Source organism: Coenobita brevimanus, unplaced genomic scaffold (genome assembly GCF_032717465.1).
Source record: "Coenobita brevimanus isolate Jiangsu-jjx unplaced genomic scaffold, ASM3271746v2 jjx.HiC_scaffold_2774, whole genome shotgun sequence".
Lineage (NCBI taxonomy): Eukaryota > Metazoa > Arthropoda > Malacostraca > Decapoda > Coenobitidae > Coenobita > Coenobita brevimanus.
The window spans coordinates 62,059-134,147 of NW_027643735.1; the positions used below are offsets into that span (position 1 = coordinate 62,059).

General features: G+C 42.0%; 1 protein-coding gene across 1 annotated transcript; it reads left to right on the top strand.

The window, feature by feature from the left end:
* The first annotated feature begins 32,414 nt into the window (after positions 1-32,414).
* LOC145390049 (selenocysteine insertion sequence-binding protein 2-like) lies at positions 32,415-35,182 on the top strand. Its single transcript, XM_080265126.1, has 3 exons — positions 32,415-32,497; positions 33,423-33,539; positions 35,056-35,182. The coding sequence occupies exons 1-3, from the start codon at positions 32,415-32,417 to the stop codon at positions 35,180-35,182; spliced, it is 327 nt and encodes a 108-aa protein (XP_080121252.1).
* The last annotated feature ends 36,907 nt before the right edge of the window (positions 35,183-72,089 follow it).

Sequence of the window (72,089 nt, forward strand, 5' to 3'; positions counted from 1 at the left end):
TTATGAGGTCAGGTCGGGCTAGGATAGGCCTAGGCTTTTTTTTTCATTAATTTTAGGTCTAGCCTAGTTTTTTTTAGGCCTAGATACAGTATAGGCATGCAGCTTGTATTCAAGTAAATTGATACATAAAGTTAATAATAACCATAACATTAAGGTTTGTCCTGTTTTTATTAAGGGTAGGCCAAAGGATTTTAGCCGACTTTCAGAATTCTTATTATATATAATATGTTATTGTTTGGTAATATTTTACTTTGTACTATCATCCCCTATACTTTTACAAGGTTTATTTATTTGCTTATTTTCTATTTATTTTTTGGTAATTCCTATTCTGTGCTAAAGGGTAATTTATCCTTTTTTTTTTTTAACTAGCCTGTCTAGCCAAGGACATTGGCCTAGCCTATTCCAGTTCTGTTAATTTTTCACAAAAAGCCAAATGACTTACCTGCCATTCTGCCACTGTGCACACACTCACATTTTTTTACCACATACCATAATATGATTTTACCAAGAGCTTGGTGTCACTCATCCACAGGTCAGGAGCATTGTGACCATATGGATAGATTTATGTGAAGAATCTTCAGAAAATTATCAGCAATGTCTATTACTTCATACTTCAAGCCTGTTGGTTCACATGGGAAGCAACTGAACCAAATTCATCTTCTGATAAGAAAGAAAAAGAACCGGAGTAAAACAAGACTGGTAGAGATGGATCAGGACCAAGTGAAATCAAAATTCCTTCAGATTTAGAGGAGGCTGATCATGAACCAGTACAGCCTAAGATTGCTTCTTTTAATCCAAAGCAGTATGGTAATAGTAAGAGAGACTTCTCAGCATCCTGGTATAATGGATGCACATGGCTTGAGTATTCAGTAGAAGAGGGGGCAGCATTTTGTTTTCCCTGTAGACATTTTAAAAGTTCTTCTAAAGATCGTACATTTACTAAAGAGGGTTACTCAAACTGGCGCCATGCATTAGACAAACACAGAGGTTTCCAAAAACACGAAAATTCTCAAACTCATGTAGAAGCTGTGGTTATATGGCAGGAGAGAAAAATGCGCATAGAGAAGAACCAGAGTGTCAGTACAATGGTAAATGAAAAGCAGTTGGGGAAAAACAGGTACTGTATTAAATCAGTGGTAGAGGTAATTCAGTTTTTATGTGTGAATGAGCTACCTATGCGTGGAGATGGTAAGAGTGGAGCAGGGTGTCTCGATACAAGTAGTGAGTCTCAAGGTGAGCCATCTGGTCTTTTTTTGAAGTTATTTCAGTATACATTGTCTAAAGATAAGAAGCTCTCAGAGATTATTCAAATGATTCCTAAGAATGCCTCCTATACTTCTGCTAGGATTCAGAATGAGATAATAGACATGAAAGACACTGTCATAGAGAATGTTGTTAATGATATCAAGGAGGCTGACATACCATTTTTTAGCATTAAGTCTGATGGAACTCGTGACCCTACTAACACAGAAAATATATCTGTAGTTGTAAGATATGTAAAGGGTGGTAAAGTAAATGAGAGTCTAATTGGTATGCCAACAACAGATGATTTTGATGCAGAAAGCCTGGCCTCATTAATACTTAAAACACTAAATGAATGTGGACTTGATTGCAGTAGTATATTATCTCAATGTTATGATGGAGCATCTGTGATGTCAGGTCAGCATGGAGGTGTTCAAAAAAAGCTACAAGAAAAACTTCAGAAGGAAATCCCATATGTACATTGTTTCATTCACCAACTGCACTTGGTTGTGGTACATTCAGTTGAAATGCAGAATGATGTAAAATTGTTTTTTTCCATTTGCAATAGACTGTACAACTTTCTACACCGTCCAGAGCTAGACAGGATTTATGATGGAACAAAACTCAATCGACTTTTGGAACAGAGATGGTCAGGTCATTTAGATACTGTGTCTGCTATCTTAGAAAACCATGAAAGGATAGTGAATGCACTTGAATCTTGTGAAGAAAATGGATGTAATGCTGTAATTTGTATTGAGGCAACAGGTTTATTGAAGCAAATCAGAAGTAGGAAGTATATGTTCATTGCATATTGTGTTCAGACAGTCTTGAGTTTAATTAAACCTGCTGATAAGCTCCTACAATCAAGTGATTGTGATTTGATGAACTAGACTAATTGAACTAGACTAATTGAATCTGTGGTCTGCAATGTAAAAGACATGAGAAATGATGTAACAATTTTTGAGGGAATCATTACAAAACTTGCAGATCATAATCTCTCTGAACCTGAATATGTACATAAGGTTCCAGAGTGGAGCCGCAAACTGCCTGCACATTTGTCAAAAGATTCAGTTGTTGAGGCCAGTGTAGGACATTCAGAAGATCCTATCAATGCAGAAAGTGAAGCAACACTGTTCAGGCAGATTTATTGCAGCATTGTAGATAACTGCCTTGGGGAGCTTGATGCTAGATTTGGTGAATGCAGTAGTGCAGTGACTGCTGCAATCTCATGCCTTTAGGCCTAGAACCCAGTGTGAGTTTCTTAGATCCTAAAAAAATTGCCCCAGTAGCTTCTCTCATAGGTCTTAATACTGACTCATCTCTGCTCCAAAGTGAATGTCAAGTGGCAAGGACCTTTATTGAAAAAGAGTTTGATGACAAAGTACACAAAACTTTAAACGACTTGTGCTTGCTTCTTCATCCTTATAGAAGAGGATTCAGTGAAGTCTACCAATTGTATGCAGCTGCTCTCACATTTGGCTTTAGTAATGCTGTATGTGAAAAATCCTTTTCAACACTCTCACGTGTACTAACACCTTACAGACGATCTATGACCCATAAAAGAAAAAAGTAACCTTGTACTACTCTCATTTTTCGCTGAATACACTCAGAAAATTAATATGGATGAATTTCTCCATACATTTGCTGCAAGAAGCAGGAAGATCCAATTGTGTTAAGAGCAGCAGCAGATTTGAAGTCTAAGACATTTTCCTTTCTCTTTTCCTTTATTAAAATGATGAGCTATGTTGTTTGGACATATAATTATTACTTCAAAGTTTAGTTCATATGAAGTGATGAAATTACCAACACACTGTAAATTTATGCAAAATTTCATTAATTTTCCTAACAATCAAATCTTATGAGTTCTTATCTAAAGCAGAAACCAATGTTGATATTACTTGGACTTTTGTTTGTAGAGACCTGGAAAGCGTCAGTAAATGCAACCCTATTTTTTTATTCCATGTCTTCCTGTGTGTGCGACTGTGTGTGTGCGACTGTGTGTGTGTGTGTGTGTGTGTGTGTGTGTGTGTGAGAGAGAGAGAGAGAGAAAGAAATGTTGGTTTTGATTATATCGTAACTATTGCCGTGACATCTATGGTCCCATGCATTAACATAGGTAGGACTGAATTTTTGCTCTATATTATTGACTGCCTCCTAATAACCTGCCCCCCTCAATATCTCAATTGCCCCCCTATGGTTATACTTCTGGGGACGGGCCTGCCCAGGAGGCCATTTACAGCTCTAGGTGGACCCTACTAGGATGCCCCTGTTAACTGGGTGGAGAGACACACAGATGTGGCATCCATTCATGAACCAAATCTCCACACTTTTCCCTGCACCTCACTGTGGCCAGGCACTGTCAGCTGCAAGGAAACATCAGTTCACTGCAGGGGATGGCCCTGCAGGGGCAGTTGCTTGCCTGTGTTGATGGGCTTGCATGGTCAAACATACACTGGTTGATCAGCAACAGCAACCACACCTTTGTCTCAGCCATTGTACTATAAAAAGTGCATCTCATACTTGTTTGCAAATTCAGTATGCCTTTCAGTAAAACACATGATGGTTTAAAGGTTTAGTAGCTTCATGTAGAATAAGTCTTATGCCTCCTACACATAGGTTTAGTTCTTAAAAAAAAAAAAAATGGTGTTTTTCTGATCATGTAATGCCACAAGAAGAGTAGACTTGTTGTTTTCCCTAAATTTTTCAGTATGGTACCCTAACCCAGGGCTCTTGCACCTCATAAGGGATAATTTGGAGCTGGTTGTGCCATTTATCAGTAACAGTTTTCCATTCTTGAACATGACCATTATTATTTCCGCCACTCATCCCACAGCTCACCCAGCATTGCCAAGCCTTTCCACGTTGGCCACCTGTGCTCCACCATCATCGGCACATCCTGGCCTGCCTCCACTCAGCCCTGGGCCACCATGTCACCTGCATCAACCACCTGGGTGACTGGGCCACACAGTTTGGTCTCCTCCAATATGGGAAAGACTCAGGCACAACTATACTCCTTCAGTACATTTTTTGTCTTGCATCTTTCATGCAGTTTTATTCAGCTCAGGAGAGACTTTTGGACTGGGCAGGTTATTAACTTGTTCAGGACCAGAGGGCTTTTCCAGACTGTATGATTTTTTTTTTTTTAATGCAAGAACGAACCAAAAGCCAGAAGCCTGCAAGATTGTAAGAGTGTTCCCTCCAAGAGAGAGAGAGAGAGAGAGAGAGGAAGAGAGAAAAAGAAAAAAAAAAACGAGAGAGCCAAAATCAAGATCCGTTTGTTTCAAGATGCTTGGACAAACTGTGTTTGAAAGACTGGAGGTCATAGGCAGTAGGAAATACAGACAGAGGAAGATACTTCCAGAGTTGTGAGGTCATAGCTAGAATGATAGAAATATGATGGAGAATGAATTGATGTGGGTTGGATAAGGAGAGTGGCTCTGAGGTGATGTATAGGCTACATGTGGACAGAGTGCTGGAAGGTAGAGTGAGAAGGAGAGCATGAACCCCTGCCACACTGATTGCTTGTAAGATAGGTTACCTCCTCTGAATCATTGTTTTATAGCCAGTGTAAACTGTACCTCATACCAGACTTGCAGCTGGGCCCGTGCACACCTTCATTGTACCTTATATGAAGTTTGTAGTTTAGCAAGGGTTAATCCCTTTCAGTATGGTGATAGGATTTTTTTATAGATGATTTACAGTTCTGTATGTCTATCTGTCTATCTATCAATAGCCCAATGCCCTAATCCCAGAAAGGATGGTCCCATATGAAATGCCTCCAAGTTGCTCTGTCACCCACCATTTGACTGCCCTCCCCCCTAGCTCACTCCCCCCTCCCTTATATACCTCTCAACTTCATCCCTCCACCTCATCCTTTGTCTCTCCCTCCCTCCATCACACCTGCATACACTCTCTTAGTCATTCAGTCTCCATTCTCTCCACATGTCCAGACCACCTCAGTGTGTTTCTCAGTGTAGTATGGTGATAGGATTTTTAGAGATGATTTACAATTTTGTATGTGCTTCCACATTTAAGGCAGCTAGTTCATAGTGCATTTTTCTTCATGTATATTATATCTTTTATTTCTTTTAATGCAAGGAAGTAGGAACCAAAGGCTTGAGGCATGCAAGATTGTTCCTTCCAAGAAAAATGAAAACAAGATACCAGTAATAGACCAAATCAAGATGCCTTCATTATGTACTAAATTTCATTCTAGTTTACTCCACCTACCATTAGACAAAACTGTTACTGATGTAAAGTAGTAGCATTTCTCTATAGTATTGTACATTCATATAATTTCCCTTAAAACAAGACAGTGCATCTGGTATGTTTCCAACTTTTTGTTTTTTTTACTGATGTGTTCATAAGTGAGATGTATAAATATCCCCACTATGTTATATTTCAGAAATGATGCACAAAACCTGAGAGTGACCTGGAGGAAGATGCCATCAGGAAGCTGTACAGTGTTATGTTTGGGCCAACCAGCAGGCCAAGGCAGACCTCCTGGTTGAGGTACGGGAGGTGATAATGCTGAACCGGGTGCAGTCAGTGAGTGAGCACCAGGCCTGTCATGTCAGTTTGTTTAGCAGCTCGTCACATTATCTGCACGGTACCAGGTATCTATATTTAACTCTCTCATGGCTGTGGATGTCTAGTATTCTATCCCTCATCCCATACCACTCTTATAATCAATTTCTTTTGATTCCGTTTAAGTTTCTTGCTGCAGCCATTTAGTTTTTACTAGTTTTCACTTTTCCCATTGCAGTATAATATTGACTTGGTGAAATATTATTAGCCCATTTAATGTGTTGACCTCCATCTTTTTGTACTCCTGTTTCTGTTTGATGGTTTGATTCAGTTTAGGTGTGATTTTGCAGGCTAGAGGGATTGAACATACCCTTTGTTAACTGTTTCACTCCTAAAGATTTTTTAAGGTGACTAAAACCATACCATAGTTGCATGAGTGAACTAAAAGACAATATCAGCATATTGAAGTTCTTATTTGTCTGTCTATCTATCTATCTATCTGTCTGTCTATAGCCAGATACCACAATCCAGTAAGGGGTGGCTTTTTGTCTTTAAGCTCATTGTTTTACGGGGAGGGGCACTAACCCTCCGCCAACCCACTTGTTGACACGTGGAGAAAACATATAGGTTAGTTATATGGTTACCACCCAGCATTGTAAAGGGTTTCCTGGCCTGCAGGGAACCATTAGGCTTGTCACTCAGTGTAAAGCCACCTGAAAAGGAAAGAAGAGTAATAAAAAGTGACAAGAAAGATGGAAGAAATAGGAAGAGAGAAGTACAGTCACAGAAAAAGAATGATAAGGGTGAAGAAGTAGGCAGCATTACATCAAGTGAGTGGATGGTGGTAAGAAATAGGAAGAGAGGAGGACAGACACAGAGAAAGAATGACAAAGGTAAAGGAAGAAGAAGGCAGCACTACATCAAGTGAGTGAATGGTGGTAAGAAATAGGAAGAGAGGAGGGCAGACACAGACAAAGAATGATGAAGGTGAAGGAGTTAATGGTGATGAAATGAGTAATCAGATGAACTAAAGTGCTTCTGTTCCTGCAGATACAAGGGCCAGTGTGAGGACAAGTGGTGATGACATGGCTGAGAAGGTGGCTCTCTCCTCCATCATCATAAAACAAACAAAAAAAGGAGTACAAAAAGGTAATACAAAAATATCGAGTACAAAAAGGTAATACAAAAATATCAGCAAACATGCATGATCAATGAGGAATTCTATCTATCTATTGCCAGACGCCTCAATCCCGTTTGGGGTGGCCACAAACAAATCGCCTCCAAGTCGCCCTGTCCCCCGCCATTTCACTCCCCTGCTCCCAACTCACACCCCCCTCTCTCATATACCTCTCCACCCCATCTCTCCATCTCATCCTCGGCCTCCCCTTCCCTCTTTCCCCCTCCACCTCACTCACATACACTCTCTTCGTCAGTCTTTGACCCTCCATCCTCTCCACATGGCCAAACCACCTCAGTGTGTTCCTCATAACGCTTCCTATCACATCCACATCAACACCACAACGCTCCTTTATATCCTCATTCGTCAGCCTGTCTCTCCATGTGACTCCACAGGCTCCTCTTAAATAACTCATTTCCACGGCTCTCACTCTTGACTTGTGTCCTTCCAACAACGTCCAAGCTTCACTTCCGTACGTTAGAGTTGGTATCACAATACTGTCATGTAGTAACTTTTTCACTTCCATGCTCACTTCCCTGTTTCTTATCACTGCTTTCAAAGAACCAGCAACCTTTCTTCCCTGCTGTACCCTTTCAAGCACTTCACCCTCCAAACCTCGATCCTTACTCATCACACTACCCAAGTACTTAAACTTACTCACATTTTCCAATTCCTCACCATCCAACCTCGCTGTACATTCACTGACTTCACCTCTCTCAAAGACCATCACTTTACTCTTCCCTACATTCACCTTTAGATTCCGTTTCTTACACACTCTCTCAAACTCATCCACCAAGCCAATGAGGAATTAAGAATTGATTTAGGGAAGGTAAAAAGTATGTTTTTTTAAAGTATAACAAAAACCAAAGCAAAATAAAGGTAACAGTGAAAAAGATGTCAGGAAAATAGAGTATAAACAGAGAGAGAAAAGAAAAAACAAATAGGAGGAAGAAGGAGAAAAATGGAGAAAAAAGTGAAGGGAAGCAGGGAAAGACAAAACAGGGAGAAAAATAGAGACAGGAGGAGGAAAGGGAGAAAAATTAGAAGATTAATAGAGAGAGAGAATATCCTCCATCATCATCAGGGACCCAAACAGCAGCGGCAGTGGGATTATGTCTTCTGGTAGAGCTCAGCAGGTTAATACAGTACACAAGTTAATACACAGCAGGTTACTACACACAGCTCTCAAGGAGTGTATGTGTCTGCAGGTTAATACTGGCTTAACAAAGTAACTTAGTCTGTTGGTCTCCATTTAATACTGGGGAACAGTGGTGTCAAAAAGTTATATCAGTTGTGCCAGTGCTTTGGTTGTTTCCCATGCTATTAAAGTTAACATGTCCAGTGAAGTTATGGCTTGAAAGCATCTGGGTAATTTCTGCCCTACCCCATCACTACTCAGCTTCATTGTGGCTGCAGATATCATCAAGAGGATTAGTGGGAACTGCCAGGGACTGAGGACCTGAGGCCTAGTACATCGTGAAATTTAGATGAATTCAGTAGGTGAGATAGTAAGGAATATGTACATAGTCAGGGAATGGTGGTGGTGGAGTCTGCTGTACTCAGATATACATTAGCCTTTAACCATAACTGTACACTTCACAAGAAAATTTAGAGTGAAGTTATGCTGGGTTAATTGAGTTTGTTGCTTTTGTAGTGAATATTTTTGTTTTACTACAGTATACAGCGGAAGAAAAAAAAATCTTCATTAGTGTCTGAAGTATGACTCAAGCCTTATTTTATTGTTACCACCAGACAGTTGTGTTTAGCTTGAGGGAAACCTGATGGAGTGGAAGAGTTTAATAAATGGTTGCGCTTAACACACATCATCTGCCTCACTGTTGATTGTGTAGTCATTTACCATAGTCGTAAATTTGTTCAGACCATAAGTTTGATATTACCATTGGACTTGCAGAGACACAGAGACATGGGAGTGAAGCTGCAGTACGTCCACTGTCGCCTGGTGAGCCTGGAGAGGGAGTGTGGCCTGGTGCTTAACCCTGATCTCACCCCCACCCCCACCCTCCTCACAGACACCCCAGTGGCATTGCCTGTACAAGACTTGGCAGGTTAGCATTAGAAATAGATAACCTAGACTTACCTAACATATCCTATCCAGTCCAAACATTAGCTAACCTAATCTCACCTTTATAATAGTCCAATCAATCTAGCCGATATTTTAGGTGAACCTCAAACAAACTGCAATAAAAGGTTTCTCAGCGGTATATTGTTTATTGATATGTCCTCTATAACATAATAAAAAGTTTACCATGATTAACCTGGTGGAAAGTGGTTAACGGCAGCCATATTTAAAAATGGCCGCCAAATTTGGTCCCCCTCACTGAACTCTGGTTTTGTGGCTTTAGCTTATACAATTCCAAAAAAATCATAATTATTTCATCTTTATTACTATTTTAGATCATATTTCTCAGTTTTAATCTATCATTTGTTGTAGTTCTGGCCCTCTGTGATATCTAGATATGCTATGATATCTGCCGTAAAGCTATTTTTATTCAATAACTAAGGGAAATTTTAATATTTTTAGTCAGTGTATGTGTAATTTTGTCATCATTAGCTATCTTATATGTAGAGCAACATATAAGGCCTCTATGTAAGGCTTATTAATGTCATGGATAGGAAAATAAAAAATATATATGATAAACATTAGTACTGACATGCGTCTGGCCAGTTCATTACCGAAAACCTTAAATTACGTATAACACAGGTATATGTTGTCCGATTTGGATAATTCCTGTGTCCATGCCTATGTTTTTGGGGTCGACCTATTCAGTGAACACATTTTAAAGCCTCTGCTTTGATTAAGAACGGAGTTGGTGCATTTGTATATACACTGAGTTGGTGCATTCATATATTCAACCATAAATTCCTTAAACGCAATGAAAGGCTTCTTATTACCGTACCGAATTGCATGTAAAATACAAAGAAAAGATACTCATTCTTTTACAGCATGATAATTGTTAGTTATCCAAAACACACTCCTACAGAACTAATCACTAATAAGTTCACTTTCCTCAATATCAGGCTGTGTTGAACTGGTGCAATGGAGGCCTTTGCAGTCACCACATAAATATGAACAGTCGATGCCATGTTTCTTGCAGTTACATCTCACTGTATTGCACCCAGTTGTACAGTTACAGTTAATCATTGCTAATAAATTGGAAGGGTCTGCTGGCAGGTCAGTCATAACAGGCTGCAGTTTGTCATCTTTTAGCTTCCAGCCCCACTCTTCAGCATTTAGCTCATTTCTACCTCTCCATTCCTGAATTTGGTAAAAAACCCTAAGGCTGTGGAATTTGGCTGCGGCTTTTGTTGGTGGCAATGATTTGGCTTCAACATATTTTGAGCTCTTGGCTACCTTCTCCCTAAAGCGCTTAACACGAAGATTATTTATGCTTTCATTAGGTTTGCCTTTGTAGAGACACACTAAGGCTTTTTCTCCAGCCTCAGTTACACCCTTCTTACTGTGCACACTTTCTTGACCAAACACCCGTGCCAGTTGACAGAATTCTTTATCTTTCATTAACTTTTTTAGGGCTGTAGCCTTACCCAATCCATAAACTCTGCTTGTCGAATCAGAACCTAAGATAGCATGGACAAAGAGAGTGTTTGCACAGACGACATCTCCTAAAGCTTTCTTTGTCTCTAAAGTATTCCAAACCCTCCTCTTCTGGGTATTTCCCTTTGGCTCTGGTCTGGAGAAGATGTTGTGACTATCAGTATTAGCATGATAACAGAGGAGTACCAACAAATCAGTATCATCGCCTATCAGTACTGTTTCTTTTTTCATTGCAGAGTTCAGGGTGGTTTTAACAATTAAAACATCTCCATCTTCTCTTACGTGGATAACATTACATCCTGCTTCCTCCAGGGCCTTTCCTAGCAAGTTTATGAACATTTGTTTGTTTTCTTTATTAGCCAGGAAAACATCTTTTTTCAATTTCACAACTGTTTTGGGGGTGAATGACACATTAACACCAACACAACCTCCTGCATGTCTGCAGTGAATAGCATCTTTGATGGAGGCCCCATTTCCACATTCATCAAACACGATGCACGCTTTTCTGTATCTGGATGTGACATGCCTACAATACTGGGCTGTGATCTCTTCAAATGTGGTACCTCTTTGCCATGATATACGCTGTAATAGTTCTCCTCCATCTAACACATACTGCACATCCTCAAATTTGGGATCGGCTGGCTGAACGTCACAAGTCAGCTCCCACATTGCATCAGCTAAGGCAGGTTTGTTTGCCTCTCGTAGTAGTCCTGAAGAATCAAATAATGCTGGTGGATGGCCACAGAGTTCATATTCAAAGTATTTAGCCAGCTCTTTAGCTGATGTTTCTACATGGGAAACCTCAAAACCTCTCTTTTTGCCATCATACTTAACACCAGAACAACAGAAAATGCATTGTTCCTTGAATTGGAACACACCAGAAGAGTGACGGGAACAGGAAGGTGTTTCATCAGTGACGGATTGTTTTTTTGCGGTCCAGTGCAATGTATTTAGGGTTGACCCAACGTTGTCTACATTTCTTGTGAAGACTCTGACCAATCTCAATGTTAATAGTTTTTCCACGTTCGTCAGAAGCTCTGTTTATAGAATCAATCCCCTTTTGGCTTATGGTAAATATTTCTTCGCCTCCATCGAGTCTGTTGTCACACAAAGCACACTTCTCCATGTCCATGGTTACTTCATTTCAGACAGCCTGAAAATGAAAGAAAATATATCACTGGTATTTTAATTAAGCAAACCTTTTGATAGGAATAATTACAAAGCACAAATATAAAAGAATTCATACAAATAAAATAATACTAAATATGATATACATTAAAATTAAATATTAAGTACAATTCGGTCTTAACAGAATGAAATAGGATAGAGCTACCCCTATCTAAAGGCAATATAATAATTATAGAGACTAACAGATATGTTCACTGAATAGGTCGACCCCAAAAACATAGGTATGGACACAGGAATTATCCAAATCGGACAACATATACCTGTGTTATAGGTAATTTAAGGTTTTCGGTAATGAACTGGCCAGACGCTTGTCAGTACTAATGTTTATTATTCGTATATATTTTTTATTTTCCTATCCATGACTTTAATAAGCCTTACATAGAGGCCTTATATGTTGCTCTAGATATAAGATAGCTAATGATGACAAAATTACACATATACTGACTAAAAATATTAAAATTTCCCTTAGTTATTGAATAAAAATAGCTTTACGGCAGATATCATAGCATATCTAGATATCATGGAGGGCCAGAACTACAACAAATGATAGATTAAAACTGAGAAATATGATCTAAAATAGTAATAAAGATGAAATAATTATGATTTTTGATTTGTATAAGCTGCCATTTTTAAATATGGCTGCCGTTAACCACTTTCCACCAGGTTAATCATGGTAAACTTTTTATTATGTTATAGAGGACATATCAATAAACAATATTCCACTGAGAAACCTTTTATTGCAATTTGTTTGAGGTTAGACACTATTTTTGCTGGACTATAACCCTATCCCACTCTATGCTAACCTGTTGAATCTAATCTGGTCCATCCTACCTTAATTTAACCCAGAGCTTCCTAATCTCTTGTAACCCAGATCATGTATGTTTTAATATTATGTACTCTCATAACCTCATCTGACATATATGAATCTAACCTAAGCATTATCCTAACGTTAATTCTTACAGAAAATGGGGTGGGAAGGATCCAGATGCAAGAAAATAGAGTAATGAAAGTAGAACTGTCAACAAAAACAAAGTAAATATGTTTTCTTACCCTAAAAGCTTTCCTGAGTTGCCTAACAGTACTTTAAATATTGCATGAACAGTTCCTCTGCTAGGGATAAAACCAAATTGTCTCTTATTAATGTTAAGTCTCCTTGCTCATGCAGGCCAAAATTTTCTACAGCTACCTCGAATAAGAGCATCACCCTTCCCCTCGTAAACATTCACAATATCACTGCTACATCACCAGATGCTTTCAGCATTTCATCTGCTACACCATACACACCCACAGTTTTCCCTGTTACCATTTTACCAGTTGCCTGTGTTTTAGAATGTATAATTTCCTTGTTTAATGAGGCTGTTTAGTTGACTATGTATTTTCTACGATGGTGATGATGATGATGATGTTTGTTAAATACTTACTGAAGGCAGCTGGTTGCTTCTTTGTTCCAGATAGCAATTTGATATGCCAGGTTGCTGAGCCAAAGAACATTATATATATATATATATATATATATATATATATATATATATATATATATATTTTTTCTTATTTTTATTGGTACAGTAATATCCCTCTGAGGCAGACTTCTGTTAAGGCAGCCAGTTAAAGTGAGATGGATAAGGGTGACATTGCCTGAAAGACAAGGCAGCAACTTCAGCCTGCAGTTCACCAGTTTCACATTTCAGATAAACCTGGTGCTACCAGTGCTACTGTACTGTTGCTGATTGAATATAACATTGTGTCAGCTTATTAAATAGTGAAGAGTGAATCAGTCTGCAAGTAAACCTCAAAATTTTGGTGCCATATGATAAATTGTTACATGATGGACAACCTCTTGAGATGGACACTTTCCCCTTAATTAGTCTGCCATAGAGGGGTCTTACTATATGTTTTCATGTATTTCTGTATTTTTCTGTATTTATATTGGTGTATATTTACCATTATTACACTTCTGGATGAGTAATGAGAACCATATGTATTCCAGTTAATGTGCTTCTGTGTATGATTTGATTTGTATATGCACTGTTATAACTTTCACAGCTGAGAAGTGCAGTATATACAGTAATACTTAAAGTGTGCAGCAGATGTTTTATAGTATTAGTATTTCATAATACTAATTGTATAGAAGGGGACAAGAGTTCAGTTGCATCTACTATTCAACTGCATCTGTTTCACTATTCAGCTGCATCTACTTCACACCTACAACATGTTCGCTATAGTACTTTTGATACTTTCATCCCTTTGTATCAGAGAGACATTTCTTGGCAGTGAAATAAACCAAGCCTCTCTCTGCTTAGCAATATTAGCCAGCAAAGGAAAGTGAGAAGTAGAAGGGGTGAAATATTAAGGCAGAGAAACATACCAAGCCTAAGATTATTAGTCAGCAGAAAAAAGGATGTGGAAGGGGTGAAATACAAGGTACACTTTTGTATCTGTGGGCAGAGGAGTGTACCAAGCCTCTTTCAGCATAGGAATATTAGTCAGCAGAAAAAATGAGAAGCATAAGAGGTGAGAGATTGGATGAACTTTGGTGTTTATAGGCTGGGAAATTTGCCAAGTCTCTCTCAGCTTAGGAATATTAGCCAGCAGTAGAAAATTGGAAGTAGAAGAGGTGAAATGGCTGAACTTTTGTCCTCGAATATACATTGAAATAGCATTCCTTTGATAATGGACTGTATGGAGCATCAGTGGGTTGTGTGAATGAAAAGACATTGCACTGTACATAGAGCACGGCTGATAGTGTGATATATGCATAACTACAGTAAGTAAATATAGCAGTGTGTGTGTAATCGTAAAAGCTGAATATATTGCAAAAGCCAAATGCTGTGTATCGATGTATGGCATGTGTAACTGCAAAAGCTAAATATAGAGATGTATGCATAACTACGAAAACAAAGTATAGTGATATATTCGTAATCATGAGAGCCAAAGTTGTCTTGCACTTCCAATTCATACCTCGAGATGAGAGTGTAAGGAAGCCAGAATTAGCTTGAGTTTAAATATACTTACAAAGATATTGAATGTTTTTTATGTAATAGTGACGTGTTTGAAAGGAGGAGGAGAGAAAGAGCTAGGTGGATTATATAGGGAACTAGGACCAAAAACAGGGTAGGGGGTCAGTATGGGAGAGTATAAGGGTAAGGGAGGAAAAAGAAGATGGTGGAGGATTAGGGTGGGAGGGCATATATTAAATACATCAAAAAGAGCCATTAGGTAAAAAAAGTAAATATATAAATAAATAATAGAAATGCTGAGCTGTGCAGGCATGGAACACTACTATACAAAATTTATGTATGTATACTGTATATGTATGACCCAAAACAGTTTTTGGTAACTGTATAAGGAAGGTTGATTAAAAAACAAGGTTGAAGATTTAGTATTTAAGATTGACCAAGAAGGACAAAATGGTGAAGTAAAGGGGATGGGAAAGTACAAGAAAGAGTATATAAGGGAGGGTGGTGCATCTCAGGATTGGGGGTTGTTACAGAATGTGGTGAAAGTTTTTGGCGTATCAGATAGAGCCAGGAATCCGGGGGCTTGAGTGATGAGTGAAGCATGGCCCACTGGACTGGGCAGACTTGAGCTGCCTGGAAATTGCTACTCCTCACCCTGCCCTGGGGTGGGAAAGGAGGTCTGGATGATGATGATAATGATAAAGAGTTAAGACAAATGTGATGGTGATACATTTGTTCCTCTCAGCCCAGGCAGGATAAATACAAAGCAGACAATAGATAGCTGAATACAGGGGGCAGTTTATATAAGTCTAGAATTGGAGATATAAAAAGATAAGAGATATAAAGATTTGAAGGTCAAGTACTTCTTCCCAGTTTATTTGTAGTTGCGATGGTTAAATTCTGGTAGTGAACAAACTCTGGTACCTGAGCTGTTGTTAGTTGGAATATTGCATGTTATCCATTCGGTGTCCTTAATATTAGGCTTTCCATTTATTTTCATTGTTTTTTTTTAGTATTCCATTTTTTTTAGTCTTTTAGAGTGAGAGCAGTGGAAATGAGTTACTTGAGAGGAGCATGTGGAGTGACGTGGAGGGACAGGTTGACGAATGAAGAAGTGAAGGAACGTTGTGGGGTAGATGTGGATGTGGTTGAAAAGATTAGGAGAAATACACTGAGGTGGTTTGGACATGTGGAGAGAATGGAGAATGAAAGACTGACTAAGAGGGTGTATGTAGGTGAGGTGGAGGGAGGGAGAGGGAGGGTTAGACCGAGGATGAGGTGGAGGGATGGAGTTGAGAGGTATATGAGGGAGGGGGGTCAAATGGTGGGTGACAGAGTGACTTGGAGGCGTTTTGTCTGCGGCCACCCTTTGCGGGATTAGGGCATCGGGCTATAGATAGATAGATAGATAGACAACTTCATTTTATACTTATGTAAATTTTTCAGATGTTGCGCCCCCTACCCCTTTATTTCTTTGGTGTTATTTGATTTGTGACGTGCTATCAGTAATTCTGCCAGCTTCAATTTTTTCTCTTTCCTTGTCTGGGCCTTATCTCACTTCCTCTTTAGGCAGGAAAAAAGGGTCAGAATGATGATGATGTTATCGGGAAAATTTTTATATTTTGTCGATTGTGTCAGTCAGTGATCTTAATATGTTGTGATTTTTTATTGTTTCATGTATGTATATTTTTACGCCCACATCGAGGAAGGAAACACAGAACCAGTATTTGCTCTGTAAGCCAATACATTCCGTGTGAAGTACCAGTTTGCATGGTACATCAACATTTCTCAGTATACAGTGAGTCTCCATTATAAGCTGCTGTTATTTTTAGTTATGGAATTAAGTGCACGGTAAACTGTTGAAAAAAAATAAAGCCTCCTAGGCTAAATTTTCTATAAGACTGATTTGCCATAGTCAGGCAGTTAACTCTACCAGTTGTATGGAAGAAAGGTGTAATATTTTGGATCAAACTTCTGCTATTGAAAATTTCTTATTGTTTGTATATCATATCGCTTTCCAACCAGACCAAGAGTAATAGAAGTACGTACATTCCTCACATAACATGTACAGTGTGTGTCCATTTTGTAATTTGTACTAGCTGTAACCAGATGATGTTACTTGGTCTGGGTAAGCCAGCAATACCTCATTTACATTAACCTGGCCCAGATTTTCATCCTTCTTCACTTTATTTCACACAGCACAGTAGCAGAAGAGAAAATTGCTATGGCTCTACATCCTTTCTGTAGCACTCCTTCATTATTAGCACCATATACTAGTGGTAATCTATTGCCACAACTTAGTATGCAAGGTGGAGAGATACCAGTGTTAGGCCAAGTTAGAATAGAAAGGGTATAGTTGAGAAGAAGTTAAAGCAAACCGTATTTAACTCCCCTAACTGAGATATCTTTTCTAACATGATTATAAAATTCTGGTTAGAGTAAGGCTAACATGAAATAGATTATATTATATTGAAGAGGTGAAGGTACGAGAACATAGTGATTTTTGGTAAGCGAAAACCCATCAAGCCAAGAAACTATTTACAACGCTGGGTGGTAACCATATAACCAACCCATACGTGCTCCCTACGTGTCAACAAGTGGGTTGGTGGAGGGTTAGTGCCCCTCCTTGTGAAACAAATAACTCAGAGTCAAATGGCCACCCTTTATGTAACTGATCCAAAGACATTTACCAAACAATTTAATAAAAAAAATGTTTAACAATGAGTTATCTACGTAATGCTGAGTAACTGATGTGAGGCTGCAGCATCAGTGGTGTACTCAAGGCCATTACACAGCTCTTTAAAGCTGTTGTGTATTTTGGAAGCTGTTGCATTGTGAGTGGAAGATAGTGTAGTATACGTAAGAGGTGTTGGTACTGGTAAGTATTTTTGGATAGGAATACCACAGTGGTACAACCACAGTTTATCTTTTGCCAGCAATGGCAGGCCTAAACCAAAACAAATCTACAGTAATTTTTAACTTCTTAGCATCACTTTATACTATTACAGAAGGCTGTAAAAAAATATAAGGAAACAGGGATGATAAAGGTACAGTATTATTTGTGTTAGTGCATTTATAATTGGTATACTTGAAATAAGAGCAATGCAGAAAAAGTTTTTCAGCTGAGCACTGTACGGTACATTTATTTTCCCATTCTACTGTAGATTTATCAGCATTTTCCTGGATCCACAGTCTTCATTAATTATAGCTGTAAATATCAATGGTGTCCCTGAGTATTATTTTTACCATTATTCTTACCAGTACAGCCTTATTGATTAGAAGGATGGTGGGTGTAGGATTACTGGGGCAGTAAGCATATGTCAGTTCATTTGTTGTCCCTCCATGTCTGAACAATGGATGTACACTATATGTGCCCTAAAGCTGTTCTCTGATTTTACTGAAACTTTCTCTAGTGGCAGCTTGTATATGAACAGGAAACCTCTATTGGCATATAGTTATCTATCTGTCTATCTATTGCCAGACGCCTCAATCCCGTTTGGGGTGGCCACAAACAAATCGCCTCCAAGTCGCCCTGTCCCCCGCCATTTCACTGCCCTGCTCCCAACTCACACTCCCTTCTCACACCCACAAAAAAGTGGGTTTACTAGGTGCTCTCCTGATGCAGTACAGCCTATGAATTGCTATGCAACTTTAATTTTAACTTATCCTAAAACTACCATCTCTCCATCTTGATTGCTGAGTTGTGCCAAAAGATTAGCACTAGAATATGGTGCTAGTTATGAAGAAGTATCATGGAAAGGATGCAGAGTTGCTGTACTATATTGTCTTTTTCTTTCTTATGATGTATGAAATAGGCTTCAAAAGGATGGAAACCTGGGCCAAGTTAAAGTAAAGACGGTATACTGTAGCTAGTCATGTTATTTCAAGATTTTGTCGGTACTGCATTCTTTAACATGCAGTAGAAGTGGTGCATTTAAGAAACAAAAAATCTGCAGTTACCGGTACTATTAATATTATTATTACCATTATTATTAGTACCAGTATTACTGTTATTATTATTATCATTATTATTATTATTATACTATACATGGATGCCTACCACTGCAAGGGACAATAGTTAGGTGGAAGGGAACCGTGACCCACGTAAATATTGCCAGAGTCCGCAACCTCCCCAAGACTGCACTGACTTATCTTCCAGATATAGTCGAGAAGCCTCTGAGGTGCTACCTGGGTCAGAAGCTCCCAGCATGTCCAGTCACTAAAACCTCAAGTACCGAGGTAGAGCGATGCCAGCTTCTCCACTCAGTCTTGGGATCAGACACTTGTACTCTTGATAACTAGAATGAGTACACGTTTGAGGTTCGTATCTCTATGACTCCATCATATTGGAGGTTCGGGATTGGGATGATGCAGGGTTTTGATGTGACGCTCCTAGCCGATGACACCTTCCGTGATTTCCTTTTCAGACTTAGTGTTTTGGGGATCAAGTGGAGTTCCTAGCATCACTATCGGAAGGCGTAGGGACAAAAACACCTGGACTTGAGCTCTCGGCTGTGAGATGCATTAACTGCAAGGCCAAGTTAGGGTTTGTCCAAAAGCAGGATCCACCAGCCAGCACAAACCTACATACCGCTCCAATCTTCGTCTTCAACTTTCTCATGGGACCAACACTAACAATATGACACGCTTGAGTGAGTTATGCCAAGATAAAAACTTAAGGACTACTGTATTCTGAAATTCTAAGTGTATGAGTCTTGTGTGTAATTTTAAGTACTAATATAATTTCTGGAAAATAATGCTTTACTACAATTCTTTCTACATGATAGTTAATGTAGTGACACAGTTTATTAAAGTAGAGGGTAATTATTTTGAGATGGATAGCATGGAAGTTATACGTGCAGCAAGAGCAACGTGCCTGTTTTTAACGCTGGTGCTCTAACCTCTTAGCCATAAGGTTTGTCTGCTGGCTGATTAAGTATACTTTAGTTATGACTGTACTGTTGTGGACATTAGTAATGATTCACTTCTGACAATAAATAACAAGATGGTGAGCAGTGACATATAACTGATAAGCCTAGCAGTATTACTGTCCACAGTAATGCACCCTACATAAACATTTTAAAGGTATACCTGTACTTGAGCTGTGGCAGTCCTTTAATTGCAAATTGTAAAAGATACTGTAGTTACTATTAATTGTTCCTGTCTGTAATCATTCAAACCTATGGTATTTGGCTTTTTATAATACACATCATGAAAGTTTTATGCAGCTTTTATGAATAGTTGAGATTGTTCTCTCTTAACAAATCAGAACTAGTACTGTATATGCATCATATATCTTTTACATGTTTTTGTGTGTTCATATAAAAAGTTCAGCAGAGGTGTATGCATTCTCTGACTGATCTTAAGTATATATGCAACTTTGGAGTCAAACTCTTTGCAGCCAAGTTCCATGTTGTAAACTGTTTTAGATGTGGATTTTCTATGAATAACATTGTTACTAATAGGAATGCATTGAGGCAATATGGATGTATGGCATGCATGTAGAATGAAAAGTTGACAGAAAGTGTGTCCGAGGGGCAAGACTTATGAGAGTGAGGAATGACTGAGACTGATACTGAAATAGTAAGTGTTAAGTTCATTTAAATTGTCAGATAATAGATTAAGTGCAGTTTATATGATTTAATCTTGCCTACCACCTTCAAATAATGGAGAATGAGTTAACATGATCATAATACAATGTCCCCATAAGGTGAATCATGTCATGTAAGGACAAGGTGTCATCGTGGGAAAGGATTCACTAAAAGAGATATTGTCATCATACGAAAGGGTTAACTAAAAAGAGTCATTCCCCTAAAGTTTAAAATTATGGCTGTAGCAAAAATTGAATTAAAGACACTCTTCCTGAAGGATTTGTGACTACAGCATATGTACCTCTATTGTAAATTGAGTGGCAGACTTTGGAATCTCACTTTACCGATTTATATTTTGCTTATATGTTTACAACTGCCTTGTTTACAATTGATAAGTTGCAACTGAGATATATTTTTGCACCGCTTTAATTTCTGTGTAGAGAAACCATGTTTTCCTTTAGTTTGGAAATTTTCCTTCATTGATATTAATACTGGCTGTGAGTGGAGCTTAATGGGAAATCTTGGTACAGATAACCTACTTAGAATGTTATTTTTATCCAGTTGGGTAAGTTATGTTCAATGTAGAACTTCTGGTCTTAACCATCCCATTCATTACTGGGAAATAGGGTTAGAACAGTGATTGTTTTGATTACTATTATTGTATTTATTTTGGAGTGCTAGCTGCATGAATGAATTCTGTATGTATATAATGAACATGGTACAACTTTTGTACGTACAGTCATGTGTCAGTTGGGTAGTTCTTATTAGTTGACTTTAAGTTTAGAGGATTTTTGGCAAAGTTAGACATTTGGTGGTGTAATGACTTAAAATGGCACTGTGGTCATGTGTCATAAATCCGTAATAGGTGGCTGAAGGTTTTACAATTATGTGCAGTCACTGGTATATGAGAGAGGGGGTGTGTGAGTTGGGAGCGGGGCAGTGAAATGGCGGGGGACAGGACGATGTGGAGGCGATTTGTTTGTGGCCACCCCGTAAGGGATTAAGACGTCTGGCAATAGATAGATAGACCAGGGGCATGTACGGCTCACCATTCAAATCTGTAAAAATTAGACACTGTTTTTATGACTGTGTTGTCATCAGGGGCATGTGCAGGTCATCTCTGAAATCCGTAAGAGGTGACTGAAGGTTTTATGATTGTATGCTGCCACTAGGGATCATCCACTCACTTGATGTAGTGCTGCCTACTTCTTCCTTAGCCTTTATCATTCTTTTTCTGTGCCTGTCGTCCTCTCTTCCTATTTCTCCCATCTCTCTTGTCACTTATTGCTTTTCTTTCCTTTACAGGTGGCTTTACATTGAGTGACAAGCCAAATGGTTTCCTGTAAGCCAAGAAACCATTTACAACGCTGGGTGGTAACCATATAACCAACTCATACGTGCTCCCTACGTGTCAGCAAGTGGGTTGGTGGAGGGTTAGTGCCCCTCCCCGTAAAACAAATAACTCAAAGTCAAATGGCCACCCCTTACGGGATTATGGCGTCTGGCAATAGATAGATAGATTATTGTTACAGTATTATTATAATTATTACTATATTATAACATTACACAAACCAGGGTAAACAGCACCAAACCTGGCTGTGAAAGCAAAAGGTGGAATGATGCAGGAGACAGCAGCTTCAGCCTGCACTCCACCTGGTTTGCACCCAGATGACCCATGGGCCACAGCAGCAATATTATTCTTATTGTTGTATAGTCCCATGGCTCATTTGAACACAAGCTTGGTGAACTGAAGGCTCAAGTTGCCCTTCACCTGCTACTCACCATGCTCCTTTGAGGGGAGAGGGAGTTGAAGAACATTTGTATAATCAGTTATATTGGCTGCACCACTGGAAAATGTCTGTCTGTGTATCTGTCTATAGCCAGACACCATAATCCTGTATTGGGTGACCACAAACAAATCACGTCCATGTCTCCCTGTCCTCTGCCATTTGGCTGCCCTCCCTCCAACACATCCCCCTCTCTCATATAAAGTACCGGTATCTCTCCACTCCATGCCTTTATCTCAGTTATGTTCTCTCCCTCTCTGCCTCTACCATCTACCAATATTTTATTATTCAACAGGTACAGTAATGTTGTCTCCGGACGTCCCTGAATTCATACCAAGGAGCCAGCAGGTGACACAGGTGACAAAGAGAGAGGGCAACACTTCTGAACCTTTTGGACAAAGAGATGCACAGCAGAAGAACATTACCACTTCTGAAGCCACAGGATGGCGAGTCAAACATAAGGAGAACACTACCACTGGGGCAGTACTTCATGGACATGCTTCTCCATCGCAGTATCCCCTAAGTGATCAGTCTGGTTTAAGAAAAGATGAACCTGAGTATAATAAGAGTGACAGACCTAAGTTTTCCATAAATGATCAATCAGGTGTTAGGAGAGATGATTGCAAATATGATAAGAGTGACAGATTCAAGTTTACAAGTGATCAGTCAAGTTTTAAGAAAGATGATCATAAATGTGTTAAGAGTGACAGCCCCAGGTTTACTCAGGAGGATCAGCAGCCAGAGAATGCTACTGCTGCTGTGTCCAAATATAACTTAAATTCTCAGTCAAGTGTAAAGAAAGACTATAGTAAACATGGTCACAGACACAGATTTACTGAACGTGGATCAGTGTCACCTCAAAATGATACAACTGCTTGGAGACTCAGAGCTTCAGATTCCAGTAATTGGAGTGTTAAAGAGGAGGCCCAGGGTACCAGTATATCCACAAATTTAGCAGCTCATGACCACCCTCTTGATTCAAAATCCCTGACAAGTCATAAGGCAGAGGGAGAGGAAGCAGAGAAATATCAGTCAAAACAAGATACACCAAGAAAAGACAGGAACAAGGCTAAGAAATATAACTTTGCCACAAGTGAGGTGTATTTTTCCAGCAGCCCATCAATAAATGCATCAAGGGATGAAACAGTCACGTATAAGAAAATCCTTCAACGCAGTCAGAATGATGGAGCTACACAGAAAGCAAAAACTTCGCCTTTCAGCATCTCACAGCTTGAACAGTGGCCCTGGCTTGGTGGCTCACAAACTTGGACTCCTGCACGGGGTGAAAAGAAAGAGTCAGAAATGGGGCAGGCACAAAATGTCTGGTCAAATAACAGCAGTGACATACCACAAAAAGAAAATATAAGTAGCCCAAATATTTGGACATCTACAAAGGATGAAAAGAAAGAGCCAGAAATAGGAAATCCACAAAATGTCCAGTCAGGTAACAGTACTGATATGTCTCTCAGAGAAAATGTAAGTAGTCCTAGGAATAAAAACTCTTGGCAGATTCAAGGTTCAAACTCTTCTTATTCTGAGTATAGTACAGATGCATGTGATAACCCACATAATGAGAAAGGAAAATCCCAGAAAAATAAGGAAAAAAACATAAAAGTGTCTCCCGAGAAACACAGGAAGTCTGACAGGATGAATGCTGCGGAGAAAGCCGACATTAATTTGACAAAAGAAAGAACTCCTCCAGCCAGACAGAATAATGGTCAATCAGCCAAGAAACTGGAATCAGGGTCCACTACTGAAACTCCCACTCATAGTAATAAGTCTGTGAAAGTTGAAAATAGAGTTGAAGATGGTATCCATACTCAGCCTAAAAATAATGGAAATATCCTTTCTCTGCCGAAAACTAATGACGCTATAGCTAATTCATTCTTAAAATCAGGAATTGATGATACTTTTGAATGGCAAGTACAGGGTGCAAAAAAGAAGCAACCCAAACCCAAAGAGTTACACGATGAGAAGGCTCATTCACATCGGACTGAGAAGAAAACATTAAATAGAGATTATGGTAAGAAAGGTCAGGAATTACAGAGTGCTATGAAGACAACAGCAAGTGGTATTATTGTAGTCTCAAATAAAAAAGACATATCAGACACGGGCTCTTTTCAGACAAGAGATCCGAGCAAACGTAACATACATGAGAGGAGAGGAAAGGTCCAAAATAATAGAGAGCCTCAAGGAGCAAGGGGAAATATATCTCATGCAAATGATAAAAACCAGAAAAATATAAGTAGCAATTCATTCACTGACAAAAAACACCGTGAAGGAAATTATGCCAGGAAAACAAAACCAGGGGATGCTAATAATACTACAGAAGGAAAATCCCAGAAGCCTCTTGATCCAGAAGCTGCTAAAAAATGGTTAGAGGCCAAGCAGCTGAAAAAGGAGGAGAAGATCAGGAAGCGCGAGATTAAGATCAAGCAAGCTCAGCAGAGACTCAAATCTGACTCCAAGGTAACCATGGTAACGAGAGATTTCCTAGAGAAGGCTTTGTCTGGAGGTTCACAGAAAGCCATATCTAGTCGTCAGCAGGTACCAATGTTGAGTAATGAGTACCCAGCCTTACACTGGACAAAGACTAGTTCCACAGGGGCAGTGCCTAAAAGGAGGACCTACAGTTCTCATGCAGCAGATCATCCTGACACTACAGTTGATGCATCCAAAGGCAAAAGTGCTGGGATCAAGATGGCGGATTATACTGTTCAGTCTCAGCACAGAAGCGATGTATCACCCACCAAAAATGACAGCAGTGTGCTAAATCAAGTGGGACTTGTTAGCTACAGCAGTGCACTACAAACAGTAAAGAGGAACAGGCAAACAGTACCTGAGAGAAGTTTTGTTGATTCTCCCCAAGGAGCTGAAGCCTTGCCCACCAGCACGGTCAAGAAGAAGGTGAAGACAAAGGACTTGATAGAGGTTGATCTCATGGCATTTGCTGAAGAGCTGAAGAATCGCAAAAAGCTAAAAACTAAGGTCCCTCAAAGGGTAAGAATCAAACTCCAGTGTGTGGTTACTTTGTTTTACATTTATTTGTCCCAAAGAGAGCTGTAACGGCTTCACTTTAGAATTCGCTTCCTCAGATTAGTGTACCCTCAGACTTCAACACCTAGCAGTTCAGGTTCAACTTTTACAGATTTTTTTATGAATGAAGGACGTCTGTAGTCTGGTGTATGGATTTTCTCTTCTATATTTAGTTTGTTTTCCTTCCTCTACCCATCTGTTATTAAAAGAGAAAATCAGCACTGCAGTAGAGTATGGTGTTTGTCACAAAGAAGTCCTATGGAAAGGATAGAAGGTCATAGTACTGTATACTGTATATATTTTTCCTCCCTGCCATTGAGCTATGAGAAGTAAGATGCAAAGGACAAATATCTGGACCAAGCTAAGGTATAAGAATTATAACTATAGCTATACTGTACCCCTCACTTTGACAGTGCAGAGTTGTAACAACAGATTAACACTAGATTGCGGTGCTAGTTATAGAAATGTTACTGGTATAAAAAAGTGTAAAGTTGAAGCATTCTCTCATTCTGCCATTGATCTGAATGAAATTAGCTGCAAAAGGACAAGAATCTGGGCCAAGTTAAAGTGAAAAGAACATAAAAATATGTTTGAAAAATAGTGAACTTTTCTTCATTACATTAAAGCATCAGCTTTAATATAAATCTTAATTTGTAATACAAGCATATGAGTGAGCAACATTTACAGCACTCCTGATCTTTTACAAACAATAGACTCCTCAGTATAATCTATGGGATTCATTAATGATTCACATAGGTCTTATTGCCCACCTCCAGTTTTGTATCTGATATAAATTTGTTATATCTACCTTTGAAAACATTTATAGAAGTGGTAATCACAACATTTTTTGGTAACTTGTTCCAGTCATTTATAATTCTATGCATAAATGTACAAATTCTGTGTATGAAAATAGTACTGTATAATCACTGTTCCGTATCATTCAGTACAGGCTTTATATATATTGTGTTGTGGTCATTATTTTGGGTGAAAGTCAACTGTTAGGGGATTTTTGAGGGTCATCATGCAATAAGTACTAATTTAGCTTTCTTTTATTTTTTTCCAGAAATTTTCAAAGGATCTAAAAGCTTCTGCCAAAGTGGTATGTACTTAACTTTGCATTTGTTAAAGAGGTTATTTAAGGCTATATCTAACCCTGCCAGTTCAAACGTATATCCTAAACTGAATAAACTCACTGTGAGATGACAAGAATATACGGTAAGAATTTAGCTAATGAAAGAGACTGTCTGTCTGTTGCCAGATGCATTCATCCTTTAAAGGGTGACCACAAACAAATCCTCTCCATGTTGCCTTGTCCTCTATCAATTGTCTGCCTTTCCCCCAACTCACACCCTCCTCTCATATATCTGTTCACTTCATCCCTCATTCTTATCCTTTGCCACTCCCTTCACCTTACTCATATACACTCTTCTAGTCAATCTTTCATTCCCCATCCTCTCCACATGGCTGTTTTTGGATGATTTTAATGTTTAGCATGAAAGACATTTTCAGTTTGGAGGATTTAGGTGGGAAGTAAGGTCTGGATGATGATGATGATGATGATGATGATGATGATTATGATTTAAGCATAGCCTTCATTAACTCCATTACTCTCTGGGGACTCTCTTAATATGATTAGGCCTACCATTGTCTGGCAGAAATTTGAATAAGTTAAACAGTACATTACAAAATTCATGGGGTTAATCAGTTAATTCCAGTGATGTATTTGCATTTTGTTTTTTTGCATTTTAAGACCATTTTATTTAACAAAGGAGAAACTTTTCAAACTGGAGTTAGATATAGCCTTTGTGAATCCTGTATTTACCAGACATCATCCCAGAGTTGAATAAAATAGTCTGGAAGTACCAAGAATGAATACAGTAAATTTGTAAATATGATCACTGCATCAGAGGGTTTTAGTAGTATATAGTACTGTAGTAGTAGTAGTAATAGTAGTAGTAGTGGCTTCTGTAGCCCCAGGGTAATCTGGAAAGTGAACTCAGAGGTCAGCAGGCAGAAGTTACTCTTCTTCTGCAGTCAACTAACCTCACGTAGAGGAACAAGGAAGGACGTAAGGGACATTCGTATAATCAAGCAGTGGAGCTGCATGGTTTTATCAGTGCCATCACATGAAGGCACTACCAGCACCATCAAAGGGATGATGGAGAATGATGCCTTTATGTGGTGGGTGACACTGATATGATTGGGTATTGGAACTACCTGGTTATACAGATGTCCCTCACCTCCCTTTCTTTCCCCTGAAGAAAGGATGGTGGGCTGCAGGATAGGGGCAACTCCAGCCTGCTGTTCACTGGGTTCACATTCAGATGAACCTAGGGCTGCAAAGCTACTACTGTACTACCATTAAAGGAGTTCATGTGCTGGAATATGTATTTACCTGGAATAAAAAATGAATAGCACTATGCCACACTTATTTTTTCTCTCAATTTCAGGTGAGACGAGGGAAAATTAGAGCCAACAAGAAGAAAAATTTATCAAAACTGAAGAAAGCAGCTAAAAGACTGCAGGATGATAGAATAGCAGCATTTAAAATTATATTTAATGGTAGGTAAATTTACATGGTGTGTTATTACATTCAGTGTTTTGATAGATTGCATTAATAATAATAATAATAATAATAATAATAATGATAATAATAATAATAATAACAATAATAATAATTAGTGGTAGGTGGTGGCGACCATCATCCACTCACTTGGTGTAGTGCTGCCTACTTCTTCCTTAGCCTTTATCATTCTTTTTCTGTGCCTGCCCTCTTCTCTTCCTATTTCTCCCATCTTTCCTGTCACTTCTTATTGCTTTTCTTTCCTTTACAGTTGGCTTTACATTGAGTGACAAGCCAAATGGTTTCCTGTAAGCCAAGAACCATTTACTACACTGGGTGGTAACCATATAACCAAACCATATGTGCTCCCAATGTGTCAGCAAGTGGGTTGGTGAAGGGTTAGTGCCCCTCCCTGTAAAACAAATAACTCAAAGTCAAATGGCCACCCCTTACGGGATTATGGCATCTGGCAATAGATAGATGAATAGATAGATAATAATCATCATCATCATCATCCGGACCAGCAAGTTCAATCCTTTCACACCTGACAATCTCCATCTGCTCTCCCTGACACGCCGTACACATAAAATCAGCATTATCTTGCAGTCTACCTCTGATACCACTACATCTCTTGTGCACCCATTTATCACAAACACTGCACAAGATGGAATTACTTCCCACACCCTTGTGGCAAACTGTAAATGGCCACCCTCCCTCGTCTTTGACAGTACCGCCACCAACCCTAGATATCATCACTTTTGTTTTATCTGCATTTACCCCTAAGCCCTTGTGCCCCATACCATCTCTCCACTTCCTAAACCATTCCTCCGCCTCCCTTTCGTTCTCTGCAATCAACACCAAATCATCAGCATACAACATCTCCCATGGGAGTCCGTTTCTAAAGTCACATGAGAGGGCTTCAAGTACCATGATAAACAACATGGGACTCAAAACTGACCCCTGATGCACACCAACATTCACGGAAAACTCATCACTGAAATCTCCATTCACTCTTACCTGGGTGCGAGCACCCACATACATAGCCATAACCACCCTAACCAGCCACTCCTCCAAGCCAAGCTTTCTCATTGCCCACTTCACCACCTCTCTAGGGACTCTGTCAAAGACCTTTTCCAGATCAACAAAAACAAAATACAGACCCCTTATCCTACCAATATATTTTTCCTGAAGCTGTTGGACAATGAATATGGCATCAGTGGTCTCCCTACCTGGCATAAACCCAAACTGCATCTCATCAATATTCATTCTTTCTCTAATCATACCTTCTAAAACTCTCTCCATTAGCTTCATTATCTGATCTAAAAGCATCATACACTCAACCCCCTGCTATCACACTTATCTGCTATCACGCACACATCAAATGCACAACCATACATGCTATCACGCATCCCAAGACCGCTATCACGGGTCGAGTTTGAAGACAGGCTAAGTGAAACTTATTCACACGGCACTTCATACGAGGTTTGCAGAGGATACAATGGTTAATCGGAACGGTAACGTGGTAAAATTCCCGATTATAGCACGTGCATTTGGAATGCATCTGAACGGATTCCTGCCGAGGACACGACGGGCAAAACAGTGACCAAAACCCATTCGGCTCGAAAGAATATATCGTACTACAGCATTGAAATTTAGCCTAATGCTGAATACTTATTAATATTGTATTTTAGAATAAATATCAATTGTTTTGAAACCCTTATAAAGAGTTAATATTTCTTATGCCGATAAAACTGTGATGTCGATAAAGTAATCACGTGTTTACAACTGAGACGGGGCTCTAACGACAGTGTGAGGAACGTGTGTGATAGCGTCCAAGTTTTGTTCCACTTAAATGTTCCTCAGCCATTCCTGATATAAGGTACCATGTGATACCCCCTTTAGCTGTGGACACTAAAGAAATGGAGACAGCCAAAGAGATCTGGCGGCAACTAAGCCACTCCTAAGCCTCGGAACCCATCAAACCACCCAAGCCATAATCCTTATAAAAGTTTGATGGCCTTTTATGTTGTTTGTTTATTCATTATACTGTTATTATTAATGTAATAATGCTTTATTTCATGTTAGAGGAGAGATTGGCAGGAAATCTTAGGCATAAAGTGGTTAAAAGTTAGAAAAATGGGCCACTGAAAAACCAATTAGAAATTTTCCCATTGATTGTTCAGTTCAGCCATCACGCATTCAGCTATCACGCGCGTTTCCTGTGACCAATTAGGCGCGATAGCAGCGGGTTGAGTGTACCTCTTTAATTTCCTCTTTCCAGGGCATCACCCTTCCCTTTATACACATTTACAATTATACTCCAGCCAATCATATGGGACAACACACTCACAAATAATCATATTTATCAGGTCAGTGACTAACCTTACCCCTATATCTCCTAAGGGCTTCAACATTTTGGCAGTCAACCCAGACACACTTGCTGCCTTCCCCACCATCATCCTGCTATTTCCTCACTTACAGTAGCAGCATTATTCATAGGCCAAGGGTCAAACACTGGATCTGCTGGCTCAAACCTTCCCTGTCCCAGTCAAACTCCCCATTCAAGAACCGGCTATAATGCTCTCTCTATGCATCTTTAATATCCTCACTGTTCACCACTACCCTTCCTTCATCATTCTTCACACACTGCTCACCTATAATATCCCGATTATCCCTCTCCATCTGATTTGCCACCTTAAATGTCATATTTTTCCTTTCCCCACGATTTAGGTTATCAAGTAAAGTCTCTGTGACTGACTTCGCCCTGTATACCTCTCTTCAAGCCCTACGCTTGGCAGTCAAGTATTCCTCCTTGCTACCAACCTTCTTCCATTCCAGGAAAAACCTTCTTTTCTCCTTAACTGCAGCTTCTACACCCTCATCCCACCACCAGGTTACTTTATATTTTGATGGTCCTCTTGTCCAACCGCATGTTACATCAGTAACTGTCAAGAGATTGTTCTTGAGGGCTCTGTACTGTTCATTAAAGCCTCTGTCTACAGCTCCCTGTTCAGCCACCACTCTCCTCATCTTGCTGTAGAAGGCATCCCTTACTACTGTACTTGGTTTTTCAGCTTTCATATTTTCCTCCTAGGTATATAAGTCCTCTTTTTCATCACTCGTTCTTTAAGCACCATATCACAAACCAATAGTTTCTGCTGCTGGACACACTCCTCACTTCCTATAACTTTAACATCCCTCACTAACCTCCTATCAGCCCACCTAACCAGAAAATAATCTATCTGACTGCTATTTCCCCCAGACTCATACGTAATTAACCTACTGTCTCTTTTCCTAAAATATGTGTTGCACACAATCATGTCCGTTGCCTCCCCAAACTTAAGTATCCTTTCCCCTTCCGCATTCCTTAGACCATACGCACATCCCCCTTGCACTCCTTCATAACCTTGTGCTGCTTCACCTAGATGACCATTTAAATCCCCTCCCAAAACCACTATCTCATGATTCCGCATACCACCTACTACACATATTAAATCATCCCAAAATCTATCTTTCTCTGCTTCATCCAATCCTGCCTGTGGAGCAGATGCCGATATAATTGCAGCTATCTTTCTACTGGATAGAATTTTCACTACCAATATCCTATTGCTTACTCTCACAACATTCATAATATATTCCACCTATTTCTCTGCAATCAGTGACATCCGCAGCAGGGCCCGACAGCAATGAATGAGTAAATGGGGAGTGTGTCGTCCTGTCTCGGCTACCTCCCTTTCCTTGGGGGAAGCAGCCTAGGTATATAGATAGATAGATTTCTCCGCAACCATCACACCAACATGCCCATATCCGTCTGTCCCCCCCTGCCAAAACAATGTATAGTAACAGTCCTTCCCAACAATCTTTCTGGCTGATCCACCCTGTACCAGACTTCCTGCAAACACGCCACATCCACTCACGTCCTACTGAATGCCTCAACGACTTCCCCTGCTCTTCCCCTCAAACTTCCCTCATTCCATGAACCCACCCTCATCCCCCTGGTTGATTTACTGTCCTCAGGCTTGCTTTGAAACTTATTCTTGTGTTTTGTCATAGTCAGTATTAAGAAAGGGGGATAGACATACCCCATAACTAAATTACCTGGATATCATTTGGTGGTAGCGAGAATAAATAGAAATGACAACCATGGGCAGAATGGGTTATTTTCCATGTGTTGACGATGATGATAATGTAATTACAGTTTTTTCCTTCTCAACTCGACAGAAGCAAAGAGAGCCATAGAAAGACAGAAGACACAATCTCCTACAAGTTCATCAACACCAGCGGACCTGTTACCTGTCGAGGAGGAGGAGAAAGAAAAGAAGGAGGGGGTGAAACGGGATGAAGAGACCGTTAGGAAGGAGTCGACACTGACTGAGGAGACGAGCCATGTGGGGGAAACTGAACACGATGATAAACTGGACAGTGAAATGAAGGGTGAAAAGGAGAGGAAACAGGAGATAGGAGAGAAATATAGTGATGGGAAGAAGATGGATAGTTTAATTAATGATGAAGTAGAAAAGCAAGAGAAAGGAGAAAAATCCAGTGATGAGGAAAGATTAGACAGTGATAACAAGGGTGAAATAGATGAAAAAGAAGAGAAAGGAAGAAGATTGAGGGTTGAGAAAATATTAGACAGTGGAACTAAGTGTGAAGTAGATAAGAAATGAGAGAAAGGGGAAAAATCTAAGGCTGAGAAAAACCTAGACAGTGGAAATAATGGTGAAATAGATAAGAAAGAAGAGAACGATGAGAATTCCAAGGGTGAGACGCACATGAATGCAGAGAGAGCCCGGTGGATAATATTTCAGGAACTGAAGATGCTGGCAGATCCCGTCCATCACCGTAATTTTAGAGAGTAGGTGTTTTTTTTAATTGTGAGCCACTTGAATGCAGTCAGATCCCTCTGTGTGATTAAGTTACGTTCGTGGAAAAAAAAACAGTCAGTTGTATATCAGATGTAGGGATCATAGCAATCTTATATGGGAAATTGGTGATTATTTGTCGAAAAAGATGCCGAAATATTAAGATCATATAAGCAAACAATTGCACAATGGAAGATCGTATAGTGGGGTTTAGGTGCACTGATGTATTGAATATTGGTTAGGTAGTATGTTGTTACTGGTAATAGGGTAGAAGGGAGTGTGCTTAGTTGGTGTGGTCATATGCTATACAGGTATTTGCCACTCGGTGTCCACAGTACGTTCCGAAAAATAGGATGTTAAGTGATCTGGACATTAAGCGACTACCATAACTTATGCACTGAATACTGTACTGTATATTGTACTATATATACAGGTATGTGATATATACTGTACTGTATATTACTTGTAAAGTACAGTATGAAAAGCCCAAATTAAGACAAAAACTCATATAGCCTTTAAATTTAAAATACCTGACTGGATGTGGGTGCCTGTGGCCGGTGTTGATGACACTGTTATACAGTAAACTTTTTACTGCATGTTAGTAAACTTTTTACAGTTTTTTTTTTTGGTCTATTTTTTACAGCTTTTATGTAAGTAGATTAGGTTAGCATAGATATGGCTAGGTTGGGTTAGGTTAGATATGGTTATGTTATGTTGTTAGGTTAGGTTAGCTTGGGTTAGGTAAGATTATATTACCAGCATGTTAAGTTAGATTACCTTAGATTTACCGGTAGTAATGTTCAGTTAGTGAAGGTTAGGTCAAGTTAGGTTAGGTTAGTAAGAATGAAATGACTTAGGATGGATTAACCTTTGGGGTGAATTGATGAGAAAACCCTCTAATCTGACGCCTCTCCCCAGGTACTGCACCCATGTTGTGACAGATGAAATTAATGAAGTGGCAGCAGAATTGCTCAAAGCTGTGGTTCTGTTCCAGAGGCGACTGTATGCACGGGACCCTGCCAAGGGTGCCATCAAGTCAGTTGATAATTTTTGTTGTTGCTGTTGTAGCACAGGTAGTAGTAGTAGTAGTAGTAGTAACTGTGACCCCAGGCCTATGTAAACAAGAAGCCAGTGGACTATAGGCTGAAGCTGACATTTTTCTGCAGTCCACCATTTTTCAATTGGGGGATGGGAAGGAAATTGATGGTTGTTTGTAAAACCAGGCAGTGGAACCACCGAGTTATATAGGTACCGGACTACTGGCACATGAAGGCGTTCTTTGCCAGCACCTGCTTCAAGTGAAACCGCCCTAAGTGAGACATATTTCTGGTTTGTGACTGAGTGGTTAAAGCTTAAAAACATTCATTTCTAACTTGCGAGCAACTTTATAATGAATCATAAGTAACTTTAAGTGAATATCGTCATCATCATCATCATCATTATCTAATCCTGTGTTGCCCCATGAGGAGTGTAGGAACCCAGGGCTAGGCAAGTTGGTCCAGACATTTAAGATGAGAGTGACCAGCCTCACTCATCCCTGAGTGGCATTACATGAGCAATAAACCCCAACCATCCCTTGGATATAAACCTACATTGGCTTAATCTGGCAGGAGTGCCTTAGTTACCCACTAAACCACCAGGTGCCATAGTTTGGTTATGTGGTTATCACCCAGCGTAGTAAATGGTTTCCTGATGTACAGGAGACCATTTGCCATGTCAGTCAGTGGAGAGTCACCTGTAGACAGAAGGAAGAAGAAAGAAAGAAGGAAAGAAAGAAAGAAAGAAGAGGAAGGAAGGAAAGAAGAAAGGAAGAGAGGAGAGGACAGTCACCTGAGAGCAGCACTACGTCGAGTGAGTGGATGGTGAGCGCCCCCACCTACCACTAATAGATGTTAATTCATCAGCAGCAGAATAATGAAACAGCTTTTAAAGTGAAACAGCTCTAACCTATTAAAGTAGAGTGATATTTTCTATTTTATTCTCTCATGATACAGTTTTATTCAGCATAAGAGAGACTTTGAAGTAGAGAGGTTAGAAATACCCTCCATCAACCCCATCACCATAGAAAGTCTTCCAAAGGAAAATGAAATAATCTGGTAGTTATGAAAATCTATCTATCTATCTATCTATAGCCCGACTCCCTAATCCCGCAAAGGGTGGCTGCAGACAAAACGCCTCCAAGTCACTCTGTCACCCACCATTTGACTACCCTCCCCCCATCTCACCCCCCCCTCCCTCATATACCTCTCCACTCCATCCCTCCACCTCATCCTCGGTCTACCCCTCCCTCCACCTCACCTACATACACCCTCTTAGTCAGTCTTTCATTCTCCATTCTCTCCACATGTCCAAACCACCTCAGTGTATTTCTCCTAATCTTTTCAACCACATCCACATCTACCCCACAACGTTCCTTCACTTCTTCATTCGTCAACCTGTCCCTCCACGTCACTCCACATGCTCCTCTCAAGTAACTCATACAGTTGATTAATACAGCATTGGATTCATGCTATTAATTTAGGCCAAATTGTAACTCCCTTTTTTTTGACAGGCAGAGGTTTGTGTGTGGGCTGAAGCAGACAACCAAGTTAATGGGCAAGATGTCATGCATCATTATGGCACCAAATATACAGAAGTGCTATGAACCAGGTAACAACATATTTGCATGTTTGTTTTAACCCGGCTCAGATCCTAACCTCTTTCAGCTCAGTTGATGGCCAAATGTAGTTGGATGAGAGTCAGTTTGACAAGCAACCAAGGAGATTCCTACCTCATAATGAAGGCTTACAGAATTTCATATGCCCTTGACTTGGTATTCAAGGTGTGGAAGTGGCCCAGCTTTGTCAGCTGAAAATTAACCAACAATAGTGTGTCAGCTGTTATTATATTACTGTATCCCTTTTCTATGTGCTTAATTGAGTGAAGTAAGCGGTGATTGATTATTTGTTATTTCATGTCATTGTTTGGTCCAATAAATTTTGGGTTAAGAGTGAATGCGTGAGAATGTTGTACAGTATGGTACAGTACAGTACAGGTACTGTAAGTAGTGTTATAAACAGTAATGTAGTAGTAACCACAACCCTAGGCTTATCTGAATGTGAACCCAGTGGATTACAGGCCAGAGATGCCATCTTCTTGTAGCTCACCATTCTCCTTTTAGAGGAGAGGGAGGGAGTTGAGGGAAGTATGTATAACTGGGCAGGGGAGCAGCTCGGTTATATCAGTGCATCCAAATGTAGGTGTCCTTTTCTAGCTCCATCGTTTTGTTTAATTTTTGAAGGCTCTATGCATCGGTCTTGGTCACCTAATGGCGGCTCTCCATGCTGCTCCATCTGTGGCAGCTTCCCTATTCAGTCCCTCATCCCTGAGGTCACACTGAATGACATCGTCCCAGGTGTTTTTCGGTCTACCTCTCGCAACCCTACCCCTAACATTAACACTTCTCACTTTCAGCACCCATTTATCATCATTCATCCCCTCCACATGCCCAAACTATCTCAGTCTGCCTCTCCTCATCACAGCACCAATACAGTCCAGTCCCAACCTACTCCTCAACTCTTCCATCATAAACCTAGCTCCCCCAGGCCTCACACTCAGGGATGCACTGCACATCCACCTAATCATTGTCATTTCTGTACATTTGAGCTTGCGAATATCCTCTTCCTTTACTGCCAGGTCTCACTACCATACAGCATTACACTCCTAACAAAAGCTGTATACAGAGATCCTTTACCACAGAGGAGAACCCTCTCAATGTCAGGAGAGGCAACAGCTCCCTGAACTTCTTCCAACCACTCCTTGCTCTAGCCACAGAGCTAGCTCCAGCCCTGCCACAAGCACATAACATGTCTCCCAAATAACAAAACTCTTCCACACACTCAAGAGATCCACCAGCAAGTTCAATCCTTTCACGCCTGTCAATCTCCACCTGCTCTCTCTGACACACCGCACACATGAAATCAGCGTTATCTCGCAGTCTACCTCTAATACCACTACATCTCTTATGCACCCAATTATTACAGACACTGCACAAGATGGAATTACTTCCTATGCCCTTGTGGCAAATCGCACATAGCCATTCTCCTTCTTCTTTGACAGTACTGCCCCTAGCCCTGGATACCATCACTTTTGTTTTTTCTTCATTTACTCCTAAGCCCTTGTGCCCCATGCCATCTCTCCACTTCCTAAATAATGTAAAATGTACCCAATACAGTACTGGTATTTGTCCCTCAGCATCGTTTTAAGTGTGTTTAATGATGGAAAGGGTCGATTGTAGCCAACCAGTTTTTAAAAAATAATTTCTGAAATTTGATTAAAGTAAAACCTGTATGGTCTCTGTGTATTTTTACTGACTGCACTCTGTTGTGTGTAGCCTTTGGTAATCTATACATTTCAGTTCAGTTCCCTGTACAGCATCCCTTCACATACACTGTACCATTCACCTCATATGCTTTATACCTCGCTCTTATTTACCTATATTTTTCTGTTATACTCATGGATCAATTTTCTCTCAGTCATCCATTCCCCTGATTTAGTTGTCCCCACTGCCATCATTACAGATTTGTCTTACTCCTCACATTTAGGTACTTGTTGAAATGTTCTCTCCATCTCTGAAGTATTCTGCAGTACAGTTTTCTGCAGATATACAGTACAGTACTTTGTAAGGGCTAAGTAGCAGGGATAAGAAGCTTGGAGATGTAACAGTCACAGCCATTCCTTTTAGATAGGTTCCCAAGAGGACATATGGTGTTATAGATGAAGCTAATAATACTGACTGTACACATGGTAAAAAAAAGGATCACTCAGATTATATACAAAACAGTATGACACCACAAGTGATGGATATTACAAAATGCCCATTATTCCCAGCCCACATTACTAGTACTACTTCTTAATGATGCAGTGAATGATGTGCTAGTGACATTCTTTTATCTTTTCCCTACTGAATATTATTTGTATAGGCACAATCACATGAAAATACAGTAAAAGTCCATTAATCCGAACGCTGATAATCCGAAAATCCCAATAATACGAATTTTTGAAGAAGGCCGACAAACTGTGCATTACTGGTGAGTTAAACAACCCATGACATCTCTTAGTTTACCAATTACAGTTTGTGCCTTCAATAAGGTGTGTGGCACAACCCACCACCTTCTTTTGTTGTATTAGCACTCCATACCTTTTACAACAATAAATATTTCAATATAGTTCAGTAATACATTAAGTAAAAAATTTGTGTAATACGTAATGTTAATATGTTCCATATTGTATTATGAATGAATGAAAAGTGATCCATTCGGTAAAATTTCAGTTTAAACATGAAATTAAGTGTCTTAGGGGTCCCACCCAAAAATCCGAAAAATCTGATAATCCGAATGATTCTCGGTCCACTGCCATTGGGATTGATGGACTTTTATTGTACAGCTTATTAATTTTAGACATCTCAAACTTTAATAATTATTTTGGGTATCAGTGTCCCCATCCTGCACAGTAATTTATCATGTATGCCATCTCTGTACTGACCCTTTTCCTAGTCTGAAGTGCTGCTTTATACCTGGTACTCATTTTGTCTTAACTTGGCCCAGAGTTTTGTCATTTCTAGCTCAGTGGCTGAAAAAGACAATGCCCTGTACTCTGGCTGTATATTCTCTTCATAGCACCTCTTCTTGACTACTATTTTTTTTTTTTACTATAACCTGACATAAAATTGCCATCTCTCTATTGTAAATGCTGAGTTGTAACAACAGATTAGCACTAGAATATAATGCTAGTAAAAAAAAAAAAATCCTGTGGAGGGAATATAGAGCCATAGCATTGCCTTTTTCTGTCACTGGACTATGTGAAATAAGTGGCAACAGGAAAAAAAATCTGGACCTTGTTAATGTAATAGAAGCCTAGTATAACCTTCTAGTGTTTATCTTTTGCAACACCTCAGCATTCAAGATGAAGAGCTGACAGTTTTAGGCCAAGCAGAAGCAAGAGTAATATAAGGCACTCTTCCCCTGCAGGAGGTCTAGATGATGCTGTGGAAAAGACACTACAACAAGCAAAACTGCAAGAGGTGCCGGTTGTATGTGCACTGTCGCTGAAGAAACTGGGAGGCCTTACCCACATCAAGCAAAACATTTCCTGTGTTGGCATCATTAATTATCAGGGAGCTCAGGTGCAGTCACTTATGTTTGAATTCATGTGATGTTTGTGCTGGTTTTGTTGGTTATTTTGTGGAAGTAGTGTGTGGTGAGTAAGGATGGAAGCAGTATGATGAGTAAGGATGGAGGCTGTGTGATGAGTAGTATGGAAGCAATGTGATGAGTAACGATGGAAGCAGTTTGACGAGTAAGGATGGAAGTTTAATAGAGTGCAGGAAAAAAAAAATGGTACAATGAGATACTGACAAAAAAAAAAAAAAAAAATCCCCTAGGCTCAGTAGGTTAAGGCAAGGATAATTTTTTTTTTTTTTTAAATGGTAACGACCTAAAATTGCCATCTTGTCATTGTGACTGCTAGGCTGTAACAGTAGATGAACACTAGAATATGGTACTTGTTGCAAAGAAGTGTGTGGAAAGTACAGTACTGTGTGTTGAGCTGTAGCATCGTCTTTTTCTGCCATTCAGCCACCTGTAGTAATCTGCAAAAGGACAAACATCTGGGCCAGGCTGAGGTAAAAAAGGTATTGCTCCATGTCTGCAGGTAGCATTATGTAAGCAGGTGGTGAATCAGTAGAGAGGTGATCCACTATCCCAATGGACACAGATTTGAATCCCGGCTGGGGCATGGAATGGTTTAAGGGATTTGAATTTGACATGCCATAAAAACACCCCCACTAATACCATTACACCAGTCCTGTATGAGACACCCCTAGTATGTATTCAGTATGGGTGGCGGGTGTTAGTGCTGAAGTGGTGACATGTGGAGGTCTATGGTTTGTAGAACTGCTGGGCCTCAGGGAAAGGACTGTTAAGCATATGTCCAGAGTCAGATACATTAAAAGAAAAAAGTATGAAGTAAAATGACGGTTTTGCATTTAAGCCATAATTGTCAGAGTAACATTTCACTATAGTCCTTTTGCCTTAACTTGGCCCAGGTTTTGATCCTTTTGCTGCCTATTTCACGTATCTCAGTGGCAGAATGAGACAGTACTTTGGCTCAACATGATTTCCATAGTACTTCATTTCTAGCATTATATTCTAGTGCTATTCTCATGTTACAACTCAGCAGTGAAGGTGGAGAGATGTCAGTTTTATACCAAGTTACAGTAGAAAGGGTAAAGTAGGGTGGTGATGATGATGATGATGATGATGGTGATGATTGTGGTGATAAAATACTTAGATCCTACCTCAACCTTGCTTTATGTGGGAATAAGGGTCTGGATGGTGATGATGATAATGATGATTATGATGATTATTATTATTGTTATGACAATGATGATAGTGATGACAGCAATATGAGATTGATAATGCTGTAGTGGCTGATGATGATGATTTGGATTGGCTTATTTTCAGGACTCCTTCCACAAGTTGATGGCTCTGATACCAGCTGCAAAGGAGAAGTACCAGGCTTTGGTCAGGAGTCGCCAGCAGGCCATCCTTCCCCTATCCACACCTCCTCTCCCTGCTCCTCCCCCTTCGTCACTTCCTGACCTCACCCCTTCCCCCTCCTCGTCACCTTCCCCATCCTCCACACCCCCTCACATCACCCCTCCTGCTTCCTCACTCCCTGAACCCACCCTTTCCCCCTCCACCACACTGCCTCACCCCTATCCTCCTCCCTCCTCCATCCCTCCCACCACCACTAACTCAACACACATCATTCCTATATCCTCTACAAAGGAATCCACTAATTGATATTCGAGTTCAGTTTATATTTGTGCACTGTTTTCTCTATTGTAAGGTTTGCTTGTGATTGTTTGTAAAGCATGGGAGTGTTGAAATGCAGTCCATCCAAATATAAATTGCTGTATATAATCTTTGTACTCTAACTTGGTCCAGATTTTCATTCTTTTGCAGCTTATTTTACATAGCTCAGTGGCAGAAAAAGACAATACTTCAGCTCTTCATCCTTTCCATGTAGCATTTCTTCATGACTAGCATCATATTCTAATGCTAATGTATTGTAAATCAGCATTCTTGATGGAGAGATGGCAATTTTATGCCAGGTTAGAGTAAAAAGAGTATAATGACGGGTGATGGAGTTAGAGTGATGCACTAATTAGAAGCAGTTGTAACCTCAGGATTATCTGACTGTGAACCCAGTGGACTGCAGGCTGAAGTTGCCACTCTCCTGCAGCCCATCATCCTCCATTTGAGGGGTAGGGAGGGCATTGAGGATGTTTGTATAACCAGGTAGCTTCACCACCTAGCTACATCAGTGCCACCACATGAAGGCATCCCTTTTCAGGATGAAAATGTTGTAATGCCGTCAATCCAAATATGAATGATAATTACGGATGTTAGGGTTCGAATGAAGGACTGTGGGGCAGGTGTGGAAGGGTTTAAGTCATGGCTGAGTGTAATTTGTATTGGATTATTGGTTGTTATTCAGACCTCCCACCAAATGGTGCTTTCCAAGGAGGAAAATTACTATACTCTTTTGACTTTAACTTGGCCCAGATTATTGTCCTTTTGCTGTTTATTTCACATAGCGCATTGATAGAAAAAGACAACAGTATGGCTCCACCTCCTTTACCAAGCACTTTTCATACTGGCGCCCTATTTTAGTGTTAGTCTTATGTTACAACTAAGCATTCAAGAAGGAGAGATGGCAATTTTAGGCCAAGTTAGAGTAAAAAGAAAATAAGCTAAAAGGGGAAATCTTTTAAACCCCTGAATTATAAGTCATGTGTTGTTTTATTTATTTATTTACTTACTGCATGAAAAAATATAATGGAAAATTGGCTGTTTGGGTTTGGTAATGTGTACTGTATTGTAAATGAGTTTTTATTCCTGTAGAGCAGTAATGCCGCTCAGGGATGAGTGAGGCTGGTCACTCTCATCTTAAATGTCAGGACCAACTTGCCTAGCCCCAGGATCCTACACTTCTCATGGGGCAAAGTAGGACTGGATGATGAATGAATGAATGAGAACAGTAATGATTGGATGAGAATGAATGAATGAATGAAAGAACAGTAATGAGAAGTTGCACAGTCTGTTGCATAACACAAGCACAGTGGCTGCCCTGGATGCTGGTACTTTCAGCTGGATGTGGGTCTTCCAGTCTGCCTGCACGTTTTTCGTTAAAGTGTGTGTATGTGTGTGTGTGTTCTTACCTGATTGTATATTTACAGGAATGAGTCAGGCTCGTACTGTCTTGTGTTTTAAACCATTTTCATCATACATATCCCTAAATTTGTGAATAGTTTTGGCACATGCTATTTCATTCAGTAGTGCATTCCATTGATCAATTGCCCTATTTGGGAAACTAAATTTCCTTGTGTCTTTATCACTTCTCTTTTTACATACGTGTAGCTTTTTGCAGTGTCCTCTTTGCTGATGCTTCCCCATAGGTTATATATTCATATATATCTATTTTCTATCCCTGAGATGCATTTATATAGCATAATCATGTCTCCTCTTTTCCGTCTCTCCTGTAGTGTTGGTAGATTCAGTTTTTCTAGTCTTTCTTCGTAGCTTAGGTCCCTTAAGCTTGGTACCCATCTTGTAGTTGCCCTTTTTACTTTTCCAGTCTTATCTATGTGTTGTTTGAGATGAGGATTCCAGACTACTAATGCATACTCCAGGGTTGATCTGATGAATGATATTATCTTTCTCAGTGTGTCTTCATTTATATATGTCAATGCTGTTCTCATATTAGTAAGCAATGTATACATGTTATGTAGCTTCTCACTGATGTGATCATCTGGAGATAGTTTGTTACTGATAATCACTCCTAGGTCCTTCTCCCTTTCTGATATGTGTAGGGTTGACCTTCCTAACTTATAATCCCAATCTAATCTTTTCTCAGTTTTGCCACACTTAATTACATGACACTTGTCCACATTAAATTCCATTTGCCAATTATTGCTCCACTGTGTGTGTGTGGGGGGGGGGAGAAGAAACCAGAGGCCAGTGACTCTCTATGTTGTAGGAATGGCTCTGTTCCATTGGCTGAAATCTATGTTGTATTAACTCAGAATTTTCCACCCACAGAAGTTCAGGCCTCTAGATCTGCAGCCCAAGAAGACCCGTGCCATCTGATGCAGCCTGACAGCGGCAGATGAAGCGCCTCACACCTAAGATATCTATTGCCAGACCCCATAATCCCGTAAGGGGTGGCCATTTGACTTTGAGTTATTTGTTTTACAGGGAGGGGCACTAACCCTCCACCAACTCACTCACTGACACATAGGGAGCATGTATGGTTTGGTTATATGGTTACCACCCAGCATTGTAAATGGTTTCTTGGCTTACAGGAAACCATTTATCTTGTCACTCAATGTAAAACCACCTGTAAAGGAAAGAAAAGCAATAAGAAATGACACGAAAGATGGGAGAAATAGGAAGAGAAGAGGGCAGGCACAGAAAAAGAATAATACAGGCTAAGGAAGAAGTAGGCAGCGCTACATCAAGTGTGTGGATGATGGTCGTCACCACCCACCACACACCTAAGATATCAAAGAGGTGAATTTCCTACCCTGAGGGTATGCCATCAAGGCATAAATGTCGGAATGTTTAATTTTTAACCCCCATTAAACTGTTTTTAATTCCCCCTTAAGAGCTAGATAACTGCAACTGTGTGAGAATGTTAGATGTCTGAGCAGTTGTGTGAGAATGTCAGTTGACTGCAGTTGTGTAAGAATGGTGGGGAATGTTTAATTATGTGTGTCTCTTGTAATTTTTTATCCCACAGTGAAAAATAAATTGTCCAACACATGAATCATGTTTTACAGTCATACCGCAAGCGGCTTTTGCAGACTTAACACATCTCTGTGATTCATTCTCATTGCATCTCAGCATCCTTTTGTATGTACCTAATAATGAATACAGTGATGTAGGAGAATACTGAGTAGCAAAAAGGAAGCTAAGTCACTAACAAAAAGGAGCTTCAGTGCCTACCATACAACTTATAATGTGGCCTCATGTAGGTTGTGCCATCCACTCATGCGATATTTTTCTTTGCTATTTACATCTTATGCTTATAGATTAGTCACTTACAGGAGCAGCCTAGCATGGACTAACCTACCTTAAGTTTTCCCTTCATATGCTTTTTGTTTTTCCAATTTCTTGCAGTTATCCTTTCATGTTTTTTGTTTATGTTTTGTTCAGCCAGTCTTCTGCAGTTAAACTTGCATGTTCGTGGTTACGTTCTTTGTTCTTGCAGGTTTTTGTAGCTACACTTTCATGTTCTTTATGTGCTGTGTTCTGTCAGTGTCATATTGTGTGTTTATGTGCATTTTTCTGCCTACCTTATACTGTTGTGTTCTTTATGTGTTTGTGTTTTTGTCTGCCAGCCTTCTTCAGTTATCCTCAGCTATGTTCTTCTCTTGACTCAATGCTTAGCCAGAGTTTTAAATCATGGCGTACACTCTAGTCAGTTAAGGCAGCTCCCTAACACCTCTTCCCAAGCATTTCAATTTTTCTCTTCCTCCTCTTTCTCTTCCAAGTCCTCCTCTTCCTGTTCTTCTTCTTTTTCTTCCAGTTCCTCTTCTCTTTCCTCTTCCTCATTTTCTTCTTCTTTTCTTTCATATCTCCTTTTTCCTCTTCCTCTTTCTGTACCTCCCTTTCCTCTTCTCTCTTGTCATCATGTTCTTCCTCTTGTCCTTTCTTTTCTTCTTCCTCTTCTTGTTCCTCTTTCTCTTTCCCCTCTTCTTTCTCCTCCTCTTCCTCCTTTTTCAGTTCATCCTTTTCTTTTTCCTTTTCCACTTTTCCTCCTCCTCTTCTCTTGTTCTTCCTGTTCCTTCTTATCCTCTTTTCTCTCTTCCTCTTTCACTTCCCTTCTTCCTCTTCCAATTTTTCTTCTTCCCATTCTTCCTCTCTCTCTTCCTCTATTCCCTCTTCTTCATCTGCCTTTTCTCTTTCCCTCCTTCGTCTTCCTTTTCCCCTTCTTCCTATACCTCTTCCTCTTCTTCCTCATTCTTTCTCCTCTTCCTCTTTCTCTTGTCCTTACCCATCCTTCCTCCTCTGCCTCCTTCTCCTCCTCCTCCTCTTCTTCTTTCTCCTCTTCCTCTTCTTCCTCTTTCCCCTTCTTTCTTTCTTTTTTCATTTTCTATTTTCGTCTTTCTACTTTCTTCTGTTTTATTCTTTCTCCTTTCTTCCATTTCCTCTTTCTCCTTTCTTCTATTTTCTCATTTTCCTTCTTTCCCCCTTCGTCTTTCTTTTCTCTTCTTTGTCTCATTTCTTCGTTCTTTCTCCTTTCTTCCAATTCTTTCTTTCATTTCTTTTTCTCCTTCCATTTCCTTTTTCTCCTTTCTTCCATGACTTTTTCTCCTACTTTCTTTCTCATTATTTTCTTCATTTCTTCCATTTCTTTCTTTCTCCTTTCATCTTTATTTCATTTCTTCTTCCTTTTATTTTCTTGTTTCTTCTTTCTTTGTCATTTCTTCTTCCTCCTTTCATCTTTCTTTCCCCTTTCTTCTTTCTTGAATGAAGTACAAACTTTTGTATGAATGAATTTAAAGGTCTGCAACGTAAACATTGCCGTAACGAGTATAATTATGAATGGAACGTAACGTAAACAAAGGGTGAGAAAACATGAATGAACGACAAGAAAATCTCTTCATTTGTAGCCTAATCATTTCAGTCTCACGTTTAACTCATCTCAGAAGCGTTTATATATGTCCTACCACATCATTACACACTGCAGAAGCATTAAGGTACAGTAATCAAGAATGTGTGTTTTGAATGGACCGCTCGTCAACTCGTATATCCATATGGTTATATTTGCATGCCTGTTGGTTCTGGAAGAGCTAGTATATTTGAACTTCTGGACAAAAAAAGGGCATACTAGCGTGGTTGAGCATTATGTTATAGAAGAACTAGTATAATCTCCTCTCTCAGTACATCTGATTAGCACTGAAATCATTCCAAATAATTATATTACTAGAAATGTCTGGTAACTTTTCGGGCTAGCTAATATCGGCGGTTCAATCCGAGTTGATTTTTTTTTAGGCATTTTTTTTTAGATACAGTGGCGTGACATTGCACGAAACTCCTGACCTATTGCGGACAGTAAATGTTGGCTATATATTACAGGCTATAAGGGACACATAACTGCCTTTCTCGCTGAAGAAATAATAGCACAGCTGGAGCGGATGTCCAGCTAGCCGTCATTCAATCCCTCAACCCCCTCTTACACTATATGGTACTCCCCTGCCATATCGATTATCAGCCCCTTTCCTTTGCCATATCCTTGATTCTCGACTGACTTGGTCCCAGCATCTCACTTCCCGTAAGACCTCTGCTTCCCTCAGACCTCGGTTATTACAAACTCTCAGCCATATGTCCTGGGGTGTAGACCGTACAACTCTGCTCCGGCTCCATACTGTCTTAGTTTTGTCGAAGATTGATTATGGCTGTCAGGTTTATGCATCTGCCTCATCTTCCTCCCTTCAGCGCCTAGATTCTACTCACCATCATGGGTTACGTCTGGCATTGGGTGCTTTTCGCTCCACCCCGGTTACGAGCCTACTGTATATGTCGAGTCGGGTATGTCCACTCTATCCTCCAGACGTGACAAGCTGACTCTCCGTTACCACATTCGCCTTCTTCTGCAGGTTTCCCTTCCTCTGATACGCACCTCTCCCCTCCTTTTCCGCCCTTGTTAGCTTCATCTTTTCCTTGTAGTTCTCCCTCTGCGAGATTCTATGTTCCCGTGTTGGCTTCTTCCTCGCCCAACTGTCTGTGATGCCCTGCTCTCTTGTCCAAAGTCTTCGTCCATCCCACAGGAACTCTATCATCTTTTTATGGATCATATGTGTTGTCACTCCTCAGCGACCCCCGTGTACACAGATGGCTCTAAGTCTTCTGTGGGCTCGGATTTTGCTGCTCTTTTCCCAGACCATACCTATCAGATCCGCCTTCCACCAGTCGCAAGTATTTTCACTGCTGAATTGCTGGCCATTTTACTGGCCCTTCGTGTTATATACCGATCAAGGTTACACACTTTTGTTATTTTCACAGATTCACTTAGTGCACTACATGGTATTCAGTCTCTCCCGGCTAGCAACCCGCTAGTGCTGAAGATACAGGAATGGTTGTTCCGTATAACCACCAGACTGAAAATCTGTCTCCTGTTGGGTCCCAAGCCATATTGGGATACCGGATAATGAGAGGGTTGACTGCCTGGCACGTACAGCTGTCACCTCTCGCTCTGTCACACCTCATCCTATCCCGGCAACTGATTATTTCCCGATTGTTACCCGTCTCCTTGGCCAGCGGTGGCAAACAGAATGGACGTCAACAACTGACAACAAACTCCGTTACATCACACATACTATCACTCCCATTGCAACAGGCGTTGGGAAACAGCCCTAGCCCGTCTGCGCCTTGGCCACACGCGGATCACACATGGCTTTCTAATGTCAGGAGGCACTCCTCCGATCTGTCAATGTTTTCAGGCCCTACTCACGGTCCACCATCTTTTGCTTGACTGCCCTCGGTTCCACGCCGTGCGCGGACGGACTCTCCCGTTCCTTTACTCCCTTGGACGTCCCCCTACCTTAGCCGATCTTCTTGGTGAATCCCCTGTGTTTTCCATCACACACCTCATGCGCTTCCTATCTCAAACCCTTATTTTGCCTCACATTTGGTGCCTTCCCCGTCTTCCCCTCTACCTTTATTCCACCATAGCATACCCGTCATTTTCTATGCAGCGGTTTTAGTGCCATATACTCCTCTTGGGCTTGGTGCCAGTCCTTATTACTTACTTACTGTCATCTACAACTACACACACACACACACACACACACACACACACACACACACCACCACCACCACCACCACCACCACCAGCTCTTCGTACTGCCACCACCCTCAACACAAGCCTAAACACCCGAGTAATTAACACGTGTCCCAGCCCCGGTTTCACGTCATTAGCCAACAGCAAAAATCACACGATCAGACAATTACTGGCCAAACCTTAAAGAGAGAGAGAGAGAGAGAGAGAGAACAATCGGTTGGACCTGAGATGGAAAGCTATGGGTTAGAATTGCTCGCTGCCGCAACTTGAACCTAGCTGTAATTCTGAGTCCTGTAGTGTCATCACCTTTTTTGTAAATAACAGAAGAGAGGAAGGAAAAACAAATGAATAAAAAAAAATCCATACACCAGATTACAGGTATATGAGAGAGACCAAGGATGAGATGGAGGGATGGAGTGGAGAGACTAACTAGGAGAGTGTACGTGAATGAGGTGGAGGGTGGAGAGGGAGGCGGAGACCGAGGAGGAGATGGTGGAATGGAGGAGAGCGGTAGGATAGGGCCTATAAGAGAGAGCGGGGGATGTAACTTGGGAGTATGGAGGGTGAGAGACTAACTAGGAGTGTATGTGAGTGAGATGGAGGGGGGGGAGGGAGGGGGAGACCAAAGAAGAGATGGAGGGATGGAGTAGAGAGGTACATAAACGGGTGTGTGTGTAAGATGGGGGGAGGGTAGCGACATGGCAGGGGACAGGGTGACATGGAGACGATTTGTATGTGGCCACTCCTTACGCAAATGAAGGCGTCTGACTATAGATGGATATATAGATAGGAATAATACTAAAGGTAAACATTAATCAGCATAATAAAAACAAGTATTTTATCTCGACCTAGAGAAGCTTCGAATCCCGTCAGTCACCCTCTAACCGTGAGAGGGGAAGGACGCTCGAGCTGTGTGTCTATTCTCAGTGTTGATAGTGTTTCAACAGCTTGCCCATCTTGCCGAGATGAACAAAGGTGAGGCAGGATATTGTTCATCAGTTCTTTGATACTGCCTGTTCTTTCAGTTGAACCATCTATCAATCTACAGTATTGCCACACGCCTTAATTACGTAAGGGGTGGCCACAACCTAATCGCCTCCTTGTCGATCTGTCCCCCACCAGTTCACTGCCCTGCTCCCAGCTCACACCGCCCTCTCTCATATACCTCTCCACTCTATCCTTCCATCTCATCCTTGGCCTCGCCCTCCATCTCCGCCCCTCCACCACACATACACTCTTCTCGTCAGTCTCACTCTCTCCATCCTCTCCACATGGCCAAACCACCTTAATGTGTTTCTCCTAACCAATCTTTATTCGTGTGAAAAGTGGTGTGGAAATAAGTTATCTGAGAGGAATGTGGAGCTACGTGGAGAGACAGACAAGCTGACAGGGTTCCCGCTCCGTGAAAATCGTCTGCTAATGTGGAAAAACAAATAAGCGACGGACATGCAGTTCCGGTCTAGCAGCCGTAGGAGGATCACTGCCAGCTTAGTGAGACCTTCCCAGCTATGCCCGACCAGCGATCTACTGCCACCGCCTACGACCCGTTGAGGGGGGCATCCAGCAGTAGTTCTAGACCGCCGGGAGCCACGAAGATCACAGGTGCGGTGGTGTGGTTCAACGTGAAGTCTGGGTACGGCTTCATCAAGCGCCGGGACACCGGTGCTGATGTTTTCGTGCCCAGACTCCGGATCGTTGCACCTAACCCCCGACACTTTCGGCGCTCTCTTGGCGAGGGTGAGGCTGTGGAGTTTCGGCTCCGTCAGTCACCCATGGGTCCCGAGGCTACGGATGTCACTGGGCCGGGAGGTGCTGCTGTGCAGGGCTCTGCCCATGCACGGCGGCGCCCCACGGCCCAGAGACGCCAGTCTCGTGATCCTGGGTGTTCTGGGGAGACTAATCTCCTGGTCTCGATGTGCGTCGCTACGGCACAGGCTTTTTGTGGGGGTGACAAGGCTCTGTTGCACGTTCTCCTCCCTCAGATCTTTGAGGAGAACGGGCTACCAAGACTTGTCATCCCCCAGAGCTTTGTCGGAGACGCATATTCAGCCCCTCGTCCAGATCGTCGTCCCCGGCGGCCTCCTGCGCAGCCCAAGTCCCGGCCACCTCCACCTCGGCCCCGCTGCACACCGCGCAAACGGCTGTGCCTGGACGGACCCCTCAACAAGGCGACTGGCTCGTCTGTCTCTCCCCCTACCGACCCGGCACCGATCACGGCCATGGAGCTTGACACCATCACCACCGTTGCTGAGATCCACTCCTTGTCGTCTGCAGCTGAGGGGGAAAGGGCTGCCGTCCCCGTTTCGCCCGACCACCGCGACGTCGAGGGCCATTCCCCCCCCGTTTCTCCACCTGCTGCTGAGGGAGTGGATCTCACAACTTCCGCCACCGATCCGCCGCCTGCAAGCCCCTCACCTGCCCTTGTTCTGCCATCCTCTAGTCCGACGATGCTGCGTGTACTCGTGAGCTCCTCGCCGCCAGGCTCGAACGCGGCATAACTCTAGCTCTTAGCCGGGTCCTTCAAGACTCCCCATTAGGCGTTCCACCTCGCCTTAGGGACTCGGGGGAGCTAGAGTTGTACGAGGATATAGATCGCGACTCCGAGTACACCGACATCTCGGACTCTGATGGGCAGACTTGAGGTGCTTTTTTTTGCCCAGCCGTTTTTCACCACTGACCATCGCACCTTCCCCTGCCCCTGTCGCCTTCCCCTGCCCCTACCGCCTTCCCCTCGTCCTTCCGCCTGCTGTTCCCGCTTTGCTCTGAATCGAGAGCTTGATTCCGCCATTTCCCTGACGGGCTCTCTGTTTGCCCGTGCCCCTACATGTGCGGGGCGAATATCAACACACACACACACACGACGGACATGCACGTGGGAAAAATTACACGCTACTCATTTACAGAGCCGAGGAGAGGAGGGGGGGGGGGTGTCAGCTGGGGATAATGCCATAGCCCGCGCCCTCCAAGATAGTGTTAAGGTGGGAAGGAGAGGCAGAGAGGGAGGGAAGGAGAGGCAGAGAGGGTGGAAAGGAGAGGCAGAGAGGGAGGGAAGGAGAGGCAGAGAGGGTGGGAAGGAGAGGCAGAGAGGGTGGAAAGGAGAGGCAGAGAGGGTGGAAAGGAGAGGCAGAGAGGGAGGGAAGGAGAGGCAGAGAGGGTGGGAAGGAGAGGGAGAGAGGGAGGGAGAGGGGGGGGAGAGATTGAGAAGGAGGGATGAGGGAGGGAGGGAGGGATGTGAGGCAGGAGGGAGGAGAGAGAAGAGGGAGGGAGTACAAAGGAATACAAAGAACAGCAAACAGCAACAGACCCTATGATTCTTTCGAGGCCGCTTGTTACAGAGTAGACTATGACTACGAGATCTAATTCTACATGCTGATGGATAAGGATAGTAAAGCAAGAATGAGGAAACTACAACATAGCGTAGTTCACTGTATAATGACAATGGATTCTAAAGCAAATATATAAAAACGAGTAGGAATAGTTCTATGTGAACAGTAAAACAAAGCCGGGCATAACACTTACCATACAGAGTTGTGTATTACTGTATCTTTAAGCCATATTGGACATGTGGAGAGAATGGAGAATGAAAGACTGACTAAGAGGGTGTATGTAGGTGAAGTGGAGGGAGGGAGAGGGAGGGGGGAGACCAAGGATGAGGTGGAGGGATGGAGCTGAGAGGTAAATGAGAGGGGGATGTGAGCTGGGAGCAGGGCAGTGAAATGGCGGGGGACAGGGCGACATGGAGGCGTTTGGTCTGCGGCCACTCTTTGCTGGATTAAGGCGTCTGGCAATAGATAGATAGATAGATAGGGATGTGAAGAACCGCTCACCCTTCATCTTCTTATGTAACAACTTCCTATAGACTTATCAATCCATCAGAAATGCATCTACATAAACAAACACATACTAAATAGTTTTCCTCGCTGTCTTTACATACTATAATTTCCTTGTATTCATTATCGTTGTTTTATAGAGGGAGGGGAAGGTGGTATATCTCACTAGGATCCTTTGGGCAGTCCTTCATTCATGCAACAGGTCAACTCTGGAACTGTCTCCCTCTGTCTGTATTTCCTACATCCTATGATCTCCAGTCTTTCAGATGCAGTGTGTCCAGGCATCTCGAAATAAACGGATCTAGAATTTGGCTCTCCTTTGTATTGTTTTTTTTTTCTTGGAAGGAAAGGTTTGCGGGCTCCTGGCCTTTGGTTCCTTCTTCCTTGCATAAAAAAGAAATGAGAGGAGTATGTGGAGTTACATGGAGAGACAGACTGACAAATGAAGAAGTGAAGGAGCGTTGTGGTGTGGCTGTGGATGTGGAGTTACATGGAGAGACAGACTGACAAATGAGGAAGTGAAGGAGCGTTGTGGTGTGGCTGTGGATGTGATAGGAAGCGTTAGGAGAAACACGCTGAGGTGGTTTGACCATGTGGAGAGGATGGAGAGTGAGAGACTGACGAGGAGAGTGTATGTGAGTGAGGTGGAGAGGGTGAGAGGGAGGGGGAGGACAAGGATGAGATGAGGGGATGGAGTGGAGAGGTATATGGGAGAGGGGTGTGTGAGCTGGGAGCAGGACAGTGAAATGGCGGGGTCAGGACGACATGGAGGCGATTTGTTTGTGGCCACTCCTTGCAGGATTGAGGAGTCTGGCAATAGAGAGATAGACAGATAGTTATTCGTTCTATCTATTTATCGCCAGACGCCATAATCCCGTACCTATTCATCTATCTATCTATTTCCAGACGCCATAATCTCATATCTATCCATCTTTCTATCTATCTATCGCCAGACGCCATAATTCATTACCTATCAGTCTATCGCCAGACGCCATAATCCCGTATCTATCCATCTATCTATCTATCTATTTATCACCAGACGCCAAAATCCCCTATCTATCCATCTGTCTATCTATCGCCAAACGCCATAATCCCATATTTATCTACATATCTATCTATCGCCAGACGGTATAATACCTCATCTATCTATATATTTATCTATCTATATATCGCCAGACGCCATAATTCCGTATCTATCTATCTATCTATCGCCAGACGCCATAATCTCGTACCTATCTATCTGTCTATCGTCAGACGCCATAATCCGGCAAGGGGTGGCCGTTTGTCTCTTGAGTTAGTTGTTTTACGGGGAGGGGCACTAACCCTCCGCCAACCCACTTGTTGACACTTAAGGAACACGTATGGGTTGGTTATATGGTTACCACCCAGCGTTGTAAATGGTTTCCTGGCTTACAGGAAACCATTAGGCTTCTCACTCAATGTAAAGCCACCTGAAAAGGAAAGAGGAGTAACAAAAAGTGACAGGAAAGATGGGAGAAATAGGAAGAGAGGAGGACAGACACAGAAAAAGAACGATAAAGGTGAAGGAAGAAATAGGGAGCACTACATCAAGTGAGTGGATGCTGGTGAGAAATAGAAAGAGAGGAGAGCAGACACAGAAAAAGAATGATAGAGGTAAAGGAAGAAGTAGGCAGTACTACATCAAGTGAGTGGATGATGGTCGCCACCTTGGAATCATATCTATTAATCCTTGAAGTAGTCGGCCACCTCCGATATTTTGCTCAGTTGCCGCTGTGTTGGTCTCTTCATTACCGTATGTGTTGTGTCTTTGGCCTTCTCATGTTTACATTGAGTGCGGTAGGTTCCTCGTGCTCCATCACCTGTATGGTTTGGCTGAGTGACATGTCTTGGTGGTGTGGGGTAGCCAGATAATGTCACTCATCATATCATCAGTCAGACCTTGCCCCGGTGTTCTTTTGGCCCCTTGCACTGGTACCCTAAGTGCACCAGTGAAGGGTGTTGCCAGGACTGACGTGTGCACGGGTGCTTAGCGTCACCCGCGTTGGATGGCTGCCACAGACGCTGCCCCTCACTGACACTATGTTTATTATCATATCCTCTCAATGGCAACACTTCCACAATGGCTGGAGGCTGGAGTGTCGTACCATGAGCTCTGACCCCCTGTTGTGGTGGTAGGTGAATCTCTACGTCACCCCAGTCCTCTGTGATCAACCCAGTCACCTCCAGCCCCGTGTGTGCATTGCCAGACATGGCAATCACTTTTACTGTTGTGTGGCATCTACAGTACAAGTGCCATGTCCAGGCCAGTTGTACGGTACTATCATCGCTTCGTTTTTCGTCTCGTTTCGTTTATAAACACCTCCAACCTGTTTGCATGCATTGCCTTAGTCACCTACTGGCGGCTCTCCATGATGCTCGATCTCTGGCAGCCTCCCTATTCAGTCCCTTATCCATGAGGTCGCACCCAATGACTTCGCCCCGTTTTTTTTTTTTTTTTTTCGGTCTGCTTCTCGCATCCCTAACTCTAATGTTCACATTTCTCACTTTCTGCACCCAACTGTCATCCCCCATCCTCTCCACATGCCCAAACCATCTCAATCTACCCTTCTTCATCACATCAATACACTCCAGTCCCATCCATTCTCCCAAACCATCTCAATCTATCCCTCCTCATCACCACACCAATACACTCCACTCCCATCCTTCCTACCAAACCATCTCAATCTACCCCTCCTCATCACACCACCAGTACACTCCAGTCCAATCCTACCTCTCAACTCTAACGTCAAAAAATTAGCCCTCCTTCCTCCCCCAGGCCTCACACTCAGGGACGCACTGCACATCCACCTAATCATTGTCATTTCTGTACGTTTGAGTCTGTGAATATCCTCTCTCTTTACTGCCCAGGTCTCACTACCATACAGCATTACACTCCTAACACATGCCACATACAAAGACCCCTTAGCAAGTAGGGAGAGCCCTCTCAGTGTCAGGAGAGGCAACAGCTTCCTGAACTTCCTCCAACCACTGCTCACTCTAGCCACAGAGCTGCTCCAGCCCCACCTCCAGCACATAACATGTGTCCCAGATAACAAAACTCTTCCACACACTCAAAAGACTTACCAGAAAGTTCAGTCCTTTCACGCCTCACAATCTCCACATAATAATAATGATAATAATAATCATAATCATCATTATCATCATCATCATCATCATCATCCAGACCTCCTTTACCACCCTACGGCAGGGTGAGAAGTAGCAACGTCCAGACAACCTAAGTTTGCCCAGTTCAATGGACCACGCTTCCATTCACTCATTAGTCAAGCCCCCGGAATCCTGGCTCCATCAGATAAACCAAAAAAACTTTCACCACGTTCTGTAGCTTCTCATATACCTATCTGATACAGTCAATTAGAACGCTGTCACGTTAAAATGGGGTGCCAAATTCCTGGTTATGCACTTCTCACAACATTCATCCAGCCAGGCTCACCGACTTCCATACCTCTCATCCCAGCACACTCATCCACCATATCTCTCCACCTTCTCCTTGGCCTACCTCTCCTCCTCCCTCCTTCAAATTCGCTCAGATATACCTTTTTCACCACTCTATTGATATCCATTCTCTCCACATGACCATATCATCTCAGTACACTCTCTTCGATTCTGGTGTCCACCGACTTCCTCACTCCACATCTTCCACGAATCGTTATTTCGTATCCTATCCACTCTCTGTACTCCACATACATTCCTCAGCAGTCCCATCTCCACTGCTCTCACTCTTGACTTTTCATTTTCATGCCACACCATGCATCATCAGCATACAACAAATTTGAGATATTCCATCCATCACCATTCATTACCAACGCCATCCTTGTCCCCATTACTCGTGTTTTCACTTCTCTCATCACTCCATCCATATATATATTGAACAACCATGGGGACATCACACAACCTTGTCGCACGCCCACACCGATCGTGAACCATTCACTTAGATGCCCATTTACCCTTACACATGCTTCACTACCATCATCATCATCATCATCATAATGCTGCTGATGATGATTATGGTGCTGCTGCTGCTGATGATGATGATGATGATTTTTTTTTTTGTCGACAGATAGACGTACGGAACTCTGAAAGAATTCCACAGCAAGCCATGAGGAAAGCCAGAGGAAAACCAGTCAGCCAGCCAGTCAGTAAGCCAGTCAGTAAGCCAGTCAGCCATCACTTACCTGCGTTAAAAGCTAAGTAATATTTCGCCTGTTAGATTAGATATATAGATAGATTGATAGATAGATGGATAGATAGATGGATGAATAGAGTGATAGGTAGATGGATAAATAGATAGATGGATGGAGGGATGGGTGGATAGATCGATGGATGGATGATAGATTGATAGGTAGATGGATAAATAGATAGACGGATGGAGGGATGAGTGGATAGGTAGATGGACAAATAGATAGATAGATAGACAGATAGACGGATGGAGGGATGAGTGGGTAGATAGATGGACAAATAGATAGATAGATAGATAGATGGATGGATGGATAGATAGATAGATAGGCAACTTCACACTGCCACACTACAGTCTAACACACATACTACACTTCACACACACACACACACACACACACACACACACACACACACACACACACACACACACACACACACACACACACACACACACACACACACACACACGCACCGGTAATGCTTACCTAATGAATGTGAGATTAACAAGGAGAGTCATATGGGTGAGGTGGAGGAGGGGAGAGGAAGGGGGAGACCGAGGATTAGATGGAGGGGTGGAGTAGAAAGGCATATGAGAGAGGGGGGGTGTAAGTTGGGGGGAAGGCAGTTAAATGGCCGGGGACAGGGCGACATGGAGGTGATTTGTTTGTGGCCACCCCTTACGGGATGAAGGCGTGTGGCAAGGGAGAGAGAGAGAGAGAGAGAGAGAGACGCCAAAAGACCTGTGTGTATCAGAGTTCATAATCAAAATATCATCCACGTCTATCTATCTATTTATCTAACTGTAAGCTTACCTAAATCTACCAGACCAAAGCTAATCTACCTTTACTGACTACCCTTCCCTACACTGCCGTACACTACCCTACCCTACACTACCCTACCCTACCCTACCCTACCCTACCCTACCCTACCATACATTACCCTACCCTAACCTACAGTACTCCACCCTGCCCAACCCTACACTACCCTACCGTACTCCTCCCTGCCCTACCCCAAGGTCTAGTGATATCACGCGGCACCTGAGCCCACCACCCCAGCAGGGTTAAGATTTGCCCCAGGGTGAAACGTCCAATAGGTCCGGGTGTCATTTACTACGTGCAACCTGGGGGTGGGATAGGTAGAATAGGACTGACAAACAACAGCTTGCAAACTACATCCGTTTTTCGTTACTACACACACACACACACACACACACACACACACACACACACACACACACACACACACACACACACACACACACACACACACACACACACACACACACACACACACACACACACACACACACACACACACACACACACAGATAGATAGATAGATAGATAGTTTATTGACCACAGCTTACAATATATTCTCATATACACAATCACAAAAACATATATGCATATAATTTGTACAAAAGATTATAACAAATTCACAATACTAAACAGCCATAGTCCACAAAATAATTCATCAAAATTCAGCCAAAAGACTTACCGGTATCTAAGCAATTACAATAACAAAACAAATGATGAATCAGCTGACAAACGTTAATGATACACCATTAAGATATCATGAATTCCTTTACATGTTTTTTCAAGAGTAAAAGCTTCTCCGAAAAGATCCGCCATTCTCCTAAAATTATATTGTTCTCTGCTATCCTCTGTTAAAGGGCACACCTCTACCACATGTCTCTCTGTTTGAATAAGACCACAGATACATAATCTCTCCTCAATGGGAAGACTACCACGCCCCCTCCTGTTCCACCTACCAGTCTCCACCGCCAAGCTATGGCCACACACACAGAATCTTGTGAATGACATACAATGTGACTCGCTGACCAGGTGTTTTGTTTTATATATATCATGTAATACAAAGTCAGGATTAATTTCTCTATAAACACGACACCTAGATGCAACTGAGTCTGTTATCATATTGCGAACATTAACAATTAAGGAAGATTTGCCGGAGACTTCATTCTGAATGAACTCCTTAACAATTTTCCCTGTGTGCGTCCTTGCGTCAGTGGTAATTCTGATGGCAAGTGACAGCGGATCGTCATGCATAACAGATCTCTCTAACCACATTCTATGAAAAAACTTGTGTTGGGACCACTTAATAAAGTCCTGAGGTGTCGGATAGCCCGCCTCAGCATAGCACACAAGGTTGGATGTCGACCTTCTCACTCCCAACAATTGTTTCAATGCCCAGTTGTAAAGTTTAATGACGGGTTTAACGTCACCACCAACCCATGACTCACAACCGTACATTAGGGATGAGATCAAGGCTGCATCAAACACTCTCCTTTTTACAATAAACGGGACATCATTATTCTTATTTGCAAGACACATATTTGAAAACATGACATAGCTTGTTTTTTGCATGCAGCTGAACGGCTGAGGACACGGAGCCATCACTCGTGAAGGGTGAGCCTAAGTACACGTAACTAGAACATTGCTCAATAACCATGTCCCCCACGTAGATCGGCTCCGCGTCCCCATCCTCGCCATTTATCACAAAAAATTTAGTCTTACTACTGTTTATCATCATCCCATAATCTTGACAGTATTGGTATGTTATCTCTAGTTTCCGTATCATGCTATCTCTGCTTGTTGAAAGCAACACAGTATCGTCCATCATGACCAGGATGTGTAACCATTGTAGAAATTCTTCTGGGTGACATTTCTCCTTCATTACCTTTATCAGTTCATTGACAAAGAGTACAAATAAGAGGCATGAGGTCGGAGATCCTTGCCTAACACCTACTGTAGCAGTCATGACGGCAGCGCCCACAATACTCTCCGTTACCCGGTACATCGCTGCTATTGCTGCTAGCATCACAACGCCACAACCTAACCTCTTTAGAACTGAAAACAACTTTCGTCTCGGAACTAAATCATACGCTTTAGAAAAATCTATAAATGTTACAAAAAGTTTTAGTTTCTTTCTCTTTGCAGTATCAATCAGGAGGCGCAAAGTAACTATATGTTCCGTACAACCGCGGTTCTTTTGCGCTCCTGCCTGTTCCCTGAAAGGAGTAAACCATCTTCCTAACCGCTCACATAACACCATGTCATATAGTTTAGCTATGCAATTTATGACACTGATTCCCCTATAATTATTAGGGTCTCCTCTGTTTCCCTTCTTAAAAATAGTGAACATTTTTGCCCTCTTCCATGAGCTAGGATACAAACCAGAGATAAACACATTGTTAAATAACGTTGTAATAGCAAGTATCCACTGCGCTGGGAGTAGAGTCAACACACCCGGGGGGAGCCCGTCTGGCCCACACGCTTTATCAGGCTTTATTTTCTTTACTTGTTGGTGCACCTGTGCGGGCGAGATGGGCTCATCCAGTACGGGGATAGTGACATCATTTGTCACCTCATCTACAACCTCATTGTTCACATCCTCTCTGTTCAGCACAGACTCAAAATGGAATTTAAAATCCTCATCACTGGGGCACAAGATTTCATCAGGTCTGTCCATGTTAAAGTATCCTTTCCAATCAATTGCTCTCCACACTCTTGCGTCATCAGCGTCATCCAGCAGCCTCTCCCACCTACCAAGATTGCTACCACCTATCTCTACTGCTCTGTCTACCCTGCCTACATTGTCCTCCGCACACGAGTATAAAGCGCCAGTGATGCGCTTCTCAAAAGCTTCAACATTTACATAATCTTCATTAGGTACTCTTTCAATCAATCAATCAATCATTTCCTGTGGCACCCCACGGGATGCATAGGGCCTCAATGAACTCTCTCCACCAATATTTGTCTCTTGCCATCTCCTTCAGGTCCCACCAACACTTCTCTCCTGCTTCTTTTTTCATTGTCCTCAACCAGGTTTCCCTCGGCCTACCTCTACCTCTTCTTCCTCTAGCAATCCACTCTGGCACATCCTGTATTAAACAACCTTCTTTTCTGTATATGTGCCCCAGCCACTTCCAGCGAGACAGTCTCACATATTCATTAACTGGTTCCACTCTCGTAATATCCCTTACTCTTTCATTTGTAACTCTGTCTTGTCACTTTACCCCAAGAATCCTTCTCAGTATTTTATTCTCAAATCCTAATACTTTCTGATCTGTTGCAATTGTACTGTACCATGACTCATGCCCGTAAATTAAAATTGGTCTAACCATGGACTTGTAAATTTTCACTTTAGTATGTACCGAAAGCATATTATTATTCCAAACAGATTTCAACATTCCAACAGCTCGCCAAGCCTGTCTAATCCTCTCCTCAATTTCATTGTTTAATGATCCATTAGGTACTCTTTGCATTATATTATTCACAAATGTTTCTTTGTTGATTCTGTTAAATCTGAGTGACTTTCTCATTAAACAAGTCTTGCCAGCATTTCCATGAAGGGCTGCGTGATCCCCTAGCGACCCCGCCCTCGTCATGAGACTGTCCAAATCTACGCCTGAACACGTAACTGTTACTGTAATGGGGGCATGATCGGAAGGGAGGTCACCCCGCCTTAACACAGAAAAATCACTAATATAGTTATCAGAGACGGTGACGCCACACATGTCTCCACCTCCGAAACCCAGGTGCCGCGTCTCCGATATGTTTTATCACCAGGAAAATGTTTGTCAGCATACATGAGGTTATTAATGACAACCAATCTGTTATCAATACATATAGTACACAACAATTCAGCGTTATCGTTAGCCCTGTTTACATCATCGTGAATCACTGGGTATGACATCATTTACATTAGGTATCTCCGCTATGGACAATAATTGCCTCACACTTTTCCCAAATCTAGCATTCATGTCACCAATTATGATGTATCCTTTATATGTGTACCTAGAATTTACTTTTACTTGGATTGAGGCAAATAAGTCGTGGGAGTAATACGGGGAGTCACATGGAGGAATATAACAGAAACCAAACAACACACCCTCAATGTTACGAAACTGCATCCAGACTTGATCTCCAATGCTTGTGTCGACATCAAATACCAACGTAGATAACCAGTTCTTACTACAGACAGCCGTTCCACCCCGTTCCGCTGAACCAACTACCTTACTCCTATAAGTCACATATCCGGGGAATGACACTGGCATAGACGTCTTAACCTCATTAATACTAATCACATCATAATTATGTAGCATCTGCTGCACATTTGTTTTTTCTAACTTTGTGCGCACTCCACCTATATTCCACGACAGTACTCTTATTTTCCTTACTTGCTGTGGTGATACAAAACACACACACACACACACACACACACACACACACGCGCAAATGAAGACATACTAAGAGAGATAATAACATCAGTCATCAGACCAACCCTGGAGTATGCGTCAGTAGTCTGGAGTCCTCATCTAAAAAAAACACATAGATAAGATTGAAAAAGTTCAAAGGGGAGCTACAAGATGGGTACCAAGCTTAAGGGATCTAAGCTACGAAGAAAAACTGAATCTACCTACACTACAGGAGAGAAGGAAAAGAGGAGACATGATTATACTATATAAATGCATATCAGGGAAGGAGAAAATAGACATAAATGAGTATATAACCTATGGGGATGCAGCAGTAAGAGGACACTGCAAAGAACTGCATAAAAGGAGAGGCAATAAAGACGTAAGGAAATTTAGTTTCCCAAATAGAGCAATAATTGACCAGTGGAATGCACTACCGAATGAAATAGTGTGTGCCAAAACGTTTCATAAATTTAAGGATATGTATGAAGAAAATGGTTTAATACACGGGACTACGAGCTTTATTCATTCCTATAAAGATACAATTAGGTAAGAACAATTAGGTAAGAACACACACACACACACACACACACACACACACACACAGTACAGGGAACCTCTACAAATGGAAGAAGCAGACAAGAAACATTCAGATATTATGGATCTACTGTACAGTAAGAAGTGTGAACGTCGGGGGTAGGGTTGCGAGAGGCAGACCGAAAAAGACCTGAGACGAGGTCATAGAGTGTGACCTCAGGGATAAGGGACTGAATAGGGAGGCTGCCAGAGATCAAGCAGCGTGGAGAGCCATCATGTGACTAAGGGCGACGCATGCAAGCTTATTGGAGCTTTTATAAAAGATACGATACGATCACAGTACGAAGCAACTGATTAAGTAGCCAATAACTTAGTGTAGAATCCGAATGCAGTATAGATATCGCTGGGAAATAAGCCAGGAAAGATGTGATAAACTGTAGATTAGCTGGAAAGAATGGAAAACACAGTCCACTGAGTGTCCACATATAGAGCCATATGGAAATTTATATTAGACCACCGCCATTAAGAAATAAAAGTACCTTTGAACATGAGGCAACGTAAGAACAAGAGAGAGAGAGAGAGAAAATAAAAACGAAACGACAATGGACGGTATAAAGATTCGTCAAAGTTACATAAGGGTCCCCTACATTTTGTGGGAATTTTCTTTATTGCAAGCCCCGCCCCCAATGCGGCGTCTACCTGTCTGCCTCTACCCATTTAAAACCCCCATGCCCAGTCAGCGACCCTCAGTGTCGCTCTTGGTGTGTTGGGGTGTACATCTGCTTCGGTTAGGCCATGGCGCCAGGCCGTCTACCAAGATCTTCATCCGCATCTCGCTGCCACACCAACGAATCAACGATCACCGCCTCAGTTACCAAATGTTACAGGTTGGGTGTAGACGCATGCCGCCCAGCTCCGCGGCGCCTCGCTGTCTGGTTACCCCACAGCGTACCAATGCACACCAGTCTCGCGTCATGGCAAGGGCGGAACATGTGTTTCGCTGAGGGTTCACTTAAGCACCAATAGTTTATTTATTACTGACCCTTTTATTAATCAACTACTTAGTTCACACCCTGCAATTCACTTAAGACTCTAAACCACCCCTACACCCATTATCAAGATTACGGTAGCCACGTAATAACCCGCCATCCTCATATCCAGCACCCCCGCCTCACCCCCCATACTCCCCTTCCTCCACCCCTCCCCTTTCCTTATCCCCCTACCCAAGCCCCCCAGGGCTACAACACCTTACCCTAACACCCGTATCCTATCATCCTACCCAGGCTTCTGGAGCCGGAAAAATCAGATGAACCTGAGAGGCAGCCAATAAGCTAATGCTTGGCAGAGAAAGCCGTAGCTATTCACTCCTCCCGTCCTTAATTAACAACACAGTGCACGTGCGAGACCCCCCCCCCTTCCCAACACCAAACACACGCACGTTGGATTAAGCCCCGACACTCTTTCTCTTAGTCTAAATTCTTCCTTTCCAACTTATTAAACACACACACACACACACACACACACACACACACACACACACATGCACTTTACACAATGCAACCAGGAACCTCAGCTCTCAGTAAGGCCGGGAGATTAAACTAAGGCCTAGTTCCTGCCACCACGTGTCGTCGCCCTGGTTGCATAACACTCATCACATATACACAATCATTCTTTACCTTCCTTCCTTTCCCCCCCTTTTCTATACGTCATTATTATTATTATTATTATGTGGGCCTGACGTTGTGCGGCGAATAAAGTCCCGCTCTCACTGGTAGGTCTTCCCATGCTTGACTTCCAAGTCCACTGATGATCACGGTCAGTAGGACCTGTAAAAAGGGTCAACTTTTATTTTAGGTATTCTATAGGCCTATCCATAATATTAGGTAAGTCTGTTACCTGTCCCGTAGATCTTAAACTATAGGTTTTTCTTCCTCCTTCGGCATCATCAATCGAATTAGCCACCGCACCTTCTTCTTGCTCTTCGTGCAAGCTCTGAACGCTCTGAGTACTTTCCTCTGTTTCCTGCAATTGTGAGGCGTTTCCTTCGTCCGCTCTTTCTACGTCTAAAATATCTCTCAGTTCATATTTTTGCACTTCCTCTGGTGGGAGAGGATCCTCATGGAGGGGATATGCTCTCCGCACATTACCATTCATTGTCTCGTCTAAATTATCTTCGTGGGCAAGCCTGACTCTGTCTGTGTGGACTTTCATGACTCTCCCCGTGTTTATGTCTACCAGTTTTACTATCACATCACTAATTTTCCCTTTCACTCTAAAAGGTCCATCGTATAGAGGTTGAAGTTTCTTAGGCTCTCCTGGCTTGGGAATCTTTCGTACATAAACCCTATCTCCTGTACGAATCTCTTTTACTTTTGCTCTCGATGTCTGTTGATTCTCCATGGCCTCTTGACTTTCCTCAATGTACCTTAAACATCTTTTAAAGGTACGATTAGCTTTAATGGCCATCTCATTTTTATAGTTATCCAGATCATAGCAGATCGGTTCCTGTTTTACGACATCATACGGGACACCAGGGTCCCTTAGGAACATGAGGTAGAATGGGGATTCCTTTAACACTCTGTGATACGCTGTGTTATATGCCCATGTGGTAAAGCACAACATTGAATCCCATATTTGTGGATTATCCTCTACTAAACTCCTTAGGTATTTCATTATCGTGGCATTGGCTTTCTCAATCACCCCATTGGCAGACGGGTGATACGCTGTTGTTGTTGTTGTCTTTTTCGTCTTTAGCAACTCAGCTATTCCTTTAAGAGTTGCATTAACGAACTCTGTTCCTTGGTCTGTGACCATCCAGCGTGGTGCTCCATGAACACACACGACATTTTTAACATATGCTCTGGCAACCTCATCAGCAGTCTTCGTGCGAAGCGGGACGGCTATCAAATATCGTGTCCTCACATCTATTACTGCCATAATATATTTATATCCCTCTTCACTTGAATTTATAGGGCCGATCAAGTCCATATGAATTCTCTCAAAAGGTACTCCTACTCTAGGGTATCGCTGCAACGGCGCCGGGGCGTCCCCCGACGGCTTGAAGCGGTTGCAAGTAAGGCACGCCTTGCAATAATTCTCAACATCTTTATTCATCCGAGGCCACCAACTAAATCGCTTTAGTCTTTCTAAAGTTACTTTGATTCCCCCATGACCTACAGTCGGTAATTTATGAGCTATCTCTAAAGCATTCTGTCTGCATTCATCAGGAGTTACAACTTGCATTAGGCTCTCATCATAGTCATTTGTAGCGAAGTGATAGAGTAATCCATCCTCAACCATGAACTCACTAGTACTAACTCCTAGTGCTCTATGTGCATCTTTAATTTCTTCTCTAGTCACTTCTACTTCTCCATCTCGTACACATTGAAGATACTGTTCCTTCATTCTTTTATACAGTGGATGCGCATCCTGTCTGGGTCTCACTACCAACTCTCTCCATCTTATTATATCTCTTTCTTTATCTTCATCGATCCTGGATATCTGATAATCCTCTTTCTCGCACTCACTATCATCATCATCATCCTTGGTTCTCTCTCTTATCTTTGGTTTTGTACCCGTAACTGCGAGAACTCTGTCCTCCGATAACACTTGGCCTCGATGTCTAGATAAGGCATCCGCTACAACATTATCCCAAATAGTCCACTTCTGATTTAAAAAGTGACACTTGGACAACCTTAGAGAAAGATTGGCATCACTCAATCTTCCCAGCACTATATCTAAATTCCTTAAATGTTCCTCCCAAGTCTCGCCCTGATTGATTTTGTCATCCAGGTACACATGTGTGATGGAGCCTGTAAGCCCAATTAACACATGGTTAATCACTCTCTGAAACGCAGCTGGTGCTTCTTGAAGTCCAAAGGGAAGCACATTGTACTCCCAGTGACCTTCAGGAGAGGAAAAGGCTGTCTTTTCCTTACAATCCTCTGATAATGGTATCTGATGGTACCCCTGACGGAGGTCCAAACAGCTGAAATAACGACTCTTTCCCAGCTGTGCTAAGATGTTCTGAATGTTAGGTAGAGGGAATCGATCCTCTCTGATATTAGCATTCAGCTTTCTAAAATCCAAACATAATCTCAATCCGCCCTCTTTCTTAGCTAAAGGCACCAGGGGTACGTTGTAAGGACTTCGGGAGGGTCGTATAACTCCTTGCTCCAACATAGTTTTCAAGCTTTCCTTGACCTCTTCATGATACTTTACCGGAATAGAATAAGGTTTTCTATAAGCTACTTCCGGGGTCACAGTTATTATTTCATGATAGTAGTAAGGGGTCACATTATCAGTGCTCTTAGAGCTTCATTCTCCTTACTTATCAAATGTGGGGAAAACATACTATCAACTAAGGCAAACAGTTTCTTTATTCGTGCTCTCTCGGTCATTCTAGTCTCTTTCATCATGACTCCTGATACAATTTCTCCTAGGCCTTTCTGTTTGTTTTCATTTATATCCCACAATACTCTACTACACGGCCTTATATGACCCAGACATGTACCTCCCTTGAGTTCGATCCTGTCCGGACTAGGATTGACGAACCTTACCTTAAAATGAAATCGCGATTTCTCTCGTGCCTTCTCTACTTCCTCTGGCTCTTCTCGTTCTGGGATCCCAGCTTTCTCCTGTAATAACACTAATCCTGGACACAATGTAGATGCCAACATGTTTCCTTCCTGAGGTTCAAAGATAGCCGCTTCGCTTGACCGCATTCTTACTTCTAAAATGACGGTACAGCAAGTCCAAGGACCTAGCTCCGTACTCGTCGGTATCACAGCTTTTGCTACCTCTACGTCCGCTTCTGACCCACTGTTCACTGGTGCCGCTCCTTTATACTCTAGAGGGACAATGTTCACAGATTCACCCTCTATATACAAGGTCAGAGGATTCGTCAGTAACTCCATCCTAGTGCTGAGCATAAAATCTATCCCAAGCAACATGGGTGCTGGTAAGCCTAAGCTTCCTACTATAATAAAAGTATGAGCATACCACTTATTTCCAATCTGAAGTTCAACCTTTATAGCTCCATCAGTCAATATCTCATCTCCACTTACGTTAAATAATTTAACCGTTTCCTCTGATTCCCAGTCATCTTGCTCAACGTTCCTTTTTAACTGTTGATATACTTCTCTCGTAATCAATGACGTAGCAGCTCCTGTGTCATTCAAGGCTAAGACACTTTCATCTAGGCATTTCACATTCACCATCATTGCGACTAATATCTCGTAGCCCACGAGTGAGGCTATCGGAATTGGGTCGGCGGTTTTTTTTTTTCTGAGTCCAAGGTGCAGCACCTGACTGTCTTTCACCTGACGCCTGTCCCCATTGATCAATTCTCCCTCTTCCTCTATTATCTGACTGTCTCTCTCCTGACGCCTGTCCCCATGGATCAATTCTCCCTCTTCCTCTATTATCTTCTCTTTCCCACTCTTGCTCTCTCCTTCTTCCCACCCAGCACTGCCGTGCCTGGTGACCAGGTTTATTGCAGTGGTAGCATCTCCCTGGCTGATTACTAGCAACTCCTGCCTGACTAGAAGTAGGGCCAAACCTCCAGTTGCATTCTCGAGCAATATGGCCTTTACCATGGCAGTAATAGCACTCAGCCACGGGGCAATTCTTAGCAATGTGTCCTGTCTTTTTGCATGAATAACAAGTAATAGGTGGAGGCGCACCCCCTCTTACTCCTTGAGCTCCACCAATTTTGAGGTCAGTGCGAGGTTTCAGTTTTTCTGTTGTCACCACATTTATATTTGGTTTATTTCTCTCTGTCCTCTCTAACAGCTTTAACTTGGGGTGTGTTTCTGCATATCTTAGCATGGCTGCTAAGATCCTATAAGGGTCTTCACACTCCACATCGCTCAACATGTCTTGCACCTCCGGCGGTACACTCTTAAGTAACGCACCTGCAGCTACTTTATCTATAACATCATCATGACCTGGCTCTACCTCGTTCGCTTGAGTACTCAAAGTCTCAAGACGCACAAAGAATTGGTGAAACGTCTTAAAAGTGTACTGGCTCGTGCATCAGCAGGATAAATTCTTAAAAATTCAGCTTTCACAGCTGTCCAATCCGCACCGACTTTCTTAATCGTGTTGAGAAGATGTGAATAGGCAGCGTCTATGCTATGCGTTTTAGCTAGCTCTAATCGACCTTCATCAGTCCAAAATGGTCCCACTGTCATATCATCTATAGTTTGTAACCAACGCCTCGCGCTTGTAATGCATCTATACTGAGGGAAATCCGGCGATATTACCTCTCCACCACAAAAATAAGGAAGACCTGTTTTCTTAGCATAATTATTTACAGCATTGCCAGTTAAAGTCTGACTCAATTTATCGGCAAGATTCTGCAAAGGGTCCAGAGCAGGAGCAGGGGCGGCAGCGGCCGCACCTTCTACTGGAGAGTGTGGTCTGCTCATGTTAACTCCTCTAACTCCCCCAAAATAATCTAATAAATGGTCAGAAAACGCGGAGTCACACCGGGGTGGGGCTTGAATACGGAGATTCGCGAGATACTGATGTAACGCTTCCTCTGATGCGCACCTACGTAATCTAAACCACGCTTCAGGACTCTGTATTATACCACGAGACACTGGGGATGGAGAACGTGGAGGGCTTAGGGGACCAATATTCATAACAAATCTGAATAACAAGTTTTTTCACCTTAGAATGCCACCACAGCTGCCACCAGTATGTCGTGCCCCGCTTGCTTGCTTTACTCTCTATCTATTCTTCTTCTATGGAAGACTAAGTTCCGTTACGTTAAGTCCAGATCAGGTTAGTTAGATTTAGTTAAGTTTCATTAGGTAGCGCTGGATAGGTACAAGTGGGGAGCCAGACTTAACAACACATCAAGTAATCACAAGTCCATTTAAGGCCGGCGCTACGTGGAAGCGTCTCGTTCCTTATTAAGAGGAAGGGATTCTAGGGTTACTCAAACTAATTTTCTCCTTTTCGTTTATCTACAAATTATGTACAATTTATACACTAAGTCAAAGCAATCAACTGTTTTGGTCCACTCTATGAACTTCAAGTTACGTAACTGCTTTACTGTATGGTCTTACTCTACAATAAAACTATTAAATCATGCCACCTTACAATGGTAATCAACAATACAACTAAGTTCCATTAAACAAGTAACAGTTCACGAGTATTATTACTCGTCACTGAAGATAATACTCTCCCTTACCAACATAAAACCAAGAGTATTATGGCTAAATACAAGGTAATACTAAAGGTAATATTCTCTTACACATAGAGTAATACTAAGAACAATACTCTAGCACACCATCATCTCGCCCTAGCATTGTTACTACTAGAACATTAATCTCTGTAACATATTCTAGTATCACTCCACCTCAAGTTATTTCAATATATTTCTGCAAAATTAATATCACTCTTTAACACAGTCATCTACCCTAACTCAATAGGCTACTTCTCCATAAAGACACTTAACTTTTATATAATCGTTGTTCCTTTCACCATTGAGCAAATAAGTTAATTTAACAATCATACAAACTATCTGGCCCGTCCTGTTATACCCTACCACGAATCTACAGTATATTCTCAATATATTTCACAGTGTATTTCACTTTCTTCGTCTTTCTCTCTTTCCTACCTTCAGTTCCACTTCCCTCTGTGTTCTCCAACAAGAATATCTACTCACTGATACCGTAGAGTACCAAGACATCACCAGTCTCATCGTCGTGGTAGGGTGCTCAGGCGGGCCTTCTAGCTAAGATCTTCCCCAGGTTCTTCTCGACTCTTTGCCCTCTCTGCTTCTACTGACTTCCAACCTTCTGCTTCTCCCTCAGGAAAAGTACAGGGGCCGGAAGTAGGCGTGTACTCTTCATATCCTTCGTTCACTTCTCTCAGTGTTCTTAGTCGGGTCTGGTCCACAACATTTTGAAATAATGTCCATTGTATAACGTTAATTCACACTAGACATGGTTACCTTTTAGTTTTGAATCACTTTTCTCTTATCTCTGTCCCGTATATGTAGGATACTACTCTATTAGGCCGTATCTAGCTCTTCCATTTGGGGCACATAAATTCAATTAAGTTTAGACAGTACAGGGCTGGGAGAGTAACTGTGGGTCTCGACACTCCCTCCTATTATCATTCACTTTTCATTTTTCATTCTTCATTATTCACTGATCCTCGGCTTCTTCCAGCTTTTCAAGGTGCCGCAGATGAACGATATTTGTCGCGTAACGTTTTTCGATACCCTTTATCCCTTACTGAAGTCGGAACACCATGATAATCTTCGTGGGTTGGCTGTTGTGGATGACGTGGTTGTGGTATGGGTGGTTGTGGTCGGATGGTGGGTGAGTCAGCCGTAGCCGCCTGTGTTGTGTTCCCACCGAATGCCTGGTGTAAGTCGTCATCACCATCATCAGCGTCGTCAGCATCGTCGTTGCCCTCTGTATTACTGTAGTTGTTGCCGCAGCTTGCTGTGCGGCGACAATACGTGTACACAGAACAGGCGAAACTTGGCATGTGACATCCGTAGACTGTCAGACAGCAGAATTTCTTATAAAAAAAAAATAGCGAATTTATGGCCGATCGAAAGTTAGGTTAGGTCACTTTGGGCAGGGTTTGGTCTGATTAGGTAATTTTTGGTTGGGTTGGCTTCAGTTCGACTAGATATAGACGGATTAGGTTAGATTGCTTTAGAATACGTCGGTTTTGATAGATTTTGGGTTGGGTTTTATTTGGTTGGGTTAGGCTGGGTTAGGTTCGGTTGGATTAGGTCATTTTAGGCTTGACTGGGTTGGATTAGGTCGGGTATGGTATGGTTAAGTGAGACTGGGTAGGATTAGGTAGGGTTAGATGCGGTTAGGCTGCTTCAAAATTGGTTAGGTTAGGTATGAGGAGGTTAGGGGAGATTGTGAGGTTAAATACAATTAGACTGGGTTAGGTGAGGTTAATTTAGATTAGGTTGAGTTAATTTAGGTTGGATTAGGTCATTCGAGGTTTGGCAGGGTTCAGGTCGAGCAAATATGGATAGGTTAGTTGAGACTGGGCTAAAATAAATTGGTTTAGATGTGATTAGGTTGGTTTGGGTAAGGTGAAGGTGAAATAGGTTAGATATGGGTCGGATTAGTGAGATTAATACAGATTAGATATGGTTAAGAGGGATCCGTGCACCATAGCATTGTCCTCCTCTGATCAACCTACATTTTCCTTTCACTTTTCTATACATATCTCAATTTCTTTGTTCGACTCATCTTTCCTTGTAGCCTCACTTCATCGTCTCGTTTCCGATTCCCATATTCCAGTCAAGTTTCATATCCTTTTCCTTTTCCCTTTACGTATTTTCATATTTTCATCTTTTTTTTTTTTTTTACTCGTCTACGGATTATTTATATTAAACTTCAGTTCCTTACGGTAATTTCTTTCTCTTTCTCGTCCAGCCAGCCTTGTCATCCCTCTGTTTTTATACTCACAGTTATACAAACGTTCCTGACTTTCTTCCCTCTTCCCCGAGAGGAGAATGGTGGACTGCTGGAGAAGCGCTACGTAAGCCTGTAATCCATCAGGAGCTGAGGAGGAGCGTGTCTCGCCCCCCGTCCCTCTAGTACACCTGGACGCGCGGATCCCTCCTCCTTGCCCTCTCCATCTGCTCCTGACCAAGTGGAGGAGCCTCTTCCACCTTCACCACCGCGTGCCGCCATCGCTCTCTCTTCTTCTCCCCCTCCACCTAAGGAGAAGAGGAAGAAACAAAAGAAGAAAGGGGGAAAGACCAAGAGCGACCCCTCCTCCTTTGCTCGCCGGATCGAGGCCCTCCTTCCACCACTCTCAGGGACTCGTGATCTCGATGCCCGCACGGATGCGGACCTAGAAGAGCTACTCTGCTGCCTCACGGATCCGATCAACGACGCTGATACACTGCCTCTCGTCTATCAGACTTTGTATCAGAAGATCCGTGAGGCATACATTTCCAACTCCCTCTCTCCATCTGAGGAAGCCGCCATCCGTGAGGGCATCGAGTTAGATCCACCACGTGCTGCCCTCGTCAACTACATCGCCACCAGACTGCTCTCTTAACTGCTGAGCCACGCCTGATCCTGTCCTGCCTTGCTGCTTCGTCTTGCAGTTTTTTGTCACCGCTATGCTCTCGTTTGAGAGCTTTTTTTTGCCATTCCTCTGACGGGCTCTCTGTTTGCCCGTGTCCTCACCTTATTGTGAGGCAAATATCACAAAAAAAAAAAAAGATCCACCTTAGATATAACCATATCTCCATACACACACACACACACACACACACACACACACACACACACACAATACTCTCTAACGGATCATGCTGGTGAGGAAATGTCTTTATGTAAATGTGGTGGTGTGGGAGGTTGCCATGGTAACACAGTCACCTACCACCAGTCAAGTAAGGATCTTCTTATCGATATATTTTGGATAAGGCTGGTTAATATCCCTTTGAACACACACACACACACACACACACACACACACACACACACACACCTGCACATAGCTGCACTTCCACATATCCACACCTGTGTGTAGATGGCGCTGCCTAGCGTAAACACTGGCAATCCCGAGCTCCTCATTTAACACTAAATTATTGGGTATATATACAAACTGGAGGATAGTTACTTATACTAGAACACATGCAAGATAACAGTGCACCTAGCTTGATATATGAACAGACATTAATACGTGAAGTGTAGCTAGGAGTGTGTGATAAAAGCTGGTGTAGGTGAGGCAGACAACAGAGTCCCGCTCCGTGTTGCCGTGAACTTTGTAGCTGATACACGGAGATACTTTAAGTGGTCTTAATTTACATAGTCACAATGGCCAAATCATTGAGTGACCTAAGGAAAATGCAGCGCAACCAGCTGACACGGCTGACAAAAGAAG

Bases quoted from the DNA above. Each gene is read 5' to 3' on its own strand.
- LOC145390049 (XM_080265126.1), top strand. From the start codon at position 32,415: ATGAATGCAGAGAGAGCCCGGTGGATAATATTTCAGGAACTGAAGATG. The intron at 32,498-33,422 runs GTAGGTGTTTTT...GCCTCTCCCCAG, and splicing joins CATCACCGTAATTTTAGAGA to GTACTGCACCCATGTTGTGA. The intron at 33,540-35,055 runs GTCAGTTGATAA...TTTTTTTGACAG, and splicing joins CCTGCCAAGGGTGCCATCAA to GCAGAGGTTTGTGTGTGGGC.